General features: G+C 40.4%; 1 protein-coding gene across 1 annotated transcript; it reads left to right on the top strand.

Moving 5' to 3' along the window:
• Nucleotides 1-24175: 24175 nt before the first annotated feature.
• Rgcc (regulator of cell cycle) lies at nucleotides 24176-36771 on the top strand. The gene is made up of 5 exons (XM_047554135.1): nucleotides 24176-24414; nucleotides 24970-25155; nucleotides 33113-33220; nucleotides 35101-35163; nucleotides 36364-36771. The coding sequence occupies exons 1-5, from the start codon at nucleotides 24372-24374 to the stop codon at nucleotides 36369-36371; spliced, it is 408 nt and encodes a 135-aa protein (XP_047410091.1). The 5' UTR covers nucleotides 24176-24371; the 3' UTR covers nucleotides 36372-36771.
• Nucleotides 36772-60948: the final 24177 nt, after the last annotated feature.

The raw sequence follows: 60948 nt of genomic DNA, 5'->3' as shown, positions 1-60948 counted from the left end.
CATCCACAATACTTACATTTTAAAATAAAATAATTCTGTTATTCTTTTACTCTTGCCTAGTGGAATATAAATTTATAACTAAATCCATTCATCCATCATCCACTTTTGAAAAAAGAGAACAAACTTTTCATTAACAGAAGAATATTTTACATCATTTTTTTCTCTTTAAACCTCTATTTCCATCCCAAATTCTCCATTTTTTAAATTGATTATTACAATTCCACAATTTTCCAGAACAAAAATGCTTATTTTAAAATTTGAATTGCCCATTAGGCTATAAGTGTGTTAAAACAAGTTAAATATCCTATATATTTTCAAAATATTTAAATAAAATATTAATGCACTTTAGAACTCTTGATTCATGTATTCCATGATAAATATTACATATCAATAAATATAATTTATTCCTATTTGTCTCCATATATATGGATATAAATGTAAAATCAATATGTGCTGATTAACTTGTTTAAGTCAATATGCAAAAAAAATGGTAGCTATATGAGATGGCTATGTTAATTTGTTTAACTGTAGTAACCATCTATCACAACATCATGTTGGGGGCAATCCAAGATGGCGGACTAGAGGGTGACTGCATCTCCAGTCGCTCCAGATCCCAGGAGTTAAGAAGGGGAGGCATTGAGAGACTCGGACTAAAATAGAGCCACGGGTGAGTCTGCCCACTGGGTAAAGCTCGGCCCGGGTGGCACGCCCAGATAGAGGTGGCTTATTGGAGCAGGACAGGGCAGCTAGAGTCTGCCACAGGCAGCCCTGCACACTCCGGCGGTGGGCCCCTCCCAAACAGCCAGCTTCTCCAGGTTCTCAGAGTGGGCCCCCTAGTGCGAGCCTTTCTGATCAGAACAAGTTCCAAGTCCCGGAGGCAGCGCAGCGTGCTCCGGCCCACAAGCGGCTTCAGGGACCAGGACAGGGCAGCCAGAGACTTCCCCAAGCAGCCAGGCCCCCTGCGGAGGGAGGTGCATTTCAAGCTAGCTTCTCTGAACAGACCGCCCAGTGAGAGCCTTTCTACATAGAGCCAGCCACAAGTCCCCCAGCCAACGGAGAGCTTCGATCCGGAAACAGCCTCTGGGATCAGGGCAGGGCAGCCAGAGACTTCTCCAGGCGGCTCTGCCCACTCTGACCGCAGGCTCTTTCCACAGGGCGATCCAAGATGGCGGACTAGAGGGTGACTGCATCTCCAGTCGCTCCAGAACCCAGGACTCAAGAAGGGGAGGCATTGAGAGACTTGGATAAAAATAGAGTCACGGGGTGAGTCTCCCCCACTGGGCGAAACTTGGCCTGGGCGGCAGGCACAGATAGGGGTGGCTTATCAGAGCAGGGCAGGGCAGCTAGAGTCTTCCCCAGGTAGCCTTCCACACTCTGGCGATGGGTTCCTCACACACAGCCAGCTGCACAGTGCAGGCCCCCAGTGAGAGCCTTTCCGCACAGAGCCAGCTCCAAGCCCTGGAACCATTAGGTGGCTAGGGGCAGCTTTCTTCAGAAGCACTGCATTATCAAGTTCCTCCAAGACTTCAGGCTACTGAAGGCTGGGAGGTGATACACTGGAAATCTACAGGGACACTATAAGCCAATAGAGGAAATCTGCAATATCTCAGGGTCCCAATGACATCTGACCAATATGAGAAAACAAGGGAAGAAAATGTCCCAAACAAACCTAGATACTATATCAATAAAACCCAATGACAGCACAGCAGAAGAAATGTCAGAAAGGGAGTTCAGAATGTACATAATTAAAACAATCAGGGAAGCAAATGAGGAGATGAAAGAGCAAATGCAGGCATTAAATGATCGCACCAATCAACAGTTAAAAGACCAAATACGGGAAGCAAGAGATCATCTCAATAAAGAGTTAGAGATACTGAAAAAAAAAAAAAACAAACTGAAATACTTGAAATGAAGGAAACAATAAACCAAGTTAAAAACTCCATAGAAATCATAACCAATAGGATAGAACACCTGGAAGACAGAACCTCAGACATTGAAGACAAAATATTTAATCTTGAAAACAAAGTTGGCCAAACAGAGAAGATGGTAAGAAATCATGAACAGAATCTCCAAGAATTATGGGATATCATGAAAAGGCCAAATTAAAGAATTATTGGGATTGAGGAAGGCTTAGAGAAACAAACCAAAGGAATGAACAATCTATTCAATGAAATAATATCAGAAAATTTCCCAAATCTGAAGAATGAAATGGAAAACCAAGTACAAGAGGCTTATAGGACTCCAAATATACAAAATTACAACAGACCCACACCAAGGCACATTATTATGAAAATACCTAACATACAAAATAAAGACAGAATTTTAAAGGCCGCGAGAGAAAAGAATCAAATTACATTCAGAGGGAAACCAATAAGAATATCAGCAGATTTTTCAATCCAGACCCTAAAAGCTAGAAGGGCCTGGAACAACATTTACCAAGCCCTGAAAGAAAACGGATGCCAACCAAGAATCTTATACCCAGCAAAACTTACCTTCAAATTTGATGATGAAATAAGATCCTTCCATGATAAACAAAAGCTAAAAGAATTTACAAAAAGAAAGCCAGCATTACAGAACATTCTCAGCAAAATATTCCATGAGGAAGAGATGAAAAACAACGATGCAAATCAGCAACAAGAGGCGCTAGCCTAAAGGAATAGCCAAATAAAGGAGAAACCAAATCATGTCAAAAAACAAAAATGAGTCAAATGACTGGGAATACAAATCATATCACAATAATAACCCTGAATGTTAATGGCCTGAACTCATCAATCAAAAGACACAGACTGGCAGATTGGATTAAAAAGAAAAATCCTACAATATGCTGCCTGCAAGAGACTCATCTCATAGAAAGAGATACCCATAGACTAAAGGTGAAAGGATGGGGAAAAACATATTATGCACACGGACACAGCAAAAAAGCTGGAGTATCCATCCTCATTTCAGATAATGTGGACTTCAAGCCAAAACTAGTCAGAAGGGATAAAGAAGGACATTACATGCTGCTTAAGGGAAGCATAAATCAGCAAGACATAACAATCATAAATATCTATGCCCCGAACATTGGCTCATCCATGTATGTCAAACAAATCCTTCTCAATTCCAGAAATCAAATAGACCACAACACAATAATACTAGGCGATTTTAACAAACCTCTCTCACCACTGGATAGATCTTCCAAACAAAACTTGAATAAAGAAACCATAGATCTCAATAACACAATCAACAATTTAGACTTAACCGACATATATAGAATATACCATCCAACAAAGAATGAATACACTTTCTTCTCAGCAGCACATGGATCCTTCTCTAAAATAGACCTTATTTTATGCCACAAAGCTACTGTTAGCAAATACAAGAAGATAGAGATACTACCTTGTACTCTATCAGATCATAATGGATTGAAATTAGAAATAAATGACAGAATAAAAAACAGAAACTTCTCCAATACCTGGAGATTAAATAATACACTATTATATGATGAATGGATAACAGAAGATATCAGGAGGGAAATAAAAAATTCTTAGAAGTAAACGAGAACAAAGACACATCATATCAAAATCTCTGGGACACTATGAAAGCAGTACTTAGAGGAAGATTTATTTCATGGGGCGCATTCAACAAAAGAAGTAGAAATCAACAAATAAACGACTTAACACTACAGCTCAAAGCCCTAGAAAAGAAGAGCAGACCAATACCAAAAGTAGTAGAAGACAGGAAATAGTTAAAATCAGAGCCGAAATCAACGAAATTGAAACAAAAGAAACAATTGGAAAATTAACAAAATAAAGAGTTGGTTCTTTGAAAAAATAAACAAAATTGATAAACCCTTAGCCACACTAACAAAGAGAAAGAGGGAGAAAACTCAAATTACTAAAATTTGGAATGAACAAGGAAACATCACAACAGACATGAGTGAAATACAAAACATAATTAGAAGCTATTTTGAAAATCTATACTCCAACAAAACAGAAAACCTCGAAGACATCAACAAATTTCTAGAGACATATGAATTACCTAAACTGAACGAGGAGGACATACACAACTTAAATAAATCAATTTCAAGCAATGAAATAGAAGAGGTCATCAAAAGTCTACCAATAAAGAAAAGTCCGGGACCAGATGGGTTCTCAGCCGAGTTCTACAAAACATTTAAAGAAGAGCTCATTCCAATACTCCTCAAAGTATTCCATGAAGATGAGGGAACCCTCCCAAACTCATTCTATGAAGCCAATATCACCCTGATACCTAAACCAGACAGAGACACATCGAGGAAAGAAAATTTCAGACCAATATCCTTAATGAACATCGACGCAAAAATTCTCAACAAAATTTTAGCAAATCACATACAAATATATATAAAAAAGATAGTGCACCACGATCAAGTGGGTTTTATCCCAGGGATGCAAGGTTGGTTCAACATTCGGAAATCAATAAATGTCATTCACCATATCAACAGACTTAAAGTTAAGAATCACATGATTATTTCAATAGATGCAGAAAAAGCATTCGATAAAATACAGCATCCCTTCATGCTCAAAACACTAGAAAAAATTGGGGTAGTGGGAACATTCCTTAACATTATAAAGGCCATCTACGCTAAGCCCATGGCCAATATCATTCTAAATGGTGAAAAACTGAAAACGTTCCCCCTAAAAACTGGAACAAGGCAGGGATGCCCTCTTTCACCACTTCTATTCAACATTGTCCTTGAGACTCTAGCCAGAGCAATTAGACAAACCAAAGAAATTAAAGGGATATGAATTGGAAAAGAAGAACTCAAACTATCCCTGTTTGCTGATGACATGATTATATATTTAGAGGAACCTGGAAATTCCACCAGAAAACTTTTAGAACTCATAAGTGAATTCAGTAAAGTAGCAGGTTACAAGATCAATGCTCATAAATCCAATGCATTTTTATACATAAGTGATGAATCTACAGAAAGAAAAATTAGGAAAACTACCCCATTCACAATAGCATTGAAAAAAATAAAATACTTGGGAATCAATCTCACAAAAGAGGTGAAAGACCTCTACAATGAGAACTACAGAACACTAAAGAAAGAAATTAAAGAAAACCTTAGAAGATGGAAAGATCTCCCATGTTCTTGGATAGGCAGAATTAATATTGTCAAAATAGCCATACTACCTAAAGTGCTATACAGATTCAATGCAATTCCAATTAAAATCCCAATGATGTACCTTGCAGAAATAGAGCAAGCAATTATGAAATTCATCTGGAAGAATAAAAAACCTAGAATAGCTAAAGCAATCCTCAGTAGCAAGAGCGAAGCAGGGGGTATCGCAATACCAGATCTTCAACTCTACTACAAAGCAATAGTAACAAAAACGGCATGGTATTGGCACCAAAATAGACAGGTAGATCAATGGTACAGAATAGAGGACATGGACACAAACCCAAATAAATACAATTTTCTCATACTAGACAAAGGGTCCAAAAATATGCAATGGAGAAAAGATAACCTCTTCAACAAATGGTGCTGGGAAAACTGGAAAACCATATGCAACAGAATGAAATTAAACCCCTATCTCTCACCCTGCACAAAACTCAACTCAAAATGGATCAAGGACCTCGGAATCAGACCAAGACCCTGCATCTTATAGAAGAAAAAGTAGGTCCAAATCTTCAATTTGTTGGCTTAGGATCAGACTTCCTTAACAGGACTCCCATAGCACAGGAAATAAAAGCAAGAATCAACAACTGGGATAGATTCAAACTAAAAAGCTTTCTCTCAGCAAAGGAAACTATCAGCAATGTGAAGAGAGAGCCTACAGAGTGGGAGAATATCTTTGCCAACCATACTTCAGATAGAGCGCTAATTTCCAGAATCTATAAAGAACTCAAAAAACTCTACACGAAGAATACAAATAATCCAATCAACAAATGGGCTAAGGAAATGAACAGACACTTCACAGAAGAAGATGTACAAGCAATCAACAGATATATGAAAAAATGTTCAACATCTCTAGTAATAAGGGAAATGCAAATCAAAACTACCCTAAGATTTCATCTCACCCCAATTAGAATGGTGATTATCAAGAACACAAGCAACAATAGGTGTTGGCGAGGATGTGGTGAAAAAGGAACACTCATACATTGCTGGTGGGGTTGCAAATTAGTGCAGCCACTCTGGAAAGCAGTATGGAGATTCCTCAGAAAGCTTGGAATGGAAACACCATTTGACCCAGCTATCCCACTCCTTGGCCTATACCCAAAGGACTTAAAATCAGCATACTACAGAGATACAGCCACATCCATGTTCATTGCTGCTCAATTCACCATAGCCAGATTGTGGAACCAACCTAGATGCCCATCAGTTGATGAATGGATAAAGAAACTGTGGCATATATATACAATAGAATATTACTCCGCCATGAAGAGCGATAAAATTATGGCATTTGCAGGCAAATGGATGAAATTGGAGAATATCATGCTAAGTGAGATAAGCCAATCTCAAAAAACTAAAGGACGAATGATCTCGCTGATAAGCGGATGAGGACATATAATGGGGGGAGGGAGGGGTTAGCATGAGGGTTAGAGTTAGGTTTAGGGTTAGGGATAAGGAGTGTGGTAAGAATGAAGGAAAGAAGGACTGTATAGAGGGAAAAGAGGGGTGGGAGGGGTGGGGGGAAGGGAAAAAAATAATGAATCAAACATCATTGCCCTATGTAAACATATGATTACACAAATGGTATGCCTTGACTCCATGTACAAATAGAAAAACAACATGTATCCCATTTGTATACAATAATAATAAAAATAAATAAATAAATAAAAACATCATGTTGTATACCTTAAGTATCCATAATAAATTTTTAAAGTATATGCTATATTATAAATAAAGAAATATACAGAGGAAACTGGAAATAGTTTGTATGTCAATACCATTAATTCTTTGACACTCTTAGTTTTATGCCAAAAATCTTTAGCATTTTGGTGAACTTTCTTCAAATAATAGTAGCTCCTTTAATTTTCATATAAGCAACAAAGGGGAAACAACCTGACTTGTTCTGCAGCTGATGCTTTAGGGCCCCACATACATCTCCCCTATGCTCTGCATTTTAGGACACACTGGTAGGTATCCTACTGCAAATACATGCGACTGGCCCCCTGAGAGCCAAGTGCCAGAGAGTCAGTGCTCCTTGTAAGAGCCTCCGATCAATGGTGAGTGAGAGTCAGAGACACCCCAGCTTCCTGGCCTCTCAGGTGGGGTAGCACTGGGGTGTGGTCTAGGTGGTCCCTGCCAGCCCACAGAGTCTTCCCCGCCATTTTTTTAAAATATGCCTTTAGTTAACTTCTACGTGAGACAGCTTTGAAATAACACTAGGACTGTTTTATTTTTATTGTTATTATTATATATATATTTTTTGTCACAAACAGCTGACAGCCCTGATTTTGTAAGTTCTCAGGCTCTTTGATCCATATCCACTGGAGCAAGTATATAAGAACACTATGTAAACTGTAAAATCCTAGAAAAATGTAAGCTTATTATATATTAAAAGCTTGGAAATGACATAGTCTATAACTTATTCTTGTGATTAAATAGAGGTCAAAGAAATCCAGTCAACTTTCTTTTCTTTCTACCCAGACCCATTCTATCCAAGATCCATTCTACCCAAGTGAATTTCTTCATTTAGTTTTTACTGTAGCCCAAACAGACTTGAAAACTCATGGAGCTTATGCAGGCTGCATATTTATTAATATACATCTTCTAATCAGGATCTGGTAAAAAAAATTTACCAGGGTAAGGTTGAAGATATTTTAATTTATTAATGCTTATTACTTATACCAAGGAGGGACAAAGTCTCCATAAGTTGCCAGGCTGGCCTTGAACTTGGAGTCCTCTTGCCTCGGTCTTGTGAATAGCTGGGATTACATGTGTGCACCATCATGCTTGACTCCATCTAGGAGCATTTTTATTTTCATTTTTTCGTGGGGGTTTTTGTTGTTTGTTTTTCCAGTACTGGGGATTGAACCCAGGGTCTTGTATGTGCTAAGTAAGTACTTTATCACTGAGCTATATGTCCAGTCCTTTTCATTTTTTTTGAGACACGGTCTTGCTAAATTGCCCAGTCTGGCCTTGAACTTGTGATCCTTCTGCCTTAACCTCCCTGGAAGCTGGATTCTAGTTGTATGTGCCACTGTTCCATTTAATTTTCTATTACTAAGCATCACTGATATTGCTATGGGTGACTGTGAGTTATTCATCTCCTTTGGCATAGTATTTCACTGTGTGAATATATCAATGCATCAAAATTTGTTCATCTGGTCTCCTGGACACCAGAGTTTAGGTTTTCACATTTCTTCCTGTAATAAGGAGTAGATATTCTCTTTTATGACTCTTTCCTGGTTACATACCTGTTGAAGTCTTACCCCATTCATATCTAGGAATGGAAAACTGGGTCAGTTGTAGAGGGTGTGAATTTTCAGTTTTTCCAAGATACTATCATGCTAATTTCCAAAGCAGCAGGAGAAATTTATAATTACCAGCAACATATAAGCTACCTTATTCATCAATCCTGTTCAGGATTTTATATTGTAAACTCCTTAATTTTTAATTGAATGGTATACATTGGTATTTATTTATCATCTTGATTTGTGTTTCCTCAGTTAATTATGAGGAATTCAATACATGGAACTGTAAAAAATTTTATCCATGTGAAAGTAACTCAGATTTGTATCTTATATAAGATGTGCATATCAACCCTAGAAAGATTAAGGACTCAACACTTTAAACTTCAGAAGATTCTATAGGTAGATGTCCTTAGATCTTGAGGATAAGGAGGTAAATTTAAAAATACCAGACACAAAAAAGCAGCACTATAAAATAAACGTGTAAGGAATTTGACTATACTAAAATTAAAAACTTGAGTTCATCAGAAGACATGTTTTTTTGTTGTTTTTTGTGGTGCTGGGGATTGAACCCAGGGCCTTGTGCATGTGAGGCAAGTATGCTACCAACTGAGTTATATCCAACAGACATGTTAAAGGAGGCAAAAAGAGAAACTACAAACCAAGAGATGTATCACCTATAAAAACAAAGACTCTATACCAAGAATATATTACACAAACCAATAAGGAAAGGATACAACCAAACAGAAAAACAGACAAAGTCATAAATGGACATTTCGTGGGAAAAGGCAGCACACAAAGCCTGTACTCATGTTGAGACTCAATTTCCCCAAGGCAAAAATGCACCTTATGAAGTAAAACAGGATTGTCTCCCTCTCTCTCTTTCTCTTTATTTTGCAGTAGTAGGAATGGAGCCTGGGGATACCTACCCTGAGTTAGACTCTAGCCCTTTTTATTTTGAGACAGGGTCTTGCTAAGTTGTCAAGTTGTCAAGTTGTTCAAGGCTGGCCTTGAATTTATGATCCTCCTGCCTCGTCTACCAAGACACAGACACAGGTGGTTGAAAACAAAGTGCTTTGTCAACTTTGCTAGGGTAAATCAGCACAAAAAAAGAGGCCAGGAATGCCCTCAGGCCACTGCCCATACGGATCTTGACATCAGCTGGATGTCCTTTTCTAAAACAGGTGCCACATTGCAAGGTGCCCTCAGAGAACACTGGTTAAGGTGACATTTAAGAAAGTAGTTACTTTTTGGGGGGAGTGGGTATCAGGGATAGAACTCAGGGGAACTCAGCCACTGAGCCACATCCACGGCTCTATATTGTATTTTAAGACAGGGTCTCACTGAGTTGCGGAGCACCTCACTTTTGCTGAGGCTGGGTTTAAACTTAAAATCCTCCTGCTTCAGCCTCCAGAGCTGCTGGGATTGCAGGCGTGTGCCACTGCACTCCACTTTACTATTTTGTAACAGAATATTTAAAAGTCCATTGTATTTTATTTATGTATGGTCAAAGTCATGAGGCGTCAGCAAGGTAGAACAGCTAGTCTGGGAAATGCTAGTGCAACGTGGCAAAAATAAACAACTGGAAACAGCAATATCCAGGAATTTTGAACCGAGCACTAACAATGAAGGAAAATTCCAGTGAACTATGTATACTATGAACTATCATATACTATCAATGTCTCAAAAACAGCGTGGGCTGTCGCTATAGGTCATATTGTATACACAAAATACCATTAAGTGGAAATGACACAATCCAAGATGGTCTGTGCACATGAGTTGAGGCTGTGCAGTGTGCATGTGCTCATTCTGGTGAAGACTGGAGGTGAATTTGTATTGATGCATTATCAAATACATAATAGAGTTTTTTTTTTTTTTTTAATTTTAAGATAGGTTCTCACTGAGTTGCTTAGGGCGACTTACTGCTAAGTTGTTGAGGCTGACCTTGAACTGCCTTAGCCTCCCAACTCACTGTACTACAGGTATGTTTCACCGTGCCCTGCTCATAATAGACTTTTGTGCAAGGACCACTCCCTTCTATTGCACCTTATTTAATGAAACAATGTTTTCTTCTTTGAAACATTCTGAACAATTAGCATTCCTTTAATCATTAACATTTGTGATCCTGGAGGACTTGCCTAGCATGTTTGAGGCCCTGGGTTCCATATCCAGCTACCTAGTAAAGCCAAAAAAAAAGTATATATATATTTATATTCCTTTACATATTTACATATGATTTTTGTAACTCATAAATAAATTGGTAAATTAAAATCCCCCATCAACATTGACTAAAAACTTATCAAATATTTCTGAATATTTGACTAAATCACTAATTCGAGATCATATGACAAGTATTCTTTTATCTAGCTTCCTTTGTTTTTCATAGTTTTGAGACTTGTCCAAATTGTAGCTTTATCAGTACTTTGTTCCTTATTATTATTGAAATCTGCATATTCATTCACTAGTTGATGGGCATTTGGATAGTTTTCAGTTTGGGAATCTTAAGAATAAAACTGCTTACCAAACATGTGTGAGCTAGCCTTTTTTCAGTTAGAGGCTTTTATTTATATTCTGTTCTTATTCTTATCCATAGATCATCTCACAGTTGTATAGTGGAATTACACTAATTTGACCTGATTTTATTTTTTCTTTCTCCTCTAAAATAGTAGTGATCTCATCAGAGTCTAAAAGCAAAAACAGAACAAAACAAAACAAAACAAAACAAAACAAAAAATCATGCCTGTAGTTTCAACATCTATGTTGCCATCATTGGTTCTTGGTTGAGAGCTCAATTTGGTTTCATAATTCAGGGTAATGCAAACCTGAGTCAGTTAGTCAAGTGCCTTTTATACTTAAGTTGCACCTTGTTTTAACAAATGGAATTTTAGATCTATGACTTTCTCAAAGATTTTAGTTTGTGGAAACTTAGTGTCTTCCTTAGAAATTATGTCAGTCTAGGTTAGTTTGGCATGGCCAAACTCAGTGTCCTGCCATTAAGATTAACCTTGTTTGATATTTTAATTGAAAATGTATCACTGCCTTATAAGTATTTTATTGCAGTGAATCATTTGGAGGTTTTCTTTTCTAGGATGATGAAGGACTACATTAAATTATCCCTTGGGCCGTTTGGATGGTTCATCATTTTGGAACAGAAACATTTGGTTGCTTATTATGCAATATTGGTGTTGATTGACAAATAGACCCCTTTCTATCTTGCATTAAGTGTATAGTTAGTGCAGAGTTCCCTCTGATTTTGGGATATTCTTGCATTTTTCTGAAGTTGTTTCATTAACTTGTGGATTTCTTTCTTTTCTTCTCTCTCTCTTTCTTGTACTGGGGATTGATCCCTGTGTCTCACACATGCTAGGCAAGTGCTCTACCACTGAACTAATCCCCAGCCCAACTTGTAGATTTTTGTGTGTGTTCATTTATCAATTACACGAGTGTTAAATAAACTATGTATGCTTTATAAGCCAACATGCACTTAAAAGGAGATACAATATCAATGAATGCAATGCTTTACAAATCTCTCTCTGTACATTTTACATTTACTCTTCTCTTTTCAGTATTAAAATAAGTTCATAAATACTCATAGACTCATCCAGTTGAGTTAAGATAATTTATAACAATGGTTCTCACATTGTGGTTTCTGGACCACTAAGTGACTTCACCTGGACATGTATTAGAAGTGTAGTTTCATGGACCCTGCTCCAAATCTGCCAAACGAGAAACTATAGAGGTGGGCTCAGCAAGGTGTGTTTGAATACTCCCAGGTTTGTCTTTTGACACTCACTTGAATTTGAGAACCACTAACTCATCCTGCACTTGAAGATGTTGGTAGTTAAAATGGTGATTGTATAGCCAGTGGGAGCTTATCCTGCATTGCTGTACTCCAGAACTTTTGAAAAGCATCTTTGCTTTCTGGAAACAATAAGATATTCCATATTCAAAGTTATATATATATATATATATATTTTTTTTTTTCTTTCTTTCTCTAAGACATTCAATCAGCTGCTACTCTCCAAGGAGTCCTTTTGCCATGTGAAATTGGAGAACAAAATCTAAGTACTAGTGATGCTCACATGCATTGGGGATAATCCAAAGAACAGCTGCTGTTATTGGGCCACATGTAAAGAGAGAGCATAGAGGTTTTCTATGCACCCTGATTCCCCCTTAATTTCACGTAAGTTTATTGTAGTCTACTTTCCTTATTGTACAAGGTTTTATTGAACACTGAAATTTTCTACCATATTGACCATGTAGAGCTTAATTTCATTGCTTCTTTTCTAGGCAAATCTACCCAAACTTTTACTTTTTAAAAAGTTATTAAGTTATGCTACATTCCCTTCTCAAAAGGTCATTCTTCTGAGGAGGAAAGGGAGGAAAGCACCATTTGGAAAGAGATGAGGACAGGTTTACAGTGAAGTCCTCTCCTGCACTCAGAGTGTGACAGGATGGGGTGGTGAGGGGGACTGCTTCCACAGCCCTGGAAAACCCTGTAGCTGGTCTGTTTTTCATCATCAGAAATATACAGAAAGGTTCCACATCCTGCTCACGGACCTTGCAAGTTACATTAGTGGCAGGGCGGGCACTAGATTCCAGATCTGCTGGTCTCTAGTTCACAGAGTACTGTTGCTGTGAACCAACTACATCTTTACTATTATTAATTACAGGAATGAGGAATATGTGTGGTGATTATTTATTCATTCAACAAATGCAAATTAAGTATTTACCATGTGCCAGACACCAGAGTACAAAATACCTGTGTTTATATGTAAATATAACACACACACACACACACACACACACACACACACACACATATATATATATTATCACAAGTTGCAAAGCTGGTTTGGGTTGCTAAGAAAGTAGAGTTTTTTGTTTTTTTTTTTGTTTTTTTGTTTTTTTTTTTTTGATACCAGGGATTAGATTAAACCCTGGGACAATTAACTACTGAGCTACACTCCCACCCCCAGGCAGGAATGAACTATTAAGGAGTGGCCTACACAATAACAGGGGTAAATCTCAAAATAACTATAAGAGAGTATGTATTATTTAATTTATTTAAAATTCTAGAAAAAGTAATTGTTAGTGATGGAAAGTAGATCAGCGGTTGCCTGAGAATGGAAGGGGACAGGAAGGACTGGTATTTTGATTTGGACCCTCAAAGGGTCTTGTGCTGAAGACTTGGTCTCCAGTGAAGCGATGTTCAGAGATGGGGCTTTGGGGAACTGATGGGATCATGAGGGCTCTGACCTTATCAGTGGATTGATCCACTGATGGATTAAAAATTGGATGGCATTATGGGGAGGTGATGGAAATTTTAGGAAGTAGGGCCAAACTGGAGGAAGCAGGTCATTGGGGCATGACCTGGAAGGGTACTTCTTGTCCCTGCCCCCTCCACACTCTTCCTCTGTTTCCCAGCTGAAGGTGCTGAGCAACTTTCCTCCACCACGACCGTCTGCCATGATGTTTCTGCCACCGAGACAGCCAACCAAGGATCAAAATCTCTGACACCTGAGCCAAAATAAATCTTCCTCTAAATTGTTTTCTCAAGTGTTTGTCACACTGACAAAAAGATGACAAGTGGGAAGGGATTAAGATAGGGCAGGAGGAAACAGCTTGCGGGGGGGTGTTTCATTTTCTTATAAACTTGTGTCAAAACTTGTCAAATTTTACACTCTAAATATGTGCAGTTTATTGTATGTTAATTGCATTGAGAAAAACCTGTAACAAATCACATTAAGGTGTTTTTCTGTCATTAAAACACCACCAGATGGTGTTTTAATGCCTTCTCTGTCTTCTCTGCCATGGCTTGGCCTTCTTTGAGAAGGGCCCTTACTTCTGGAATATTCTGCTTAATTCATCCCTCATTTATTTAAATCACTGGTGGTCCCTGGCAGGAAGCAGGCACAGTGCCAGGAGTCAGGCAGTGGGTGAGGGAGGCCACATGGTGTCATGGAGAGTGGTTCATCCACTGGGGAGTCGACCACTGGGGCATGGACACTGTTTCCCACTAACTGGGTCGTGTTAGGAGGATTCTTTGCTTTCAAACCTCAGTTTTTATATTTGTAAAATGGACATCCTAATAGCAGCTTCAAGGTTTCATCACAAGGACACAAGAAGAGGAATATATAGTGTCTGATATGGGTCAGGTGCCAGGGTTTCTTTCTTTTTTTAAAAAGTTTTTATTAGTTGTTGATGAACCTTTATTTATTTGTATGCAGTGCTGAGAATTGAACCCAATGCCTCACACATGCTAGGTGAGTGTTCTACCACTGAGCCACAACCCCAGCCCCTGCTGCCAGGCTTTCTATTCCCTCCTATGGACTATGTCAGGGATACCTGTTTGCCAGAGAAACCCTGAACTTTCCTGGGACTTATTAAAAAGATGACAGGGGTGGCCTTTTGGCTTAAAGATGATGATTTTGGGGGCCTGGAAGTAATGGGGGCATGTGCTTGCTCTTGAAGAGGGAGATTGGTGCTTATGAGTAGAAGATACTAATAACCAAGGAAGGCAAACTGCATAGCTGCTCCTGCTTTTTATAAAAAAAAAAAAGAGTTATTATTATATATTTTACATAAGCACCTTCTAGTGGACTGTTCAATGGATTTTGGCAAATGTGTACTCCCATCTATCAATCAATCATCCAAATCAAGACAGAAAACATTTCCTGGAAGTTTCCCTTGTGCTCCTTTCCACTGGGGTGTGCTCTGCTATATAGGCAGCCCTGTATCTGACCCATATACTTCCTTGGATTAATTTTACATGTTTTTGGACATGCACTTCCATTAGTGTTTTAGCTGCTGCTATAACAAATGATCACAAACACAGAGGCTCAAAACAGTCATAGATTTGTTTCTTACAGTTTTAGTGTTAGAAGTCCAACAGGATCCAGCTGTTATAAAGTCAAGGTGTTGGGAGAGCAGGGCTCTTTTCTAGAGTCTCTGGGGGAAAATCTGTTTCCTTGTCTTTTTCAGCTTTTAGAAACCACCCACATTTCTCGGCCCATGGCCCCTTTCCTCCATCTTCAAAATTGGCAATGTTAGATCTCTACTACTTTTCTGTAGTTACATATTCCTGGGGCCACAGCCAGGGAACGTTCTCCACTACTGAGGATTCAGGTGGTTAGGTTGGGCCCTGCTGTGGTTTGGATGTGGTTATCCCCCCAAAGGTTCATGTGTGGGACCTTTGTCCCTCATGTGGTGTTGTTGGGAGGTAGAGTTACCTTCAACAGGTGGGACTTAGTGGGATATAGGTCACTGGGGGTATTACCCTCAGAAGGGATTAATACTGCTCTCTGGTGACCCTGGTTTGTTTCTGAGAGAATGAGTGTTACACAAAGAGTAAGGCTGAACCTTGCATTTTTCTGGCTTCCATGTGAACTCTCCTCACCCACACTCCCACTGAAATGCCATCTGCCATGTGTGATATAGCTATGAAGACCCTTACTTGAGGTTAAACTGATGAGGCTGTCTGATCTTGAACTTTCAGCTTCCAAAGTTATGAATTAAATAAATCTCTTTTCTACCACCATTTGACCCAGCTATCTCACTCCTTGTTTTATACCCAAGGGACTTAAAATCAGCATACTACAATGATGCAGCCACATCAACATTTATAGCAGCTCAATTCACAATAGGTAAACTATGGAACCAACTTAGATGCCCTTCAACAGATGAATGGATAAAGAAAATGTGGTATGTATACACAATGGAATATTACTCAGCCTTAAAGAAGAATGAAATTATAGCATTTGCAGGTAAGTGGATGGAGTTGGAGAATATTATGCTAGGCAAAATAAGCCAATCCCAAAAAAATCAAAGGCTGAATGTTTTCTCTGATATGCAGATGCTGATCCATAATGGAGGGAGCAGAGATCCATAGTGGAGAAATTTTGGATTGGGCAGAGAGGGGTGAAGGGAGGGGAGGGGGTATGGGGGTGGGAAAGATGGTGGAATGAGAGGGACATTATTACTCTATGTACATGTATGGTTGTATGAATGGTATAACTCTACATCGTGTACAGCAAGAGAAATGAAAAGTTGTGCTCCATTTGTGTACATTAAGTTGAAATGCATTCTGATGCCATGTATAACTAAGCAGAACAAATTTAAAAAGAATTAAAAAACTAATGACAACAAGGACAAAATAAATACTGTGGTTCATTTCTCATCAATAAACAAGGCTTGTTTCACCAAACTTGAAAAAATATCTCTTTTCTTTATAAAGTACTCTGTGTCTTGTATTCTATTACAGCAACAGAAAGTAAACTAATGCAGGTCTATTTGGATAATTCAGAATGATCTTCCCATTTCAAAATCCTTAACCACCACATGAAGTCTCTTTGGCATGTAAAGTAACATCCACAGACTGCAGGGATTAAGATGTTCATCTTTGAGGAACTGTTATTCTGCCAACAGAAGCACTTCTTGCACCCATGACGTTTCTAAGATTTACCCGTGCTGTTGCGTGTGTCAGTAGCTCTATTGCTGAGCATATTCCATTGTATGAACACACTGCGATTGTATGTACATTCTTCTGTTGATGAACATTTGGGTTATTAGCAGTTTTTGGCTCTTTTGGACAAAAATTCATTCATATATTGTTTTTTTCATTTTTCTTGGATAAATATGTTGGGGGATTGATAACTTATAGGGCAATTGAATGTTTGACTTTTCATGTGTTATTAGTCACTAATCTATCCTCTTTGGTGAGGTATGTGTTAAAGCTTTTTGCCCATTTTTAATTTGTACCAGGTTATTTGTCTTTTTATTTTTAGCTTGTAGATGATATTTCTATCTTCTAAAAACAAACACCTACTGGGGATTTAAATCTACCAGATTAGGCTATGTCTATGAATGAATATACCACAATGAATCACATATACAGGTATACATATAAAATTGTGATTACAATGCCGTAATTAAAATAACAATAACAAAGTGGAAGTGAGATCAGTAGAGTAGAGCCAGCAGATTAGGGAAGGAGGAGGGGAGGGAAGGGAAGGTACTGGGGGATGGGATTGATCAAATTATGTTATATGCATGTATAATTATGGCATAATGAATTCACTATTATATATAATTATAATGCACCAACAAAAAAGGAAAACACCCTAAGATCTTTGTCAGACATATATATTGCAATATTCTCTCCTAGTCTGTGGCTTGTCTTTTCCTTTTTAGTAATGGTATCTTTAGTAAACAAAAAATATTAATTTTGTTGAGGTCTAATGTGTCAATTTAAAAAAGTGATTAGTGCCTTTTATATCCTGTCTAGAAACATCCCTCCATTGAGGTCATAAGGTTATTTTCCTAGATTTTCTCCTGAAAGCTTTATAGTTCAGCTTTTACATTTAGATCTACCATCTGTTTTGTATGTTATAGTAACTTATTTCCTATACAGATATTCAGTTATTCCAGCATCACTTGTTGAAAAGACTTTTCTTTTCTCATTTAATTGCGTTGACATTTCTTACAAATCAATTAATCAAGTATACGTATATCTATTTTTGGATACTTTTCTGTTCATTTGCCTCTTCTTGACAAGCACCACAACTTTAATTATTTAATTATTATAACTTTATAGTAAGTCTTGAAATCAGGTAGTGTGACCTTCCTCCTCTTTCCCTTCTTTTTCTTCTCCCTTTACTGGGTGTGATCCCAGGGCATTTTGCCTGCTGGTCGAATGTTGTGCCCCTGAGCTCCATCCCCAGTCCTTTACTCTATTTCAAGACAGGGTCTCACCAAGTTGGTGAGGCTGGCCTGAACTTGAAATCCTCCAGCCTCAGCTTTCTGAGTAGCTGGGGTCACAGGCATGTCACCATGCCAGGCTATCCTTCTTCTTTACTACGATTTTGACTGATATAGGTTAGTTTGGGCTTATGTCACAGTTATGGGTTAGACTGTGTCCCCCCAAAAGATGTGTTCAAGTCCTAATCTCTAGTACCTGTGAAAGTGGACCTATTGAAAGTAGGGTATTTGCAGAAGTGATCAAGTTATGATGAGGTCATACTGTGATAGGGTGGGCTTAGTGCAATGTGACTGGTCTCCGTATAAGGAGAGGAGAAGAGACCCAGGCAGAGGCACAGGAGGAAGACCATGTGAAGACAGGCAGAGAACAGGGCAATGCATTTACAAGCTGTGGAGCACCAAAGATTGCCAGCAAACCACGAGAAGCTAAGAGAGAGGCATGGATTCTCCCTTAGAACCTTCAGAAGACACCAACCTTACCAACACTTTGATTTAAAACTTCTAGTCTTCAGATCTCTATGAGAAAATACATTTCTATGGTTTTAAGCCTCCAGTTTTCATACTTTCTTACAGTTGCCTTAGAAAACTAATACAGTCACTGAAACATGACTCAAACTTGCTTAAGGAATAAGGAAATGATTGTCTCTTATAAACTTACAAGTCCAGAGTCGAAGGGTTGCAGATGAGATATTTTGGAAGTGCTAGGAATTAGGATTAGGTTCAAGGATAAGGACCAGAAACCCTCCAACATTGGCTTATGCAAGGCAGACATTTTATTTATTACTTATTAATTGATTTTGGTGATTCTAGGGATAGAACCCAAGACCTCACATGTGGTAATCACATGCTCTTACACCTGAGCTAGATCATGGACCCCTGGACATTCTATTTTATTTTTCTTTCATGTAGGTGTTGGTTGGAATAAATGAGAAACCTGGGTGACTTCTCATCCAGGGTTCATTGGTATAAATGACTTCCATCTCATGGCATGTAGTCTAGTTTCATCCTGCAAGAGGAAGCACAGATGAGGGATCCTACCTGCTTCCCTTAGGGCTATATCCCAGTTTCACAGGATACCTCTGCTTATGGCCAATTGTCCAAAATTCAGTTACATGTGCCACTCCTAACTCAAAATGGGCTGGGAATATATTATTTCAGGAACTTGTGACTCCACCTATTTATTTATTTATTTGTTCTTTTTAGTTATATATGACAGTAGAATGTATTTTGGCATATTATACATACATAGAGTATAACTTATTCTAACTAGGATCCTATTCTTATGGTTGTACACGATGTGGAGTTACCCTGATCATGTATTCAAATATGAGACTAGACTAGGAAAGTTATGTTCAACTAATTCTACTGTCCTTCCTATTCCCCTCCCCTCTCCCTTCCCTTTTGCCTAATCTAATTGTCATTCATTTTTAAATGTCTTTATAGAAATGCTTGATGTAAAATTTAAATCAATACTACATTTGAAATCGGTCATTATAAATTGAAGCACAGACTAGATCTCTTTTTTATTTTTTCCAAATTTTCTTTCAGAGGAAATGTATGCTTAATTTGCTGGTAAATGGATGGAACTGGAGACTGTCATGCTAAGTGAAATAAGCCAATCCCAAAAAACCAAAGGCTGAATGTTCTCTCTGATATACAGATGCTGGGGTGGGGGTGGTTTCACCAGATTGGACAGGGCAGAGTGGAAGGAAGGGAAGGTGGATGGGAACAGGAAAGACAGTAGAATGAATCAGATATAACTTTCCTATGTTCATATATGACTACATGACCAGTGTAAATCCACATCATGTACAACCATGAAAATGGGAAGTTATACTCCATGTATGCATTATATGTTAAAATATATCCTACTATGTATAATTAAAGAGAACAAATTTTTAAAATGGATAAAAAAGCATATAACTGTCCAAAAAAAAAAAAAAAGAAATGTATAAATGTATGTATGCTTCAAAATTTGATGTGGATATGTATTGAAGAAGTACACAACTCCTCAATAGTAATTGGTATAAATTGAATTCTATTCTGAGATAGTAAATGTTTTTGATGTCTGTTGACAGTGCAATTTTCATTGCATATAGTTACTACTAATTGGTTTTGTTCATTATAATATGATTTCAGATCTTCACTCTCACCTACATTTTCCCATAATTTGCTTAGTTGTAAATAGGCAAGATCACAATTTCCATATTTTCTCTTAATCACTTTTTAAAAGAAACCTTTCATGTCCTGCTCTGGTAAAAATTGGTTGGTATGTTGAGAAGTCAGGGTATTTCCTTGTTTATAACACAAACTGCCTCAAATTTTTCCTTGAAAGAGAGAATCTCAAACTCATTCATGCAGAGCAGAAGCATCCAAAAGATATTCTGCAAGGGAAGGAAATTAAATATTGATAATTAATTAGAAATTCTGAAGGAAAGAAATCCTCACCAATGAAGACCAGGTTTCTATAGTTCTCTAACATCACATCTCTAAACAAATTTCACTGAACAGGCTCCAGGTATTCCCATTCCTCTCAGAGAAATCAATGGCCCCATCTCTCAATGACAATAGTTTCAAATGATTTTGAGGAAATATACTCATCTTCTGCAGTCACAGGGAAAAGAGATTTTCCTTTTTTTTTTTTTTCTGTTAGAATTTCCAAAGATAGGGCTGGGATTGTGGCTAAATGGTAGAACACCTGTCTACCACATGTGAGACACTGGGTTCATCCATTTTCTGGTGCTCAGGAGCCAGGCCTGCTCTCCAGGGATCTTCAGCACCTGCGTAGCAAAGCATGGGAGATGGGACTCCTAAGCATGGGAGAGAAATTTAGAGCCAGATGGCAGGAATGGTGGAATGCAAAGAAAAGGGCCCTGGCCAGATTCAAGTCCACCTATTCATTAAAAAATAGGAAGGGAGATCAATATTAGGAAACATCCATAAGTTTCTTCCAAAGTGTATGTAGAGGAGCATCAAGTACAGAAATCCTTTCAGTGAATGGATATGGGACCTAAGGGGAAAAAGTAGGTCTAGAAATAAAATTTGAAAGCTAATGAAAATGAGTCTCACTCTTGAGAGGGGATGAGATGACCTGGACACAATGAAGGGTGAGAAGAAAGGATCAAGGGGGGACCTGTAGGGAACCAGAGTTTAGTGATTAAACAGGAGGCCTCAGCAGGGCAGGGGAAGAATGATGAGACTGTCATATGGATGCCTAGCACCAGTTCCAAGGAAGGAGTTGTCAACTCTGGTCTAAGTGAGTTGGTCCTTAATGTTGAAATTTGTATGTTGAAACTTAATTGCGATTGTGACCCTATTAAGAGGTGGGGTCTTTAGGAGGTGATTGAATCAGGAGGGTTCTGGGATTAGTCCTTATCAAAAGACTTGAAGAAGGGGGTTTGTTACCTTTAATCCCTTTTGCCATGAAAGGATGCAGTGTTATGGTTTGGATATGAGGTGTCCCCCAGAAACTCCTGTGCTAATGCAGGAATACTCAGAGTTGAAATGAGTTATTATGAAAGTGTAATCTAATCAGTGCATCCTGGTTTGAATGGACTGGGTGGTAACTAACTGTAGGCTGGTAGGATGTGGTTGGAGGAGGCGGGTCACTGGGAGTGTACCCTGTAAGGGATCATCTTCCCTGCAGCCCCTCCCCTTGCTCTCTCTGCTTCCCAGTTGCAATGAGTTGAGCAGCTTTCCCCCAACACGCCCTTCTGCCATCATGTTCTGCCTCCTCAAGAGCCCAGAGCGATGGAGTTCACCAACCATCCACTAAACTTCCTAATCAAGAGCCCAAGTAACGATCCCCAGCACCGCAAAAAAAAAAAAAAAAAAAAAAAGCCCAAGTAAACTTTCCCTCCTCTAAGTTGTTCTTGTCAGGTATTTTGATCACGGTGATGAAAAACTAACACATGCAACAAGAAGCCTTCATCAGGCACTGAGTGCTGGTGCCTTGATCTTAGACTTCCCAGGCTCCAGAACTATGAGAAATAAGTTGCTGTTGTTTATAAATTATAGCCTGTGGTATTTTGTTACAGCAGTACAGATAAACTGAGACAGATATCAGTTAAGATAAAGAGATGGTTTTGTAAAAACATAAGTAGTTGTATAGTTTCAAATCAAAGGCTGCCTCAAATCTTTCTGGAAGCAGTTCTGTGTGACCCAATGACCTTTGCAAGTTTGGAATGTGGCTAAATCTAAGGGTAAGCACATTATGGTTTAATTTAGATCCCGGGCTGGCGAAAGATAGAGCTCATACCTATCCTCAGTAAAGGACAAGATTGCACTTGAACAGTGAGGTCAGTCATCATCTCAGTCACTATGATCAGTGGCCGGGGAACATAGGAGGCCCTGGGACAGGAAATGGAACCCAGTGAGAAAGCTCAAGGATTAAGGGTTTAATCTTCGCCTTTTGTATGGTTTTAGGGAAGGAATCAAGATGAACAGATTCAGTAAGATGCACTAATATGTGTACAGGGATGTTAATTGTAGCATTGCTTGTGATACAGATTGGAAGCAACCCAAGTGTCACCAACTGCAGAGTGGACAAATAAATTGTGCTGTAGTCAATCCAGGACTTCTAAGTGGCAGCTCTTTTGGCAGCTTCCAGACTGGCTGTTACTCTGTTAGCTCTGGGCATTACCAGTGGGTGTCATGAGCAAGTCAAGAGAAAAAGGAAGGGGTAATAGGGAGAAAAAAATAGATTTACAGGGAAGGGGAATGGGGAAAGGAGGAAGAAAACAATAAAATGAAAGAAGTAGGTGCCTTACCTGTTGCTTCAAGGACCTAGGTTACTCTGATTTCCTACTTGGAGCCTCCTCCTGGATGCTCAGTTCTCCAACTTATACACCAGCAGAGCTTCCCACTGTGGAGGGAGGGAGGGAGGGAGGGTGTGGTTAAACTGAAAGTGGGTCTGAAACCAGACAGACCTGCCTTTCTGTCACTAAGAGACTGGCAAACTTCTGTAGCTTGTCTGTCCCTTGGTTTTCTCACCTGCAAACCAGGGGCTAGGACTAGTGCATGACAAGTACTGGCATCTAGAAGGTCCTGCAGAACTCGGATACGATGCCTCTCTTCCCTCAGACCAGAGACCCTAGGAACGCTGTCCAACAAAACTTTCTGCACCAATGGCTATTGAATGGCACTTGAAATGTATCTAATGCAACTGAGACTGAAATCTTCACTTTATTCAATTTTAATCTTTATTTTTATGTAATTATTTAAAAATTGAAGTACTGGAACTTGAACACAGGGCCTCAGCATCCAGGGCCTCCCAGCATGCTGTGCAAGCGTTCTGCCACGGAACAAATCCCCAGATCCTTGATTTATTTTTAAATAGCTCTCCGTGGCAAGTGTCTACCATATTGGCCAGCACAACTTCTATGGTGTTTGCCGTTTTGGGAGCAGCACGGTCCCTTGCCAGGCCATCGAGCAGGATGGCTCATTTGTGTGGACACTGCGAGGCACCGCGTTCACTCTGCCTTTACACTGTAATTTTTTCCCTCAATAAACCAACCCTCTCGGAGTAAGGCCGGGTTTGGCGGGACTGCAGTTCAGGTCCCTGCTCTCTGAGATGGCAGCAGTTAAGAACTCCTCCTACTTGTCTTCTCGCCTCCCAACCGTTCCGACACCCGACTGAGCCTCTCATGTCATGAGCTCCCTGATATTTTTTTGCAGCGAGGCGGAGAGACTGCATTTCCAGGTCCGTTTCACAGATGAGGAAACTTGAGGCTCGGGGAGGTTGTGGCAGACGGCGGGAAGCAGTGGCGCTCCAGTCTTGGCGTAAACTCTTAGGCGCTCCAGTGACTCCAAAGACTGCCGTGGTCTGGTTGTCAGGGTGCGTGGGGAAAGCGCAGGGTAAATATTTGGGGCTGTAACCCGGGTTCCGGCGACAATTCGTCATTGCGGTTCACAGGCGGGCGCGTGGCGAGGGCGGTGCTTCGGAGACTGGGCGTCCCCGAGGTCGGCGGGACAGACCCTGCGGCCCCGGCTTCCGCGGCCTCGCCCCGCCCCGCCCCGCCTCCGCCCGGGGCTATAAGACAGCGGGGCTGGCGGCGGCGGGAGCTGGAGCGAGCGGACTCGGGCTGGGCTGGGAGCGGCGCCGGACCAAGGGAGAGGCAGGGCGCAAGGCGAACCGCGTAGCAGCTCCGACCTCAGCGCGAGGGTGGGCACAGTGCCCGACCGGCACTTCGCAGGACCTCCGCCGCGCGCGCCTTGCAGAGCCCAGCTGCCCCATGAAGCCGCCCGCAGCTCAGGGCAGCCCCGCGGCGGCCGCAGGTGAGCGTGGGGTCCTGGAGTCCCCTCAAAGCCCAGCAGGGGGTGGGGGTGGGCGAGAGAAGAGGCGTCCCATGTGGTCCTTGTGCCCTCGGCTCCCTTCCTTTCTCATCGGCTGGACCCGACCCACTGGTAACCGCGCGCTGGCGGATGCTGCTTCGCTGCCGGCGCAGGACTAGGGATCCGAGCCCGACTCGTAACGGGCACCTCCTGACTCAGTCTTCCCACCGCCACCAGATTCGCACGCGCCCCCGTGGAGCGAGCGTAGGGACAAGCACCCGCCAGCGCGTGGGAAAGAACGTGACTGGGTCGATGAGCTAGAGGACCTTAGGCTTTCAGCTTCGCGGGTGGAGGCTCAGTTTCCTTATCTGTGCAACGGGCTGGATAACTGAAGGCACTCTGGAGGGTGGTTGAGGATTCAAAGAACTGCGTGAATGTCACCTGGGAAAAGCGCAGTAAATGTTAGTTATCTTCCGGAGTGGTGGCGGCCCCTCCTGCCCCTGGCAAGAGAGAACCGCCTGCAACCCCCTCAGCTGAGCCCACCGTCCCTGCCCGCAGCTCCGGCCTTGGACTCCGCGGCAGCCGCGGACCTGACCGACGCGTTGTGCGAGTTTGACGCGGTGCTGGCTGACTTCACGTCGCCCTTCCATGAGCGCCACTTCCACTACGAGGAGCACCTGGAGCATATGAAGAGGCGCAGTAGCGCCAGCGTTAGTGACAGCAGCGGCTTCAGCGACTCAGAGAGTAAGTGTGACACCCCCCCCCCCCCAGGACAATGCCCCGTGACCTCATGGCTCAGGCCTACTTGGGCTCTGACCTCAGTTTGTTTATCTGTAAACAGAGACATGGGGTCGGGAAACCGAGACTTAAAGCTCCAGGAGGCCTGGAGAGTTGAGTCTCCAGGGCTGTAAGCCCAGCCTTGGTGGGACCAGTGAAGGTAGTCCCCCGAAGGCTCTTGGCGGACATGCTAGTTTACCTACTGCCTGCAGGTGTGTTAGGAGCCTCTGGGTTTATGCAACTTGACCTGTCACAGTTAGGCAGGACTCCCGGGACTGGAGCCAGGCCTTTCCACAGTTTCCCCTCCTATCCCCTCCTTTTCATTTCTGTCCCTTCTAAGTTATAACTTTTTAGAGTATGTGGAACAAGAGCCACCTGAATGGTAGTGTTGGTGGGAGGTGGTTGGGGTGAGGACATGGGAGGACACAGTACTGAAACATTTGTGAAACCAGAAAAGATTTCCTAAGCTGCTGTTCTTGGAATTTTTGAAATAACTTCATGCCCTTTCTTCTGGCCTCGCGCTCCCAGACTTGTTGCTCCATCTTAAGCAGTTTTGAAAGAATCCCTGGCACTGCAGTGTTCAAGTACAAGGGTGTCCCTCTTCTTTCAGGCAGGTCCATCACCCAACCTGGAGGGAGAGCTAGAGAGTAGATGACACGGAGGTGATTCCGGGTGACCTTTCTTACAATGGGGTCTACCTCAGGACCTGTTTGTCCTGTATGATCTTTAAAGAAAAGAGACAGCTCCCCCCCCCCCCCCCAGGAATTCAAATGGATATCTGTTTGGATGTCAGCAAATTTGGCAACTTTTTAATATTACACAATTGTTGATTTTCAAATCCTGGATTACTTTATTGTTTTTCAAAATGAATTTAGAATTCTTCTGTTTATTCTTGAACCTTTAATCCCTAGATGGGTTGCGAGCTTGAATGCCACTACCTTTGTTGCCCTTGATTCTGAGTGTAAAAGGAATGGCCTTATGATTCTCTGTTTTGAAATCTGAAGCTCTTCCTTGTTACTAGGCAAAAGATTCAGCACAGGTACTTGCTCTTGAGCTATTGTCCTGACCAGGGATATGGATCCTTATCACCGTGGTTGGGGTCTGAGTCAGAAATCTGAGTTCCAGTTTCCTTGGCAGCCCTGCCAGAGGGTTAGAGCAAGCTGTAACTTTTGAGTAGAAAGGGGATGGAAGAGTGTGCTCTTAATTTTCCCTCAGAATTTTTGGTTTTTATTGCTAATGACCTGACTGCTCATTTTCAATGTCAAAGGGAAGTCATAAAATTTTTGAATTGTCTCAATCTCTATGGTCAAGCTTATACTTGTCTCTATCTTACTGGGGCATGGAGCAAGTTCTTCATCAAATATGAATTCTTTCCACCATGGGAAAGCAAGCTGGGACAGTCTTGTCACTACCGTTCTGTGGCAAAGAACAGCTCCTTTTTAAGCCACAGTCTCATTCTGCTAGAATATGGCATGAGCTTGTCCATCATGGCTAAGCTTACTTTTCACTGGGTGGGATTTCAGATCTCGATGTGTGGGATTTCAGATCTCGATGTGTTTTCAGGGGTCTCAGAGAATGAACTGGACACACATTCTTAACAGTTTGGGGGGGAGATACTTGGGATAGAACTTGTAGTTTTTCTTAAGGTATATGTGTGTATTTTCCTTTCTGCTTTTATTGTTAACTGTTAACCTAACCCTTAGTTTGGTGGTTAGAGAAGTAATGGGAAGGGTCTAAAGAAGGCTCAAATGACATTCATCTTTGCTATAAATGTGTAGTTTGTTCCCCACTAGACTAGTTAGAAATAGGCTTGGCAGGAGTTGTGTGTATCTAAATAGTAATTTCTTAAGGAAGCATAATGTGTGTATTTTAATTGCTGCCAAGAATTGAGCACAGACATTTGTTATGCTCATTTGTCTGTTTGATGTTTTTCTGTGGAAGAAAATTTGGGAGAGAAGTAGAGCCTACTGAAAATGAGCTCTCCAGAGAGAGACAACCAGGGTAATGAGAGTTACAGCAGCTCAGTTTTACCAAGCCCTTACTATCATTGTTCTGATAATTATTTATTAGCTCTTGCTATTAATGATCTCTTTTTTTTTTTAAGAAAAATACTTGCCTGCTTCAGTGCTTAAAAAAACCCACTTAAATGCACATACTAGCCTATTTCATACAGATCAGATTCATTGGAACCAGTGTCTTGCAAGAAAATGTTATCTTTGAACTCATAACCAGTGTTATCTTGGTTTGTCCTCTACCTTTTACAACTGTTTCTCAGAGGGGGCAACAAAGGTACAAAGCAGATCAAAACAGGATTCCTGTTTTTTTGAAGAGCACTTCTTTTTCTCATAAAAAAATTTAGATTGCTTTCATCCACAGGAGAAAAATAAACACTCCTTCCACCCAAAGAAGTAAGTTACTTAGGAAAGAAAAGTAGATATTTAATGAGGAAATACTCTTTCCTGTTCCCACATTCAGGGAGCCCTCTTAAGACATGAAGAGGCCAAAATAAGATTACAAAATAACTTCACATTAGGGATGGGATTCAAACGGTAGTTGGTTAAAACAGGATAGTATCTTTCCCACAGATTTGTATCCCAACATATGTCATATACTTTACTAGGGCAACTTTTAACTTTAGCAGTAAAAGGGCAATTCAGATGGGAGCCAGGGCAGGATTTTTCAAACTTTGACCCTTAGAGTTGCTTTAGAAATTGTGAATATCTTTGGTTTGAATTTATTTTTAAGAATATATATTTTTAGTATTTTTAAAATCATGATAGCATGATTTCTCCACCATGTTGAATGAAAATTTCACTCATTATAGTCCACATTTTAACCAGTATGTTTGTTAATTTATGCTATTGCCTGACTTTATAAAAAGTTTACAACATTAGCCTAAACCTTAAAAGATGGTATGAACTTTCGTCCTTGACATTTTGGCATTTTGTCTTTTTCTTTTGAGCAGGGGAAGTGTTTGGGTACTTAATAGGGAAGGTCTGTGGTCTACTGTGTGTATGAGGCTATGATGATATCATAGACCGTTTTTGGGAATGAGGAACTGGCTTCTTCAGCATGAGCAAGATGTACCAAATCTGCATGTCTTTGTCTATACATTCTGGTCTGACCCTAGGAGAGGGCACCTTTTAGGTCCTAGGGGACCAGCATAACAGCATATCAGTTGATGTGATTTAGAAGCCACTGAGACTAGAACCTGGGCTTATTGAAACCCCGAGTGGATAAGGTCAGGTAGGAACTCTCTGGATGTCTGGTACTGTTAGGAATTCTGGGTGAGTGACAGATCTTACTCTGGCCTTGGTGGTGAAATTGAGAATAGGCGCTCTTTCTTATTGCATCCCACTGTAGTGAGGCTGTCAGACTCTAGATTTTGGGGAGGAGAGTCCCCACCCCCACCCTGTCCCTGCCATTCCCTGTGGGAGAAGGGAAACAGATCCAAGGCTTTCTTTTTCTCAGTTAATTACTATAGTTTGCTTGCTGTAAACGTGTGGGATTGTTCTATATTTACAGGAGCTCTGGGCAAGGTTTACTGTCTGTGGTTTTACTTCCCTCTAGAGTAGCACATGTCAGTGCTAACCCTAAATTACCTTTCTCTCTGCTGCACTCCCCCCCAACTAAAAAAAACACATCTACCTTTTAAACAAGTCTCTGTTTTGCCTGGAGTTTCTTAAGCTCTGTTGGTGTACCTAAAGTTAGATGGTTGTATATTTAATATGCTTTTATTTCTTTTGATGCTGTCTTAGAAAACTCAGCCCAGGAATTCGAGGTTCCCTGACTTCCGTGCACTAAGAGAACATGGCAAGGATGTTTCCAGTTGGGGGTGAAGATGATTGAAAGCTTCAGAGCAGATTGAAGTAGATCTTATAGCCCCTCAAATATTGAGCCTTATAACCTGCCCAGTTTCCCCAAATCATCCTACTGTGAGTCCCTGGAGCCCCTACTAATATACCTGGGTGGGGCAATAATACATGAATATGCTATCAGCCAGGGACACATTGCTGTCATTTTATCAGACTAACTGGTTGTTGTTTTGCAAGGAATAGAGTCCCAGGGAATGGGAGTCAGGGCTTGCTTACCACAACTACCAGGAGATTCCCTTCATTACAGGTGTTTAATAAAAATTCATGGGAAGAAGTTTTATTGGGTGAAGGATAAAGAGAGATCTAGGGTTTGAGGTCCCTCTGTATAGGGGTTTGTTCTTGGGCACTTCTGAAGAGAAACTTAAGAATTTTGCTACCATCTAAAAAAGAGCAGGAGGCAAGGTCCAGAATTTTGATTTTATTTTTCTTCCTTATGAGGACCTTTTCTCTTTGGGCTTGGTATTCTCCATTTTGCTAGGAACTTTAGAATACAATCATTAAAACTGGAGGCATCATTCTCAGGGCACCTGGCCTATTACTGCCTTTCCCATGGCCTCTGTGCTCTGAGACCTTTCTGTGGTGGCATAGCTTTGGGGCTCTTGGGGTTGATCTTTTAATTTTTTTATGACTGGCAGGTGTAGACTATTGCCCTAGGTGCCATTTAGATGCAGTTTTGATTCAAGAATGCTGGGCCTTCATTTCCTCTTGATGGGTGAAGGTCGAAAATCTCAGAATCTGGAGTTAGGTCAGTCCAGATTGGTAAGGATATGGAAAGAGAGCAGAATTGTGATGTGTCAGTGAGCCCATGAGTTGTGAAACTGTGTGTGTGTGTGTGCGTGTGTGTGTGTGTGTGTGTGTGTGTGTGTGGTGGTGGTGGTGATGGTGGCAGGGGCAGAGAGAGGGGAGGCCAGCTTGTGTTAAAATGGCATGCCCCTACCTGTGTGTATGTATATGTGTGTGTGTGTGTGTGTGTGTGTGTGTGTGTGTACTGTAACTAGTATTTTTTCTCTCTTTCTCCCTTGTTGCAGGTGTAGCATGAGTTCATTAAGAATAAGAGCCAACTTCTGACCATTATAGTAGTTTAGCTTGTGACTGATTTATCAGTCAAGTAAAAGTCAGGAAGTGTCTATATTTTCTGACTTTGAGGAAACTGTTTGATCAAGGCATTTAGCAGGTGGACCAGGTTCTAAAGGAGCAAAGGCAAGCTAGGGCATTCCTCTGAGGTTATGGCTCTTTCTGCAGTTTCCCAAGCCAACTGGGTTACTTTGGGTTACTTGAACTTTTCCCAAATCCTCACTGGATTTTTTTCCTCCCTCCCTTCTCACCCATCCATTCACCTTTCCTTCCTTCCTTCCTTTCTTTCCTTTCTTTCTTTTTTATGATACTGGTGATTAAACCCAGGGTCACTTTACCACTGAGCTACATCTGCAACCCTTTTTATTTTTTTATTTTGAGATAGATTTTCCCTAAGTTGCTGAGGCTGGCCTCAAACGTGTGATCCTCCTATCTCAGTCTCCGGAGTCTCTGGGATTACAGGCATATACCAATGCATGCAACTTGCATACCCATTTCCCCTACCATCCTCTTTTACCATGTCCTTTTCCATGTTGAGATTTATTCCTTCTACAGACCTTTGCTAATGTTTGTTCTACTTGTCTGGAAGGAAAAAAAAAAAGTGATATTTTTCTCTTACCCCCAAATTTTGAGTATATGGTGGTATAAAATTGCTGGATATTTTGGATCTAACAGAGGTGAATTTCAAAGTCAGAGGAGTAGCCTTTGGTGCATGTGGGGTGGGGTGCGGTGGGGTGAGATGTGGCGATAAAAATTGGCTCCCAAATGCCAGCTGTTCTGGGAGATAGAGACCAGAGAGGTGCCCTCTGAGCTCTGGGCCAGTAAGTCTTGGAGCTGGAACTTTGCCCAAGGGCAGGGATGATGTGCTTGATGTCTTTCAGAACCTTCCTTCTGGTTTGTGACCTGACTCTGGGACCCTCTCTAGTTTTCTTGTGCCTAAATCTTACCTTTTCTCCTCCCCACAAGTTTCTTAGGCTATTTCTGAGGTAATTCCCCTGGTTATTGCAGAGTCGTAGGCAGCAATGCTCCCCCATAGGTCCAAAGTTGGCACACTACTTTCCTGTGTGCACAGGATTGCTCGAGAGGTGACCTCAGCTGACAAACCATGCTGACGGGCTTCTCAAGTTAAGTTCCAGAGAGTACCAGTGTCCTGAGAAATATTATGAGGGGGGCCACAGAAGAATGTCCCCTTGTCAAGTGCACTTGGGAATAAGGCCAAACTGACTTCTTTATCTTGAGACAAATCTCAGGCATGTTAAAAGTGGGAACATCCAAGGGTACTTGGTGTTTCTATAACTTAGTTGATCATGCAGCTTCTTTTCAAAGGACCAGCATTTAGTAGTTTTGGGGGCAAATGTAGGTATAAGGTTGGGTGTTTGAATCTCAGTAGGTGTTCATCATCAAAGCCCTGAAAATTAATTGTGGTCCTTTTAGGTCACCCAGGCTTGACCCCTGGAAGGAAGAAAAGATTGTGAGCATTGGTCACAAGAATATTCTGGGCATGTTTAGAAAAGTGAACTAGATGGGCATGTAGGCCAGAAAGAAGACAAGATGGCACCTGGGACTGGGAGAAGGTGGGAGGAGAGGGAGCCACACACCTGGGAAGGTGTAGCAGCCTTTTAGGACTAAAGCTGAATTCTCTTGGAACTAGAAACCTCTTTCTGAAATCTGATTCTTTTAAACTGGGATATCCTTTTTAATGTAGTCAAGTTCATATTTTAGTTAAAGGAACCAAAAAACAAGATGTTTTTACCTCCTCCTGAGCTGGAGGGACCTGGCTGCAAGTGAAGGAATCCCAAGAAGCTGTAGGGGCCTGCGAGACGAGACCCTCATTATTCAGCTGCCCTCACTCACCTGAAGAGCTTTCCAGAGCTCATGTCTGCTACCAACTTGGCTGGCTTTGTGTGCTCTTTTACCCAGAAAGGCTGTTCCACTGCCACCTCAGCAGCCACATCCTGCTTCCGCTCTTTGAGCCCTTTGACTTCGTGCTGTTCCCTTTCTCTATCACTACCCCACAGCTGGGTGGCCGTGTTTGATTTCCTCCACCTTGGCAGGACTCAGAGAGGTAGAATCTTAGAACTTCAGAGCAAGGAGGGACTTTAATGATTATTTAGCCCACTTTTCTATTTTATTGGTAGGTAAACCAAGGCTCAGCAATACTGCTTTGCTCAAGGGTACTTGAGTGCTCTGTAGCTAAGCTGCTTTGGGTCCTTCTGCAGTCCAGCCCTGCTTCTGGGTCCTTGCCTTGCTGTCATGCTGGTCTTTAGGGGTATAAGAATAGAAGGATCGATGAAATCCCTTGCATGTCTGTAGTAGATAGACCACCAGGAACAGAAACCTTTTCTTCTTTTTTTTTTTAAATTACTATAGTGCATTATAATTAACCTAGTAGTAGAGTTTGTTGTTACATGTTTGTACATGCCCGCTATATAACAACATAATTTGGTCAGTTTCACAGGAAGAGACAGCCTTTACCTTTGACTCTACCTTGTTCCCAGAATGCAAAATCTTGGGGAAATCTATGACAAAGACTCTCATGAGCAGTGGGGAGGATTATTATGGCATAGGGTCCAACTTTGTATTTTTAGGGGGTTCAGAGAGCAGAAGATGATTCCTTATTTCTAACATCTCAAACCAACCCGCACCTCCATCAGCCAAGCACTGGCTTGACCACTGGATCTGACACCTGGTCAGGAGGCCCTTGTGTGTTGGCCAAGGTCTGGTCCTACTGATCCCTTCACACTTTGATGTGTTTGACTGGAAACAAACACACACACACACACACACACACACACACACACAGATACACACTGGTGCCCCAAATCATTTAGGGAGTAAATGTAAAATCTGAAAACCCACCGGCTTTCTCTTTACTCTAGGCTTTTGGAGCTTAACTGTTGGTTATGAGTAGTTAACAGACTGGTAAGTCTACAGTTGAGTACTATTTCTAATGAGTATGTTTTCTTTTCTGGAAGGTGCAGATTCACTTTATAGGAATAGCTTCAGCTTCAGTGATGAAAAGCTGAATTCTCCAACAGATGCGACCCCAGCTCTGCTCTCAACCACTGTTGCTCCTCGGAAAGGTAAGCTCATTAGTTGGAGCATGAGCTTTCCTGCTTTTGAAATTCTCCTCCCCTTCCCAATCTGTCTCTTTTCCTCTTGATTTGAACCAATCTTTTCCAAATGTGAAAAACAAATAGATAATACTAATGTCAGTGATGGTAGAGTGTGAATTGGAATTTGTTATTCCTCAGGGTTTTGATCTGTGTGGGGATAAAAGCAGATAATTTGGGGTAGAAAACCTGCATTCATGGGGAAAAGACAACTTATAGTTTCCAGACTCTTCTTTCTCATTGTAAACAAGGCTGTCAAATGATAGTGCTTCTCCCGGATCTCCTCTCAGACTAGTTGATTCTAGAACTTAAAAATCAGCAGTTTAACTTTGCAGAAAGGATTCTTTTTTATTGTATTAACTATTTAACCAAAGCTTTCACATTACCAATTTAGTAATTAAATGGTGTCATCATTATGAGACAAGCAGTGATCTGACGTGATTCAAAATAGCAGCTCTAGCCTGTCTCTCCTGTGATATTAATAGACCTAAAAAGTTTTTAAAGATGCATGAGCAGTTTCTTAATTTTTGGAACTGACAGAGTGTCTCCAACTGGAGAGCTGAATGTTCTGTTGTATTGGACAAGCGCCCTTTTGAAAACAAAAGAAGTTTTCTTCCCCCCACTAAGGAAACTTAGGCTTGCTGAAAATAGTTACAGAATGTAATAAAAATGGAACATATTTTAAAAGAAATATGAAGATTCCATCACTTTTTCTCAATCTGGCATTGACAGAACTTCTCTCTTTTCTGAAAGAGATATTTTTAAAATTCACTTCTCAACACCGCAACCCTAGCAGCCGCTGGGGATTCAGCCACGGTTCAGCTCTCTGTCTACAATGGATTTGTGGAATTTAGAGACAGAGCAGTCTAGAAAGTAGCTTAAATAGTGTCCAGATTTTGCTACCTGATCCTCTACAGATAGGGTTTAAAGCTGGGAAGGGGGAACCTTAGTGGTAAATGAACTTGAAAAGTTAAGAACAATAAGCCATTTGTAGCCAGTGGGGGATGAATAATAAAAACACCCAGTAATGAATTTCAGGGAAGTCACCAACGATAAACTCTGCAGAAAAAAGTAAAATATACGGAGAAAATATACATCTCAGGCTACAGAGAGAACCGAATCTAGAAGACTGTTACCTTATGTTGGTGCCACCATAGGACGAGGCTGCCTGGGCCCAGCAGCCTCACGTCTCCTTCCCTGGGCCACTGGGAGGAGGAGCAGTGTAGTTCTTCATTCATTTCATGCTGGAGGGGGCTCTGAGGGCCTCAGTATTGCCCTGGAGTGATAGGAGAAGCAAGAATGTGGCAGAAGGTGGGAGCTGCAGGAATTACAGAATGTGGGGCTCCATTGGGCACAGCACCATGCTTACTTTTTTTTTTTTTTTTTTTTTTTGCGGTGCTGGGGATTTGAACCCAGGGTCTTATGCTTGAGAGGCAAGCACTCTACCAACCGAGCTATATCCCCAGCCTGCTTACTGACTGTTTTTGATCCTTAACAAGCAAAAAGTCAAAACATTTGTTTTTCCTTCTCTCCCTCATTTTCCTCCAAACTTTTTAAGACAACAAAGGGAGAGTTTTCTTCCAGGTTAGGAGGGTACAGGGTGGGGTGAAGGGAGAGCGCTGTGATGGACTACAAAGGAAACTTTGAGGCTAGTCTTTAGGACTGGTTTCTGAGCTTTCTGAAACTAAACACTGGAGCAGACACTCAGGACTGGTACAGGACACGCTTCAGTAAAGTCTCTGAAGATAGATATAAAATGGAAGTAATCCATCGCATAATCCTGGAAAACCCCATGTGGGGTCATCAGCTGTCTTTGATGGGTAAACTGAACGTTCTCTCCTGTTTTATAGCCAAATTAGGTGACACAAAAGAGCTCGAAGACTTTATTGCTGATCTTGACAGAACATTAGCAAGTAAGTACATGTCTGGTATTAAAAAAAAAATCAAACAGAAAACTAGCCAACACCTCTGATAAAGTGCTGTAATGTCAACCAGTTTGCTGTGGGGCATGAGGTTACATCATAAGGCTTCTTTAGGTTTAGAAATAGGACCCTAGTGGCTTGGAAAGAAATTCTGAGGATAAGCTTGTATTAAAGTAGACCACATTCCTTTCCAAACTGTGAGAACAGGTCACCAGCAAACAATGGTGACTTGTTTCGGAAATAGAGAGTAAGCTAGACTGGAGCTTTACCATCCTGATGACTTGTCAGGTTTCTTAGAGAAGGAGAGCTGATGGATCACATAGCATTAAACCAGCAAACCAGAGGGTTTCTATCCCAGGGAACCCTCTGGCTAATTTTCCCAGGTTAGATCCAGGAACTTGGTGAGGTCTGACTTTTAAGACTTAGGTACCAAGGAGAGAATTGTCTTGGCAGGGGGACCCATACCCAATAACCTGGATTAAGGATACAGTACTTGTTTCCCATTTTGGAATCATACTAATGGTAACCCAATTTGTGTGACCAAAGTTGTTGGCAACTGAAGATTAGATCATGACCTACAGTGGTGGTGGTAGGGTCTAGAGGAAGGATCCTTACCATCTATCCACACATCCTACTTAAGAAGGACAATATTATAAGACCAGGAGGATCAGTTCCAGCCTCCAGGATGGAATTTGTCTTAGCTCCTTCATTTTTCGGTGAAAGGGTGAATTGTCCATAAGAAGAATTCTGTGCTGTACTCTGCTAAATAACCAAGTAAAATCTGAAAAATTAAAATGCCAAACTGGCCGTTTAACAATAGCTCTGCTCTTAACACTCTTTCAGAAAGATGTAAACATAGGTAGAAGGCCTTTGCATCACTTCTATTTACTTGATGATTTTATTGCCCCTTTTCCTACCTGCTGCCGCACCCTACATCAGAACACCTAGGCCTGTTTTGACAAGAGATTATTGTAACTGCAGCACAATTTGTATTAGACCTATGGAACAAGCCTGCCTACCTCATGGAAATTGCAGTTAGCCGCCCAGTCATTCCAGTTAATCAGACACATTACGTGGGAAGCCTGCCATTAAGTTGGTGCTTTGATGCCTGTCTGAGACTGTGTGATGTGGTTAAGCACAGGAATCGTGAACGTCTATGAGTGGCTAAACTTCTTTATCTCCTGTTTATAGGTATGTGAAACAAGGAGTTCCAGGTCCTTTTTTTTTTTTTTTAAACAAGAGAGAAGCTTCAGAAAGCTCTGAGGACTTGGCACAATCAGCTACTAGAATCTGCTGCCAGAGGTGACAGAGATGAGAGCTCACCCACCACCAGGCCATTCTTAGACTCACCTTAAAATTAGCCCTTGGGCCCACCTCTGGGCAATTTAGACAGTGAAACTGACTTTGTTGGTCTGCCTCCAGCATATTAGAACCGGTCATCTATGCTAATGTATTTTTCTCTTAAAACATAGCTTTCTTGTAATTTAAAGTGCTTTTATGAAAATATTTGTAATTAATTATATATAGTTGAAAATAGTAATATGCTTTCCACATTATAATATATTTTTGTATACAATAAAATTTGAACTGGTGTCTATAGTTTGTGAGCTTCCCTTTTCTTTATTTCTCTCCGTGTGTTTCCATTCAATAATACTCTAGTAGAAACACGAAGTTCAGCAATAAGATTATATATAGTACATAACACTAGAGGCTAATAAATGACTGTATCACTGGTTTATGTATATAGACCATGCTATTCTTTTTTATCATTATTTTAGAGTGCACTTATTAAAAAAGTTTACTGCAGAACAGCATGCTGTGTTCAGCAGCAGCAGTCTCCTGTATCTCATCTTGCAGCTTCTCTTGATTGTATCAAGAGGCCATGTTGAGAGATTAACCTATGCCACGTAGGTCTGTGTAAGTCTGATGTCCACATAATGATAGAAGTACCTCAACAATGCATCTTTCAAAACATTTTCCTATTGCTGAGAGATGTACATTGTACTTACAATCTTCTATCTTCAACTATTGTATTTGATCTCTTTTTTAGGGCATTTGGAAAACAAATTGCATTTTCTTTTTCTTTTTTGGGGGAGTGGGTACTGGAATTGAACTCAGGGGCACTCAATCATGAGCCACATCCCTAGCCCTATTTTGTATTTTATTTAGAGACAGGGTCTCACTCAGTTGCTTATGCCTTGCTTATGCTGAGGCTGGCTTTGAACTCATGATCCTCCTGCCTCAGCCTTCCCAGACACTGGGATTACAGGTGTGTACCACCACAACTGGCTATAAATTGCATTTTCTTTAGTCTTTTTCCTTTTCTTCAAGCATCCTGGAAAGCTTTTGTTTTGAATGCAAATATTTCTTTCTTTTTAAAATTGAGATATTTTAATGGTTTGGGTAAGAGGTGTCCCTCCAGAGCTCCTGTTTTAATGCAGGAATATTCAGAGTTGAAGTGCTTAGTTTATGAGAGCTGTAACTTAATCTGTCCATCCAAGTTTGGATGGACTAATTGGGTAGTAACGCTAGGCAGGTGGGACATGGCTGGAGGAAGTTGGTCCCTGGAAGCGTACCCTGGAAGGTTTCATCTTCCTGCTTGCCCTCTCTGTGCTTCTATTGCTGCTGCCCTTCCACCACGATGTTCTGCCTCACTTTGGGCCCAGAGAAGTGGAGTTACTGACTACATACTGAACGTTTGAAACTGTGTGCCCCTAATAAACTTTCTGCTTCTAAGTTGTTCTTTTCAAGTATTTTGGTCACAGTGACACAAAGTTGACACAGAAATAATTCACATACTATAACATTCAATTCAATGAGTTTTAGTATATTTAAAGATATTGCAAACATCACCAGTAGCTAAATCTCTGCCTCTATGGATGTGTATAGTCTGGAAATTTCATATAAATGAAATATGTGATGTTTTGTGTGTGGTTTCTTTCACTTAGCTTAATATTTTTAAGGTTCATCTATGTTGTAGCATGAATCACTACTTTAATCCAAATAATATAGCACTGCGTGGATATGCTATCTTTTGTTTATAAGTTCATTGGTTAATGGACATTTGAGTTATTTCTACTTTTTGGCTAATGCATATCCATGTGAAAGTATTTGTGTAAATGTATTCGTCATTTTTCTCTCTCTTTTTTCGTACTAGGGGTTGAACCCAGGGACACTTAGCCACTGAGCCTTATTCCCAGCCCTTTTGTAATTTTTAATTTTGAGACAGGGTCTTGCTAGGTTGTTTAGGCCCTCTCTAAATTGCTGAGACTGACCTTGAACTTGCGATCCTCCTGCCTCAGCCTCCTGAGTCACTGGAATTTCAGGCATGTGCCACCATGCCTAGCCTTGGCATTTCTCTTGAGTGAATCACTAGAAGTGGAATTCCTGGGTCATGTGTGAACTCTATGTTTAATTTTTGAGAAATGACCACACTTTTTCAAAGTAGCTGCACATTCCCACTGCATTGCATGCAGGTTCCAACTTCTCCACATTCTCATCAACACTTGTAATTCTCTTTTTGAATATATCCATCCTAGTGAGTGTAAAGTAGTATCTCATTATAACTTTGTTTTGCATTTACTGCATGACTAAAGATGTCTTTTCATGTGCTTATTGGCCATTGTCCTATCCCTTTGGAGAAATACTCGTTCAAATCCTTGGTCTATTTTTAAAAATTGGACCATGTTTTTTATGTCAATGTTTTTTATGTCATGTTTTTTTTCAATGTATCCTGGATACAAGAATCTTATTGGGTATATAACTTACAGATATTTTCTTCTATTTTGTGTATTATCTGTTCACTTTTTAGTCCTTTGAAACATAAAGGTTTTATATTTTGAAGAAATCCAATTTATTTTATCTTTTGTTTCTTGTGGTATTGATGTCATAGCTAAGAATTTGTTGTCTAATCTAAGATCACAGAATTACCCCTGTGCTTTAAGAGTTTTATAGTTTTAGCTTTTACATTTATGTCAGTGATGTACTTTGAGTCGATTTTAGTACGTGATGTAGGAGATAGGAGTCCAACTTCATTTTTTTGCGTGTGTGAATATCCAGTTGTCACAAAATAGCACTATTATTGAAAAGTCAATTTTTTCCCTAATGAATAGTGTAGGTACCCTTGTGGAAAATCAATTAACCATAAATAAATAGGTCTATTCATATATCATCAATTCTATTCCATTGAGCTACATAACTATCTTTATTCTATTACTTGATTATCACAGCTGTATAGTAAGTTTGAAATGAAATGTGTGAGACTTTGAGTTGTAAGTTGTATCCTTCTTTTGGCTGGTATGGGTCCCTTGTATTTCCCTTAAATTTTAGTTTCACCTTGTCAATTTCTGCAAAAAAAGGCAGATGGGATTTTTGTAGATTGCACTGAATCCTATGGATTGCTCTGGGGAGTGTTGACATTAGTTTTCCTTACAATTTATAAACATGAAATATCTTTTTTTAAAATTTATTTTATTGTAAACAAATGGGATACATGTTGTTTCTGTTTGTACATGGAGTAACAGCATACCATTTGCGTAATCATACATTTACATAGGGTGATGATGCTTGAATCATTCTGTTATTTTTTTCCTTCCCCCCACCCCTCCCACCCCTCTTTTCCCACTATACAGTCCCTCCTTCATCCATTCTTGCACCCCTTCCACCCCCCATTATGTGTCATCATCCGCTTATCAGTGAGATCATTTGTCCTTTGGATTTTTGAGATTGGCTTATCTCACTTAACATGATGTTCTCTAATTTCATCCATTTGCCTGCAAATGCCATAATTTTATTATTCTTTATAGCTGAGTAATATTCCATTGTATATATATATACCACAGTTTCTTTATCCATTCATCAATTGAAGAACATCTAGGTTGCTTCCACAGTCTGGCTATTGTGAATTGAGCAGCTATGAACATTGATGTGGCTGTATCTCTGTAGTACGCTGATTTTAAGTCCTTTTGGTATAGGCCAAGGAGTGGGATAGCTGGGTCAAATGGTGGTTCCATTCCAAGTTTTCTAAGGAATCTCCACACTGCTTTCCAGAGTGGCTGCGCTAATTTGCAACCCCACCAACAGTGTATAAGTGTACCTTTTTCCCCACATCCTCGCCAACACCTATTGTTGCTTGTATTCTTGATAATTGCCATTCTAATTGGGGTGAGATGGAATCTTAGGGTGGTTTTGATTTGCATTTCTCTTATTACTAAAGATGGTGAACATTTTTTCATATGTTTGTTGATCGTTTGCAGATCTTCTGTGAAGTGTCTGTTCATTTCCTTAGCCCATTTGTTGATTGGGTTATTTGTATTCTTGGTGTAGACTTTTTTGAGTTCTTTATATATTCTGGAAATTGGTGCTCTATCTGAAGTATGAGTGGCAAAGATATTCTCCCACTCTGTAGGCTCTCCCTTCGCATTGCAGATAGTTTCCTTTGCTGAGAGAAAGCTATTTAGTTTGAATCTGTCCCAGTTATTGATTCTTGCTTTTAGTTCTTGTGCTATGGGAGTCCTGTTAAGGAAGTCTGATCCTAAGCCAACAAGTTGAAGATTTGGACCTACTTTTTCTTCTATAAGATGCAGGGTCTCTGGTCTGATTCCGAGATCCTTGATCCATTGTGAGTTGATTTTTGTGCAGGGTGAGAGATAGGGGTTTAAATTCATTCTGTTGCATATGGTTTTCCAGTTTTCCCAGCACCATTTGTTGAAGAGGCTTATCTTTTCTCCATTGCATATTTTTGGCCCCTTTGTCTAGTATGAGAAAATTGTATTTATTTGGGTTTGTGTCCGTGTCCTCTATTCTGTACCATTGATCTACCTGTCTATTTTGGTGCCAATACCATGCCGTTTTTGTTACTATTGCTTTGTAGTAGAGTTGAAGATCTGGTATTGCAATACTCCCTGCTTCACTCTTTCTGCCAAGGATTGCTTTAGCTATTCTGGGTTTCTTATTCTTCCAGATGAATTTCATGATTACTTGCTCTATTTCTGTAAGGTACGTCAATGGGATTTTAATTGGAATTACACTGAATCTGTATAGCACTTTTGGTAGTATGGCCATTTTGACAATATTAATTCTGCCTGGATGGTAGGTTTTTAATGGCTTCTTCTATTTCATTGGTTGATATTGATATGTTTAAATTGTGTATGTCCTCCTGGTTCAGTTTGGGAGGAGCATATATCTCTAGAAATTTGTCAAAGTCTTCAGTAGTTTCTATTTTGTTGGAATACAGATTTTCAAAGTAGCTTCTCATTATGTCCTGTATCTTAGTGGTGTCTGTCATGATATTTCCTTTTTCATCACGAATTTTAGTCATTTGAGTTTTCTCTCTCCTTCTCTTTGTTAGTGTGGCTAAGGGTTTGTCTATTTTGTTTACTTTCTCAAAGAACCAATTTTTTGTTTTGTCAATTTTTTGAATTGTTTCTTTTGTTTCAATTTCATTGTTTTCAGCTCTGATTTTAATTATTTCCTGTCTTCTACTACTTTTGCTGTTATTCTGTTCTTCTTTTTCCAGGGTTTTGAGCTGTAATGTTAGGTCATTTAGTTGTTGACTTTTCATTCTTTTCTGGAATGCACTCCATGCAATGAATTTTCCTCTTCATACCGCTTTCATAGTGTCCCAGAGATTTTGATATATTGTATCGTCATTCTCATTGACCTCTAAGAATTTTTTTATCTCCTCCCTGATGTTTTTTCTGTTATCCATGTTTCATTCAATAGCATATTATTTAGTCTCCAGGTGTTGGAGTAATTTGTGTTTTTTATTTTGTCATTGATTTCTATTCTCAGTCCATTATGATCTGATAGAACACAAGGCAGTATCTCTATTTTTTTGCATTTCCTAAGGGCTGCTTTGTGGCATAACATATGGTCTATTTTCGAGAAGGTTCCATGTGCTGCTGTGAAGAAAGTGAATCCGCTCGTTGATGGATGGAATATTCTATATATGTCTATTAAGTCTAGGTTATTGATTGTGTTATAGTTCTATGGTTTCTTTGGTTGGTTTTTGTTTGGAAGATCTATCTAATGGTGACAGCGGTGCATTAAAGTCACCCAGAATTATTGTGTTGTGGTCTATTTGATTCCTGAAATTGAGAAGGATTGTTTGATGTACAGGGATGCACCATTGTTTGGGGTGTAAATATTTACTATCATTATGTCTTCCTGATTTATGGTTCCCTTAAGCAGTATGAAATGTCCTTCTTTATCCCTTCTGACTAACTTTGGCTTGAAGTTCACTTTACCTGATAAAAGGATGGAAAGCCCCACTTTTTTACTGAGTCCATGTGCGTGGTAGGTTTTTTCCCATCCTTTCACCTTTAGTCTGTGGATGTCTTTTTCTATGAGATGAGTCTCTTGCAGGCAGCATATTATTGGGTCTTTCTTTTTAATCCATTCTGCCAGTCTATGTCTTTTGATTGATGAATTTAGGCCATTAACATTCTGGGTTATTATTGAGATATGATTTGTATTCCCAGTCATTTGGCTTATATTTGGCTTTTAAGTTGGATTGGTTTCTCCTTTGAGTGGTTTTTCTCTAAGGTAGTTCCTCCCTTTGCTGACCTCCATTGTTGTTTTTCATTTCCTCCTCATGGAATATTTTGTTGAGAACATTCTGTAGTGCAGGCTTTCTATTTGTAAATTCTTTTAACTTTTGTTTATCATGGAAGGATTTTATTTCAATTTCAAGTCTGAAGGTAAGTTTTGCTGGGTATAGGATTCTTGGTTGGCAACCATGTTCTTTCAGAGCTTGAAATATGTTGGTCCAGGCCCTTCTAGCTTTTAGAGTCTGGTTGAGAAGTCTGCTGTTATCCATATTGGTCTCCCCCTATGTGTAATCTGATGCTTTTCTCTCGTGGCCTTCAAAATACTATCTTTATTTTGAATGTTAGGCATTTTCGTTATAATGTGCCTTGGTATGGACCTGTTGTGATTTTGTGCATTTGGTGTTCTGTAAGCCTCTTGTATTATTTGAATTTCCATTTCATTCTTCAGGTTTGGGAAATTTTCTGCTATTATTTCATTGAATAGGTTGTTCATTCCTTTGGTTTGTATCTCTGTGCCTTCCTCAATCCCAATAATTCTTAAATTTGGTCTTTTCATGATGTCCCACAGTTCTTGTAGATTCTGTTCATGATTTCTTACCATCTTCTCTGTTTGGGCAACTTTATTTTCAAGATTAAATATTATGTCTTCAAAATATTCTGTCTTCCAAGTGGTCTAGTCTTTTGGTGATGCTTTCCATTGAGTTTTTTATTTGGTTTATTGTTTCCTTCATTTCAAGGATTTCCATTTGGCTTTTTTGGAGAATCTCTACCTCTTTGTTGAAATGATCTTTTGCTTCCTGCAGTTGCTCTGTCAGCTTATTGGTATTATCATTCATTGCCTGCATTTGCTCTCTTATCTCATCCTTTGCTTCGCAAATCATCTTAATCATGTATAATCTAAAGTCCTTTTCTGACATTTCTTCTAACATACTGTCATTGGATTCTATTAATATAGAATCTAGATTTGTTTGGATTGTTTTCTTCCCTTGTTTTTTCAGTGTTTGTTCAGTGCAGATCTGGGGTATTGCAGATTTCCCCCCAAAGGCTTATAGTGGCCCTATAGGTTTCTGAACCCCTTTCTTTAAGGGGAGATCAATATTAGCAGTACCCAATTCAGACACTATGCAATTCTAGACTAAATAGCCCCTATGAGGACAATAACAAAATTGTCATAATAAACGGAATGAGTTCAAATATTATCTTCAGTAAAACAAACAGATTTGCAATAAGGTCTGCAGTTTCTAATGGAGGACAAAGAGGATGCAGAGAGATGTAGAATGTGGCTGTTAATGGGATAAGAAAAGAATATACGAAGTTCTAGATAATAGAAAGGGTGAGAGTGTAATCAAAAGAAATTGGAGGTTAGCATGCAAAAAAGGGAGAAAGAGACTGAAGGAAAAGGTAAACAAAAGGAAAAGAGAGAAAGAAAAGTAAAGAAATAAAAACTTAAAATTTTTCAATAAGGAGAAAAAAGAAAATCCACAGTGTAACAGTCATATAGTAATGAAACCTCCCAGTGTTCAGTAGCCTGATGCAGGAGAGGTACCTGACAATGAGCTTCAAGCCTCCAGCAGGCGTCTCAGGATGGGATTTGCCCCACCTAAAGATCTGAGCTCCAGCTTCCAGGATTATCCAAGATGGCTTCTCTGACTTCAAAATGTGTTGGCAAATGGGAGCTGCAGCTCAGGGTGTGGCCGTGGTCAGCAGGAGGTCCTGGAGGCGGGATGCGATTGGTCAGGCAGGGGTCCTGGAGGTCGGGTGTGTTTGATGTGGTTGTGGGATCCTGGAGGCCTGTTGCAATCAGTCAGTCTGGGGTGCCGGTGATAGGGTGCAGTCAGTTGGTCTGGGGGTCCTGGCGGCAGGGAGCAGTCAGTCAATGTGAGGGCCCCAGAGGCAGAGAGTGATCGGTCAGGCTGAGGCATCTTGGAGAATGGGGCTCAGTCAGTCCGACCAGGGGTCCTACAGGGCCTGGCTGTTGTCTCAAAATGGCGGCAGCCACATGTCATCAAACCTGCAAGTACTGTAACAGTGAACTCAACATGAAATATCTTTAAATTTAAGTTTTCATTAATTTCTTTTGACCCCATTTTGTAGTTTTCAGAGTACAAATCTTTCCTGCCTTTCGCTAAATTTGTTTTATTCTTTTTGATGCTATTATAAATAGAATGTTTTCTTATGTTATTTCTAGACTTTTCATTGTTAGCATATCGAAATACCTTCGATTTTTGATATTATTTTTGATATTGATCTTGTGTCTTGAAACCTTGCTGTACTTGTCAATTAGATCTAATAGTTTATGTGTGTGTAATTCTTTATTACTTGCAAATAGAAATGTTTTACTTCTTCTTGTACAAGCTGAATGCCTAACCTCTTGATTAGAACGTTCAGTACAATGTTGAAAAGAAATGGTGAGAAGATGCTTTCCTCATTTTGTCTGATCTAAGAGAATAAGCTTTCAGTCTTTTATCATTAAGTATAATGCTAGTTGTGGGATCTTTTAAAAAATTAAATAAGCCCTTGACTTGTTTTGTAAACTTGATTTTTCCATTACCTGAATCTGGCTCTTATTCCTGCTTGAGAGCCTTTATCCACTTTGGATAAATCTTTTTTTTTTTTTTCATCAGTAATGAGTGGCTGTTATTTTCACTGTAACTTTTATTACTGGCCTCTTCTGGAATTGAGGATCTGACTTCATTTGGCAGATCTTTCTATATGAGCTCCTGGGACCTGAATTCCCAAATTTAGATATGTAGTGTGTGAAGCTTTGTGGGGAAAGGAAATGGATTCTTTTATGCAAGTGTGTGGGAAGGGTAGTTTGTGCTCCAGAAACCCCTGTTGGATAATGACTTAGGGACAAGTGGGCTGTGGACTGAGTCACAGTTTGGGGTTCTGGGAATGCTGAAAAAAGTGTTTTAGAGTTTCTCAAGATATGTTTCAAGGAGCATAGTCCTAACCTGTTTTGAAAAATAGGGATTAAGTTGTTAAGGTATTAAGGCCATATACTTGAAAAATGCTATATGCTACATATTCCATTTAGAGATTTATTATTCATATTATTGCATAAATTACTTAGGGATCAGTCTAAGTTGCTGGATCAGAGAACCAAATATGGTGGCTCAAAAAAGATGGAAGTTTCTTTCTCATTAGTATTCCCAAAATGAGCAGTACAGAGTTGGGAGAGGGACTTTCTCATCCAAAGAGACTGCTGCTGATCTTGTTATCATATTTACAGCCCAGCAATCAGAAAGGAGGAAAATCAAGTCAAGCTCAGGCCTATTTCTTTCAAAGATGTGTGTTTCGATGTGTGTTTCTTTCAAAGATATAAATAGAAGACACACATCAGTTCTGCTCACGTTCCTGTGTTCAAGTCTTAGTCAAATGATCATTCCGGCTGTAGGGGAGGCTGGGGAAGAGTTTCAGCTGAGTAGATATTTGTTTAGCTAAAATTCAAGAATTTCATTATTAAAGAAAGATGAAGAGAATGAGTATTGGAGAGCATCTAGTCATTTTTGTCGTGGCATATTGAAACCTCCAGGTATCCAGCAGCTAAGAAACCTAGCTTTTGTCTTTTTCTTTTATTTTTTTGGAAAAACTGTCAGTAATTCACAGCATTTTGTTATTCCTCGGAACACACCTGGGAAGTGCCATCACAGGTAACCTCATTCCTATGGGGTCTGTTGCACCCCACCTCCTCCAAGACCTGAGTGTAGAGAGGATGGCCCTTGCAAGCAAATCAATTGCTACCTGGAGAATGTGAGCCAACAGGCTTTTGGGGACAGAACGAGACTGGATATCACGCAGGCAAAGCTGACATGTTTTTGACTGGGAATTTGCAGTTCTTGGAGGAATAGCTAAAGCAAAACAAAAACACCTCACACATCCACAAGTAAGAGAATCTAGCATAGCCCAAATAGTCATATGCCTGCCAGCCTCTGTAGTGGGGCAGAGGAACCAATGGACACCTCTCCCCCCAGGGACCATGTCGAGGTGAGCTATATCCTATCTACCCCCAGGTGTGAGAAGGCACTTCTGAGTGGAGGGGCCAGAAGCGGTGATGGTCATCAGTCAAGGTTGGGGACACTGGGAAAGTTTCTCCACAGAACCATTCCTCTTGGTGTGGGATTTACCTTCATGCCAGACCAGCTTCAAATCTCAGCTCTGCAACAACTGTATCTTGGACGAGATTTTTTTTAACCTCTTAGCAGCTCTGCGTTTTCATTTGTAAAGTGGGGGTGTGAGTGCTTCTCTCCTAAGGTCATAGCAGAAATGAAATACAGAATATGAAAAGTGTTTGGCACTCTTTCTCTTCTTCACATCACAAGAACACTAGGCTCCTGCACCCAAGGCAAAAGGGAGCTTCACCTACTGTGGTTGCTGAGGGCAGTTCCAACCCCACTGCTCCTTGTCTGACAGAAGAAAGCAGCAGGTCTGATCTGATGGGACCAGAGAGAGAACACAGACGAAAGGCCAGGAGACTGGCTGAAGCCCCAACCCCTCTCCTCTCTGGGTCTCGCGTTCTTTCGAGGTAAGCACAGGAGTGAGACTAATCGTTTCTTCCTCTAGCTTGCCTCTTCTCTGAAAAACAGATGGAATTTTTCTTGTTTTTTCGATGTGTGTTTCTTCCACACCCATATCCCAAATGTTTTCCTGTGTTAATTTATTTGGCTAAGAAGGCTGGTGGTAAGAGACACTGAACAGGAAATGGCTGTCATAGCTGCTGTCTGCAAGTTTTGTTTTTTTAAGGTTTTCTCCTGCACAGCTCACCTTCTCTGGGTGGCTTGGTATTAAGTACAAGGGTGAGTGGAAGGGGAAAGGGAAAGGGAAGCACATTTTTAGAAGAGAACATTTTCCTTCAAGTTCAAAGTTTACTGAAGGTTAAGAATCATGACTCTCCACGATGGCAATGAAGGTGGCTTCTTTCCACCGTAGGGCCTTTGCACTTGCAGCTCCCTTCGCCTAGAATGCCCTTTCTGTTCTGTTTTTCTAGTTCATTCTACTTCTCTGGGATCAGCTCTAGTACCACTTCTTTGAAAAGCCTTTCCCACCCCGGCCCTCCATTCTAGGTTGGCTCATCAGTACCATGTTCTTGTGGAACTTTCCTTAAGCGTACTTGTCTTGGTTTGCAGTGCAATGCTTGTGCAATTTGCAATAAAATGTTCATTACCAAAATGTTTTGGTTAATGTCTCCCCAGCTTCCTGTAACTGGATCCATAGGGCAGGGATCTTACCTTCTCTGGCTTGGCTTGCCCTCATATCCCAAGTGACTACTGTGGTGCTGGGCAAATGTCCCCACTTAGTCCATACCCATTGAATGAACGCACAAAATTCCCACCTCTTCCACAGCCCCAGTAGGCTGGCACGACACAGTGCCTGTGGGGTGCTTCTTGGCCTTGTCCCAACCTCACTGGGCCACCCTTCTCATGCAGATCTTTACTGCTTTCCCCTTCCCAGGGCCTTGTTCTCATTCTACCACAGCATATGAGAAATTGACCAGGGCCAATTGTCCTTGACATTCTCTTCCCCAGCTGCTTAAACTTATTGGGGGAGAAGGGGACTCTGAAGACTGGGAGACTTTTAGGACCAAAAGGAATGAATCCCTAACAGTAGAACTTTAGGCACCCTGAGTGGTTGTGGGGAAAGAGGGGAACCTTGATCCCAGTGCAATTTCAATGGCCTTTCCCAGGACTCTAAGGCTCTAAAGTCAGAAAAATGTTCTTTGTCTCATTGTAGACAAATATTGTATTAGCACACTGTGTGTATGTGTATGTGTGCCTGTTTTTACAACCACAGGAATACCCACGAATGTGTGCATACGCGTGTGTGTGTGATGCAGTAGAAGTAATAGGAGACAAAGTCATGGGCCCTGATTTGGAAGGTCCATAGAGGAAGTCAGGGTCTTGAGAGTCTGGTGTTGGGCAACTCAACAGACTATGGTGACAGTCCATTCTGCCTCTGGGGGCTGGCTCTGCCCTCCTGCTGCTGACTTGCCCTTGCTTGTCAATGTTACAGAACAGGATTATATTCCTAATTGGGGTTTCATACATCACATGGAAAGGGCCCAGTCCCATGTGTTCCCAGGGGGTGTGTGACCTCTTGCCCTAGGCTCACAGCCAAAGCCTGTTCTGGAACCACAAGAGTCAGGGCTTGGCTGTGAATTTGAGCCAAAGGAAGCCCACACCCAGCTAAGAACAGGGCTGGGAGGGGCAGGACCAGAATGTGGCTTCTCCTTTGTCGAAGGTGTCTTGAGGGTGAGGTCTGGAGCTGCAGGAAGGAGGACTTGGGAGCCCTGGGTGGAGAAGAGAGCAGCAGAGAGTTACCAGCCATCTGGGAAGGGATTCTAAGCCAGGGGCTTGCCCCTGCTGAGGAAGGTGGGAGTGTGGAGAAGTTCCTGGGATTATTCAGCCAACTAGAGGAAATTTGGGAAACGGGATGAGTTACCCAGTGAGGTTTCAGGGAGGTAAGTAGACTTGAAGAAAAGGAAATTGTCAACCTAAATTTAAAAATAAATAAGGGTGAGGGAAAGAGTCAGTCTCCAAAGAACACTGATATTTACTTGGGAATAGCAGAGCTTGCAATGAGAATGTGCATGTCACAGCAAACTATGTGGGTATTCGAGGAAATTGAGACAAGGGGAAGTTTTTCAAGACAAAAATAAGGAGGATTCTATCAGATACTTTGAAACAATAATCCTTGACCACAGTGATTAATAGCAAGAAGGGCATCAATCTGAGGCTAGACAGCTACTGGGCAGATGTCCCTGTAGAGGTACTTTTTGTATAAGGTGTGTTGGCCTCGTGCAAGCTTGTGGTCTGGCAGTCTTTTTTTTTTTTTTTTTATTTGCTTTTTATTTTTACAGGCTGCATTTTGATTCATTGTACACAAATGGGGTACAACTTTTCCTTTCTATGGTTGTGCATTCTTTCGTGATAGTTACTATCTGGTAATCATATGTGAGCACCCTTCCTTCAGAACTTCCCGCCCTTATTTACTTTTTTTTGGAAAGGTTGACACAAGAAATTTGATTGATTCTGACAACGTTCAGATTTCTTTCACAAAACTTAAGGTAAAATGAAGTCGAGGATCATTCTGGAAGTTGGTTTGATAGTACCTTTTCCAAACGCAAGAGTCGCTGGCATCTGATCCTCCTCTGACTGGCTTTATTTCCTTGAGCTGATACATAAAAAAAGTTCATCTAGTCAAGCTGCCTCATTTTAGAGACAGGAAAACTGAGACTGGAGCCAAAGGATTAAGTGACCAAACATTGTGTCCCTTAGGGAGAAAAAATATTCAGGAAGGTGAAATCAGGGACTTGAGTGTGCCACGGGAGAAATGAGCTCCACAGACCCAAAATATAATTGACCAGAACAATCTCAGTGATCTAGGGCTGACAGACTGGTTAGCTGTGTCCAGAAGGACATTTGCTTGCCAGTGGCTTGGGTGCAGATAAGAGGGGTTGGGTAAGGTGGGAAGCAGGGGAGTGCCAGCCCACAGACAAGAAAAACATTTGGGGAGGGAGGTCACCTTGATCCAAGGAAGCCCATTGTGCTAAGATTAGAACCACCCTAGAGGGGTTACAAAACAGGTCAGGGCCATGACCTCTGGGTCCCAAAGCACAAGGGAAAATGAAATCTGTATCTCCTTGGCAGGCTGCTCAGTGCAGTTTTTCAAACCCAATCAAACTGCTGACAGCAGCGTAATCTGTCATCCTGAGATTCTAAAGCAGTGAGCTTTCCTGCATGTGAACTCTGCCTTTTCAATCCACCTTGTCCTGAGATCCAGAATTTGTCTCTTGCTGCATGAAGTCCTGTTTTTAAAGGCAAAACTGTTCCCCTGGGGAGAAAAAAGAGACAGATTCCTTAAGTCTGAAAGGTCACATTAGCATTTCCTCCTGATAACTGAGACTCTGCAATCGACAATCACTACTTTGTTTCTCTTAAGATGATAGACACCCAACCTGTGTCTTTCCTTGGAGCGCAGATGCTTGCTTTCTGAGTTTCCTGAACAATGTAGAAGTGACCTGGGGAATATCCAAAGGGCTGGGTTTACACAGTCCAAGGAAAAAAGAACTGAATGGCAATTTAACACAACTCAATGTCACTGACTTTTTACATTGCTAAGGATGGAGCATGGTTAAGTGACAGCAGGAGACATCTCAGTTGGATACTCTTGTCTGGTGGGGAGTACATGGAGAGCTGACGTTTCCTTTGTCCTACGGCAGTTTCATTTTTAAAGGTTAGATTATTGTTTGCCTAGATGGGTGTCGGAAGACCATTTCTGAGGGCAGGGGTTGGACCTGTAACACCATAAAGTTTTTTCTGTCCTGTGGCTGATCTTTCAGATCTCTGTTCCCCACTGTGGGCTTTTCGAGCTGTTGTACTTTAGTGAATCAAATGCCATCTGCACAGTGGAACTGTGCACAGAGTTTGCAGGCTAAAAATGAGCACATGACTGGGGCCCTCTAAAGTCACCATTCTGATTACATCCCTTCTGTGCCACAGGATGAAGTGAGGGTCACGTGAAATACGCCCTTCTCAGGGCATCACGGAAGCCTCGGAAGTCACTCTGGGGGTTTCCGAGGGCAAAGACATCCTGTTTGGGGATTTAAGTAGACAAGTCTAGCAGTTAAAGAGCATGAAGTCATCTTCCGAGGGCAGCTTAAAAGGGTGTTTCTGTGAATGTGACACCAAGGGAATCCACTGCAGAGCTTTGACAGAGCCACTCTAGGGAATCTTATATGGGAATATGATTCCAGTTGCAGTCTGTGGCGTTTTACATGGGAGTTCGCATCCTGTTTCCAGAGAAGCCCTGCCAGGCAGGCACTGTTGTCCCCAAGCTTCGAGGAAGATAAGGCTTTGGGATAGCAGTGGACAGCAGCAGAGCTAACCTCCTGAGCTCCTGTGGGTTAGGCTCCTGCTCCATCATACCAGATGGCCCCCAAGGACAGGTCTGGGTCAGCTGAGCTCCTGGCACTCAAGGCTCAATCCCTCCTTGGGATTTTGATCAGGCAGAAGTCTCATCAACTTTACCCCTTGTCAATGAAACCCAGTGTTCTCACTCACCTTCTAGGTGATGCATGACAGTCTCAGAAGCAACAAGGGTTGGTTTGTAGCTAAGCAAGTAAAGAGATGCTTTTGAGAGTTGTCTTGGACAAACTGTGACATTACAGATCTATAATTAGTACTGTAAAAAAAAAAAAGTATAGCTTCCCATTTTAATTTATTTTTATTTTTTTGCAAGACTGGATTTGAACCCAGGGCCTTACGTATGCTAGGCAAGTATAGCTCCCCATTTTTAAGACAGCTTGGAATAATAAGAATAAAGCTCCAACTAAAAGAACTGATTCAAATCTGTTACTTTTCTAGTTGGGTGATTTGGGACAAGTTATTTAAACCATTTGAGCTTGAGTTGTGGGCATAAATGATGTGTTATAATTAATCACATGCTTATTAAGAAAAATAAGTGAGATCACACAGATGAAACTTTTTTGAATATGAAATACAAGGTGGAGAATTTTTGTGCTATTGAAAAAATTATAATGAATAAGCCCACTTATCATAGCAGGCCTAGGATTTTGTTCTAATGTTTTAAATGTACTAACTAGCACTCAAGAAGCTCTGTTTTGGGGATCATTACAATCAATATCCTATAAGGTATTGATACCCTATTCTGGACTTTTCTGTTCTCTAGACTGGGGATTTGACCTGAAGTCTTCCTAGTTTGGGCTTTTTTCAGTGTCCTGGCTCCTACTTCTGCAGGACCCATTGGGATTTCCCTCCCAGGAAAAGTTACACCATGACACAAGGTCAGCCCCAGGTTCTCCAGACTCTGGAGTAAATCCAAACTGGAGGCCTCTTTCCCACTCCCAGGCTGGATGCCCCATGCCTGCCTTGGTCATTGCATTTCCATAGCCTCTCATGCACCTGCTTCTTATTTATTCTCTCCCACCAACCTGTGAACTTCTTAAGAACAGGGACTGTATTCCTATCCACCTGTATCTCTAGATCCTGGCCTGCAGTAAGTGGTAGCAAAATCCAGTTGAGTCGTAGAATTTTGTATAGGACAGGATTGCAAATCTGGCACGTGTTAAATTCATTACTTGAGTCATGAATCTACTGATCACAAAACACCACCTTCTGCTTCAGTGGGAGACATTCCAAGGATATGAAAATGGCTTTCCAATGTGCACAGTTATTTATTAATATTTAAAAAAAATGATCCAAAGTCATGGAGGCACAAAGCCAGTAGCTGGCATCATGTAACCCAGATTGGCAGGGCTGGCACTGCTGCTGCTGTGATGGGCAGGGAGAACTTGGGAAACTGCTCCATGTTTTGGTGCTGAAAAGACAAACTGCCTGGAGGGGAATCCCTGAGCCAGTAGCGTGACCCATCTAGCAGCTCCTTAGTGGCATGAAATCGGATTAGAAGCAGGCCTGGAACTTGAGCAGTTTAGTAGATGTGGTGTTGCAGGCAGAGCTGCTGAGCTGGTTCTGTGCCTTCAACAGTTTTTCCATCCTTTGACCCAGAGTTAACTCACTTGGAGATTTTTTTCCCTTCAGCCACTTTCCAGCTCAACTCAACACCATTTGTAACAATCACCATTTGGAGTTAAATCACTCCCAGGTCCCCTTTCAGCTACCTCCTGCTCATTTCTCAGGTCCACTCCTCTTTCAATTGCAGATGCCACTGCCTTGGTTCAGTTTCTGGTTATGTCTTATTGGGATGACCAGTGTCCCCTTCTGATTTCTCACTCCTCAGTCCACTCTCAACATTTTCACCAGGGGGGTATCTGACCATGTCAGCATTGCCTGCTCAAAGAGCCATTCTGTGCTTCCCCCAGTGGCTTAAGGAGAGACTTTTATATGATACCTTCATTGAGCTATAACGCACATAACACAGAGGTTACCCCTTCAAGGTTGTTGTTTTGGGTCAATTCACAGAATTGTGCAACTATCTAATTCCAGAACGTTTCGATCACCACCCCAAAAGTGACCTGTACCTATTGGCACTTGCTTCCTCCCCATAACCCCTAGCAAACACTAGGCTACTTTTTCTATGGATTTGCCTATCTTCACATTTTATATAAGTGTAATCATGCAATATGTGATCTTTTGGTCTGGTTTCTTTCACTGGGTTCCTTTATGTTGTAGCATGTATTAGTACTTTATTCCTTTTTATGGCTGAATACTATCTCATTGTGTGGATTCTGTTTATTCAGTGTTCCTTCATTGATGGACATTTCAGTTGTTTCCACTTTCTGGCAACTACAAATAGTACTTCTATGGACATTTGTGTTCAGGTTTTGTGTGGGCATATGTTTTCATTTGTTTTGTGGAAAAGCACAATTTCTGGGTTTTGTGATATGTGAAGACTGGGTTCAACTCCTTATGGTAAGGCCAGAGTCTTGCCTGTTCTGGGCCTGCATTTGGGCTTCTGACTTGCCCTGGCCCTGCCTCCTCTCCTCTCTCCTGTCAGAGCAGACTATAGCAGCTCTCAGAACATACACACCCTGACACTTCCTGCCACCCACCCTTGGCATGACCTGCTTCTCTCTAAGCTCTGAACTACATAACGCCTTCAAAGCTCAGCTCAGACATCATAACAGCTGGGGATTTTTCAGTGAACAAAACAAAAGCTCTGCTCTTATGGAGCTTGTATTAGAGTGGGAGAAAATAGGTAAAGAACAATAATATGACTACTGTATTAATAATCATACATGCATGTAGCTAACTCTTAACCAAAAATGTGTGGAATTATTCCTGTCCCAACAGGAACAAGGATTATATTTTCCAGCCTTCTTGTCATCTGTACAGAGGTGGCCTTGTTATCACAGGAAAATAGGGAGATGAAACTCCAAAACTTGGCTCTTGTGTTCCAATAAAAGAAAATTTTAAGTCGGACACCAAAAGCCATGCAAGTGACAGTAGAGTGGGAGTGTGGTGAAAATAAAGTAAAAGCAAAGTAAGGCTCGAGCAAAGAGCACTCTCAAGAGACAAGTAGACCGTCTTCAAGCAGAGAATGATAAAGGGAGAGTGCTATCTACAAATTTATTGCTGTTTTAAGGTTGTCTTGGGAATTTGGTTCCTTCTTGAGCAACCTTCCCCAATCAGGTGTTCAACTCTGCACATCAGGCAGTGGAGTTTTTGACCCTAATTGATCCCTCCTGGAACTGTCATGGTGGCCACCCTATTAAGGGGGGTTCTTCATCTACAAATCAAGCTTATGTTAATGGGGGTATTGGGGTCAGTGACTGGTCAAGGGTTACCTTACTAAGCCTGCACCACTAAAGAATCTCCCCTTCTAAGATAGAAAGAGACACCTGGTGCTATAACTTCCAGTTTTATCTTGATCTTTGTGGATCCTGTCAAGAGTTAGTCCCATAAATTCTTCTCTCTTGAGGTATCCCCCATAATCTCTTCTATTTTTGTTTGTTTATCCTCAAAGTTTATGTACCAGTGTTTTTTCATAGGTTATCTGCTACAAATTATTTGCTCATATGCCTTGGCAGTAACTTAAAGAAAACTTTTTAAGAGTAACTTAAAGTTAACCTGTGACCTCACTATGCGTTCCACTGCTCATCACTAACTACTATGGAACAATGTAACTAATTCTTGTCAGTAGGGCTTGAGTTTAAGAGTTGTGTATCACTTCTGCAAGGGGGCTTTTAAGAAGTGGGAAGAGTTCTTTGAATATCCCAGAGATTAATGCTCTACCTGAGGTGCAGGTGGTAAAGATTTTCTCCCATTCTGTAGGCTCTCTCTTCATGTTCTTGATTGTTACCATTGCAGTAAAGAAATTTTAAGTTTGATGCCATCCTATTTATTGATTCTTGATTTTACTTCTTGTGCTTTAGGAGTCTTATTGAGGAAGTCTGTTCCTGAGCTGATATGATGGAGAGAGTTGAGCCTACTTTTTCTTCTAGTATGCACAGGTCTAATGCCTTAGGACCTTGATCCACTTTAGTTGAGTTTTATGGAGAGTGAGATATAGGGGTTCAATTTCAATGTACTACATATGGGTTTCCATTTTTCCCTGTACCATTTGTTGAAGAGGCTATCTTTTCTCCAATGAATGTTTATGGTACCTTTGTCTAGTATGAAATAACTGTATTTTTGTGGGTATGTCTCTGTGTCTTCTCTTCTATTGGTCTTCATGTCTGTTTTGGTGCCAATCCCATGCTCCTCCTCCTCCTCCTCTTCTTCTTCTTCTTCTTCTTCTTCTTCTTCTTCTTCTTCTTCTTCTTCTTCTTCTTCTTCTTCTTCTTTTTTATTATAGCTCTGTAGTATAATTTCAGGTCTGGTATTGTGATGCTTCCTGCATTGTTTTTCTCACTAAGGATTGCTTTGGCTATTCTGTGCCTCTTATTTTTCCAAATGAATTTTATGACTGCTTTTTCTATTTCTATGAAGAACATCATTGGAATTTTAATAGGACTTGCATTAAATCTGTATAGCACTTTTGGTAGTATGATCATTTTGACAATGTTAATTCTGACTATCCAAGAACATGAGAGGTCTTTCCATTGTCTGAGGTCTTCTTCAATTGCTTTCTTTAGTGTTCTGTAGTTTTCATTGTAGAGGTCTTTTACATTTTTGTTAGATTGATTCCCAAGTTTTTTTTTTTTTTTTTTTTTTTTTGAGGCTATTGTGAATGGAGTAGTTTTCCTGATTTCTCTTTCAGCTGATTCATCATTGGTGTATAGGAATGCAATTGATTTATGGGTGTTAATTTTATCCCCTACTACTTTGCTGAATTCATTTATAAGTTCAAGAAGCTTTTTGGTGGAGTTTTTGGGGTATTCTAAATATAGAATCGTGGTTGGCAATCATGTCATGGTAAGTTTTGTCTAATTGCTCTGTCTAGAGTTTCAAGGGACTATGTTGAAGAGAAGTAGTGAAAGAGGGCATCCCTGTCTTGTTCCAGTTTTTAGAAGGAATGTTTTTCATGTTTCTCCATTTAGAATGATATTGGCCTTGAACTTAGCATAAATAACTTTTACAAGTTTAGGTATGTTCCTACTATTCTTAGTTTTTCTATGGTTTTGAGCATGAAGGGGTGCTGAATTTTGTCAAATGCTTTTTCTGCATCTATTGAGATAATTATGTGGTTCTTGTCTTTAAGCCTATGGATGTGATGAATTACATTTATTGATTTCTGTATATTGAACCAACCTTGAATCCATGGAATGAACCCCACTTGATTATGGTGCACTCTCTTTTTATATGTTTTTGATGCAATTTGCCAGTATTTTATTGAGAATTTTTGCCTCTATGTTTATGAGTGATATTGATCTGAAGTTTTCTTTCCTAGATGTGTCTTTGTCTGGTTTTGGTATCAGGGTGATACTAGCTCCATAGAATGAGTTTGGAAGGGTTCCCTCCTTTTCTGTTTCATGCAATAATGTGAGGCGTATGGTGTAAATTCTTCTTTGAAAATCTGGTAGAACTTGACTGAGAATCATCTGGTCCTAGGCTTTTCCTTTTTTGTAGGCTTTTGATGGCACCTTCAATTTCATTGCTTGAAATTGATCTGTTTAAATTTTCTATGTCTTCCAATTTCAGTTTGGGTAGGTTCATATGTCTCTAGAATTTGTTGATGTCATCATGTTTCCCTATTTTATTAGAGTATAGATTTTCAAAATAGTTTCTGATTATCATCTGTATTTGAGTTGTGTCCATGGTGATATTTCCTTTTTCATCATGAATTTTAGTTATTTGAGTTTTCTCTTTCTTTCTCTTCATTAGCTTGGCTAAAATTTCATTGATTTTATTTATTTTTTCAAAGAACCAATTTTTTTGAATTTTTTTGGTTGTTGTTATTTCAATTTTATTGATTTTGGCTCTGATTTCAATTATTTCCTGTCTTGTACTGCCTTTAGTGTTGATCTGTTCTTTTTCTAGAACTTTAGATGTAATGTTAGGTTATTTATTTGGTGACTTTCTATGTTTTTTAAAGAATGTGCTCAGTGTAATAAACTTTCCTCTTAGGACTGCCTTTAGAGTGTCCCAGAGATTTTGATAAGTTTTGTCATGATTTTCATTTATCTCTAAATATTGTTTTTATTTCATTCTACTATCTATTGGTCATTCAATAGCATATTATTTAGTGTTCAGGTATTAGAATAGCTTCTGTTTTTTCTTTTATTGTTGATTTTTAATTTTATTCCATTATGATCAGATAGATTGCAAGGTATTATTTCTAGTTTTTTGTATTTGCTAAGAGTTGTTTTGTGGCCTAAACTATGGTCTATTTTAGAGAAGGATCCATGTGCTACCAAGAAGAAAGTGTATTTAGTCCTTGATGGATGAAATATTAGTCTGTTAAGTCTAAATTATTAATTGTATTTATTAGTTCTATAACTTCTTTATTCAGTTTTTGTTTGGAGAATCTATCTGTTGATAGCAGGCATGTTAAAGTCACCCAGTATGATTGCCTTGTGGTTATGTGGTCTATGTGATTCTTGAAATTGATAAGGGTTTGTTTGATGTTCATAGATGCTCCACTGTTTAGGGGCATAAATATTTACAGTTGTTATGTCTTGTTGATGTGTAATTCCCTTAAGCAGTATGAAATGTCCTTCTTGGTCCCTTCTGATTAACTTTGACTTGAAGTCCACTTTATCTGATATGAGGTTAGAAACCCTTGCTTGTTTATAAGATCCAGGTGAATGATATTTTTTCCCCATCCTTTTACTTTTAGTCTGTGGATGTCTTTGCTCATGAGGTGAGTCTCTTGGAGAGAGCATATTGGTGGGTCTTGTTTTATAATCCAGTTCTCCAGTCTATATCTTTTTATTGATGAGTTTAGGCTATTTACATTCAATATTATTATTGACAAATGATTTTTATTCCCTGTCATTTTGATTTATTTCTGGTTTTTAATTTGATTGATTATTCTTCTAGTGTAGTTCCTCCCTTTGCAGGTTTTCACTTTTATTTTTCATTTCTTCTTCACGAAGTATTTTACTAAGTATGTTTTGTAGTGCAGGCTTTCTATTTGTGAATTCTTTAAACTACTGTTTATCATGGAAGGTTTTTACTTTATCTTCAATTCTGAAGTTTAATTTTGCTGGTTATAATATTCTTGCCTGGCATCCGTTTTCTTTCAGAGCTTGGGATATATTATTCCAAGATCTCCTAGCTTTGAGGGTCTAGGTTGAGAAGTCAGCTGAGATCTGGATTGGTTTCCCTCTAAATGTTATCTGTCACTTTTCTCTTGTAGTCTTTAAAATTCTATCCTTATTTAATATAAACAAGTAACCCAATCAACAAATGGGAAAAGGAACTGAATAGGCACTTCACAGAAGAAGAAACACAAATGGTCAAAAAATATATGAAAAAATGTTCAACATCTCTAGCAATTAGAGAAATGCAAATTAAAATGACACTGAGATTCCATCTCACTCTAGTCAGAATGGCAATTATCAAGAATACAAGCAACAATAAATATTGTTGAGGATGTAGAGAAAAATGTTCACTCACACGTTGCTGATGGGACTGCTGATGGAAGTGCAACCACTCTGGAAAGTTGTATGGAGATTCCTTAGAAAACTTAGAATGGAACCACCATTTGACTCAGTTATCCTATTCCTCAGCTCATACCCAAAGGACTTAAAATAAGCAAATTACAGTGGTGCAGACACATCAATGTTTATAGCAGCTTAATTCATAATAATCTAGCTATGGAACAAATCTTGGTGCCCTTCAATGGATGAATGGATTAAGAAAATGTGGCATATATACACAATGTAATGTTAGTCAACTATAAAGAAAAATGAAATTACAGCATTTATAGTAAATGGATGGAAATTGAGGATATCATTCTAGGCAAAATAAACCAGTCTCCAAAAAACCAAAGGTCGAATGTTCTCTCTGATATGTGGATGCTAACCCATGACAAGAGAGGGCAGGGAGGGGAAGTATAGATATTCATTGGATTAGACAAAGGGGAATGAAGGAAGGGAGGGGGCTTGGGGCTAAGAAAGACAGTAGAATGAATCAGATATAACTTTCCCATGCTTATATATGAATACATGACCAGTGTAACTCCACATCAGGTTCAACCAAAAGAATGGGGTCAAAATTGTAATGGGTTGCACCCCATATATGTATTATATGTCAAAATACACTCTACACAAACAACAACAACAACAAAAGAAGTGGGTAGATTTTCTTCATGCTTTTTCCTCTGCAGTTTGGGTGTAAGGGGCTTTGAGGCCATTTGGGATGCCAGGTCCACAAGATAGAAGGAGCCTGGGGCCTGAGTCACCATGTGGAAGAAAACCATATACTCACTAAGCACACCATAGTAAGGTTGACAGAAGTAAAAAATGAACTTCTGTTGTCTGAGGCCACTAAAATGTTAGGTTCATTTATTAAAGCAGTTAGTGTTTTTCTAATAAAATTGAAATTTAAAGAATTTTCCCATCAGTTATAATCAAATATACCCCATATTTTCCAGAAACAATTTCATGTTTGCTTCCATTTGCTTCCTGCTTAGTACCTTTTGTTAAGGGTCCTCTAAGTCAATCCTGAAAATTTTCCACTCTTCAAAAGTGTTCCCAAAGTATGCTCAGCAAAATTGACCACTGAGAAGAAATAAGGATGGTTAGTTAGTGGGGAGGGATGGGTTATCTGCACGCCACATTAATAATCCTCTCTCATCACTTCCCAAGTCTTCCCACCCAAACACATGCTATATCTTTTCTGTTATCAGGCAGAGCACATTTCCTATTCTGGAGTTTTCTCAAACATTGTCTAGTAGAGACCTCAGTAAGCGAATGCATAACCTGTCACCCAGGGCCATATGTTTTTCTTTTGAGGCCCAACTCTCTGCTTTGGATACACTCAGATTCCTGAGCATGGAAAAATGATGAAGGTTTCGTGAGAAGACACAGGAGGCAATTACATCTCACCTAGAAGAACAGAGCTTCCCAGTTCTTACTTTCATGGGCTCTACTCTTGGTCCACTCTTTCTCTTTACAGCAGCTTTTTCAGGCTCTGCTCTTTTTTCCCTACTCCCCCGCTTCCCTGGCACTCTGTTCACTTCTGCCTCTTGCTTCTTCAGGGAGTCCTCCTGCCTTCTCCCCAGTGTGGGGTCCTCTCTTCTAGATCTCACTCATTTTTCTTATATGCAGCACCAGTATTTCCCATTTTACTCCCTAATCCTCAGAACACATTCCCTGGATCTACTCTCCTTAAATAAAGTAGGATAGGGGGTTATAAATAAC

This window comes from Sciurus carolinensis, chromosome 5 (assembly GCF_902686445.1).
Source record: "Sciurus carolinensis chromosome 5, mSciCar1.2, whole genome shotgun sequence".
NCBI classification, from domain to species: domain Eukaryota; kingdom Metazoa; phylum Chordata; class Mammalia; order Rodentia; family Sciuridae; genus Sciurus; species Sciurus carolinensis.
The sequence above is the reverse complement of the archived record's forward strand: the minus strand, read 5'-3'. Positions and strand labels throughout refer to the sequence as shown.

Excerpts from the sequence above, each read along its gene's own strand:
- Rgcc (XM_047554135.1), top strand. The coding sequence starts at position 24,372 with ATGAAGCCGCCCGCAGCTCAGGGCAGCCCCGCGGCGGCCGCAG. Across the intron at positions 25,156-33,112 it reads CGGCTTCAGCGACTCAGAGA|GTGCAGATTCACTTTATAGG; the intron begins GTAAGTGTGACA and ends CTTTTCTGGAAG. Across the intron at positions 33,221-35,100 it reads CACTGTTGCTCCTCGGAAAG|CCAAATTAGGTGACACAAAA; the intron begins GTAAGCTCATTA and ends CCTGTTTTATAG.